The sequence below is a fragment of the Engystomops pustulosus genome, chromosome 4, assembly GCF_040894005.1.
Source record: "Engystomops pustulosus chromosome 4, aEngPut4.maternal, whole genome shotgun sequence".
Taxonomy (NCBI): domain Eukaryota; kingdom Metazoa; phylum Chordata; class Amphibia; order Anura; family Leptodactylidae; genus Engystomops; species Engystomops pustulosus.
In genome coordinates, this window is record NC_092414.1 from 26,188,334 (window position 1) to 26,260,422 (window position 72,089).

At 45.4% G+C, this 72,089-nt stretch overlaps 1 protein-coding gene across 2 annotated transcripts; it reads left to right on the forward strand.

Moving 5' to 3' along the window:
* Positions 1–22,373: 22,373 nt before the first annotated feature.
* LOC140126300 (dynactin subunit 4) lies at positions 22,374–37,629 on the forward strand. Of its 2 annotated transcripts, XM_072145570.1 has the most exons (14): positions 22,374–22,574; positions 25,079–25,149; positions 26,406–26,584; positions 28,229–28,272; positions 29,750–29,857; positions 30,424–30,444; positions 30,596–30,669; positions 31,633–31,745; positions 31,896–32,005; positions 32,097–32,170; positions 32,920–32,974; positions 33,778–33,885; positions 34,362–34,459; positions 35,442–37,629. In XM_072145570.1, exons 1-14 carry the CDS (start codon positions 22,440–22,442, stop codon positions 35,662–35,664), a joined length of 1,413 nt encoding a protein of 470 aa, XP_072001671.1. In that variant the 5' UTR covers positions 22,374–22,439; the 3' UTR covers positions 35,665–37,629. The 2 variants fall into 2 exon arrangements, with proteins under 2 accessions (XP_072001671.1, XP_072001672.1); XM_072145571.1 differs by lacking the exon at positions 30,424–30,444.
* The last annotated feature ends 34,460 nt before the right edge of the window (positions 37,630–72,089 follow it).

Below are 72,089 nucleotides of genomic sequence, written 5' to 3' on the forward strand. Positions count from 1 at the left end.
CTCTTCTGTTTCTTGGCTTTATAAGGACGTTTTTCCCTTATCCAAGATGTGAGGAGGCAGCTGCAGGGCTGGCGCCCCCTTTATCTTTCCTTACTAGAGAAAATAAATATCAGTCCTCCTCAGGTTCCTTTATCTTTTTGAGACCCGTTTTCTACAATTAATTCTCTCTCAATGTTTTTGGATTTTCTGTGGAGCACTAAAAAAATAGTATTCTAAAAATGGTGCTCACAGCCGGCACTGGACTGGAATTGTCTGATATTTCGTGGTCATCCTTGCCAGCTTTTAATCGGTGGACGGAAAAGATATGGTTGGCTCCAGTCCATCCGAGTGTATTGATACGGGGTCCGCCAGACTTCTATAAAAAATGCTGCATTTGTTTTAATTTGGCATCCCATAAATACACTCCTCTTCTACCTCAAAATCTGACTTTTTTTACTTCTGTAAGCCAATGACTATAAACTCTTGTGTCACCCCCCTCATCCTCATAGACTGTAAGCTCTTGTGTCACCCCCCTCATCCTCATAGACTGTAAGCTCTTGTGTCACCCCCTCATCCTCATAGACTGTAAGCTCTTGTGTCACCCCTCATCCTCATAGACTGTAAGCTCTTGTGTCATCTCCTCATCCTCATAGAGTGTAAGCTCTTGTGTCACCCCTCATCCTCATAGACTGTAAGCTCTTGTGTCACCCCCTCATCCTCATAGACTGTAAGCTCGTGTCACCCCCTCATCCTCATAGACTGTAAGCTCTTGTGTCACCCCCTCATCCTCATAGACTGTAGGCTCTTGTGTCACCCCCTCATCCTCATAGACTGTAAGCTCGTGTCACCCCCTCATCCTCATAGACTGTAAGCTCTTGTGTCACCCCCTCATCCTCATAGACTGTAAGCTCTTGTGTCACCCCCTCATCCTCATAGACTGTAAGCTCTTGTGTCACCCCCTCATCCTCATAGACTGTAAGCTCTTGTGTCACCCCCTCATCCTCATAGACTGTAAGCTCTTGTGTCACCCCCTCATCCTCATAGACTGTAAGCTCTTGTGTCACCCCCTCATCCTCATAGACTGTAAGCTCTTGTGTCACCCACCTCATTCTCATAGACTGTAAGCTCTTGTGTCACCCCCTCATCCTAATAGACTCTAAGCTCTTGTGTCCCCCCTCATCCTCATAGAGTGTAAGCTCTTGTGTCACCCCTCATCCTCATAGACTGTAAGCTCTTGTGTCACCCCCTCATCCTCATAGACTGTAAGCTCTTGTGTCACCCCTCATCCTCATAGACTGTAAGCTCTTGTGTCACCCACCTCATCCTCATAGACTGTAAGCTCTTGTGTCCCCTCCTCATCCTCATAGACTGTAAGCTCTTGTGTCACCCACCTCATCCTCATAGACTGTAAGCTCTTGTGTCCCCTCCTCATCCTCATAGACTGTAAGCTCTTGTGTCACCCACCTCATCCTCATAGAGTGTAAGCTCTTGTGTCACCCCTCCTCCTCATAGACTGTAAGCTCGTGTCACCCCTCATCCTCATAGACTGTAAGCTCGTGTCACCCCCTCCTCCTCATAGACTGTAAGCTCTTGTGTCACCCCTCATCCTCATAGACTGTAAGCTCTTGTGTCACCCCTCATCCTCATAGACTGTAAGCTCTTGTGTCACCCCCTCATCCTCATAGACTGTAAGCTCTTGTGTCACCCCCTTCATCCTCATAGACTGTAAGCTCTTGTGTCACCCCCTTCATCCTCATAGACTGTAAGCTCTTGTGTCACCCCGTCATCCTCATAGACTGTAAGCTCTTGTGTCACCCCCTCATCCTCATAGACTGTTAGCTCTTGTGTCACCCCTCATCCTCATAGACTGTAAGCTCTTGTGTCACCTCCTCATCCTCATAGACTGTAAGCTCTTGTGTCACCCCCTCATCCTCATAGACTGTAAGCTCTTGTGTCACCCCCTCATCCTCATAGACTGTAAGCTCTTGTGTCATCCCCTCATCCTCATAGACTGTAAGCTCTTGTGTCACGACCTCATCCTCATAGACTGTAAGCTCTTGTGTCACCCCTTCATCCTCATAGACTGGAAGCTCTTGTGTCACCCACCTCATTCTCATAGACTGTAAGCTCTTGTGTCACCCCCTCATCCTAATAGACTGTAAGCTCTTGTGTCCCCCCTCATCCTCATAGACTGTAAGCTCTTGTCTCAGCCCCTCATCCTCATAGAGTGTAAGCTCTTGTGTCACCCACTCATCCTCATAGACTGTAAGCTCTTGTGTCACCCCCTCATAGACTGTAAGCTCTTGTGTCACCCCCTCATAGACTGTAAGCTCTTGTGTCACCCCCTCATAGACTGTAAGCTCTTGTGTCACCCCCTTCATCCTGATAGACTGTAAGCTCTTGTGTCACCCACCTCATAGACTGTAAGCTCTTGTGTCCCCTCCTCATCCTCATAGACTGTAAGCTCTTGTGTCACCCCTCATCCTCATAGACTGTAAGCTCTTGTGTCACCCCTCATCCTCATAGACTGTAAGCTCTTGTGTCACCCCTTCATCCTCATGGACTGTAAGCTCTTGTGTCACCCCCTCATCCTCATAGACTGTAAGCTCTTGTGTCACCCCTCATCCTCATAGACTGTAAGCTCTTGTGTCACCCCCTCATCCTCATAGACTGTAAGCTCTTGTGTCACCCCCTCATCCTCATAGACGGTAAGCTCTTGTGTCACCCCTCATCCTCATAGACTGTAAGCTCTTGTGTCACCCCTCATCCTCATAGACTGTAAGCTCTTGTGTCACCCCTTCATCCTCATGGACTGTAAGCTCTTGTGTCACCCCTCATCCTCATAGACTGTAAGCTCTTGTGTCACCCCTCATCCTCATAGACTGTAAGCTCTTGTGTCACCCCTCATCCTCATAGACTGTAAGCTCTTGTGTCACCCCTTCATCCTCATGGACTGTAAGCTCTTGTGTCACCCCCTCATCCTCATAGACTGTAAGCTCTTGTGTCACCCCTCATCCTCATAGACTGTAAGCTCTTGTGTCACCCCCTCATCCTCATAGACTGTAAGCTCTTGTGTCACCCCCTCATCCTCATAGACTGTAAGCTCTTGTGTCACCCCTCATCCTCATAGACTGTAAGCTCTTGTGTCACCCCTCATCCTCATAGACTGTAAGCTCTTGTGTCACCCCTTCATCCTCATGGACTGTAAGCTCTTGTGTCACCCCTCATCCTCATAGACTGTAAGCTCTTGTGTCACCCCTTCATCCTCATGGACTGTAAGCTCTTGTGTCACCCCTCATCCTCATAGACTGTAAGCTCTTGTGTCACCCCTCATCCTCATAGACTGTAAGCTCTTGTGTCACCCCTTCATCCTCATGGACTGTAAGCTCTTGTGTCACCCCTCATCCTCATAGACTGTAAGCTCTTGTGTCACCCCTCATCCTCATAGACTGTAAGCTCTTGTGTCACCCCCTCATCCTCATAGACTGTAAGCTCTTGTGTCACCCCCTGTCAGCCCTTTACATTTGCTACCGTCTTGTTAATCATGTTTTGTTATATAAAATAAAGGTTGGAAAAAAAACCCCTTCATCTTTCCTGAGAAATTTTTTGGAAGAGTTTTTAAATTAATTTTCTTTATGTAATCCTCAGCTGGGTCACAATAATGTGGCGCACTCCTTTTACTACCAGAAACTGAATTCTACGCCAGTAAGAATCATGTATTGAGGTTTTGCAGCGTCATTAATAATGAATGTGTCGGCCACGGACATTTTATTCAGCGTTTTACAACCCTCGGACAGAACACAAATTCCTTCCATGTTATTTATTTTTGGCACAATCTGCTTAGCAATTTTTTTTACGTTTTTGTTTTTTTGAGCTTGTACTCCCCAGTATTTATCTAAATTTACATACTTCTGGGTGACTTTGCAGACAGAATGCTTCTAACATCAAAATCTATCATGATAAACTAGGGACACTTACTCACTTACTCATAGATCCAGGCGCTGTAACTGTGGTCATCTTCTTATATTTGTAATCCATGGCCTCCTGCCTTCTAAAATCAACTTTTAAAATAGGGCCCTGAACGGGAGGGGGGGGGGCAATGTAGCTTCACAGGCTGTTATACTGTGCAGGAGCTCATCTCATTGCCCCCTCTGTTTCCTCAGCACTTCCCCCTTCCTAGGGGTGAACATACATTTTCTGCTGCCTGAGGCGAACAATAAATGGAAACCTGTCTGCCCTTCCAAAAGTAATATGTCATTGTTATTTTTAGTAAGTGGATTCTCCAATGCAGTGTTTCACACAAATGCAAAAATCGGGTGTGTAGAGACACTATTTTTAATTGTCAGGTCCAGCTTTATAGCTGGTGAATGTGTCCTTGATGCTGGCCCCCACCTTCCTGCAGTTGGTGATGCCTGAGGCAAGAACCTCAACTCATGGCTGGTGCACCCTTACCCCTTCCCTCTGCCTGCTGTATCTCACAGCAACAGGGGATGCTTCAACACACAATGGGAGGGGGGAAGTGCTCCTGAATGTGTCCTTGATGCTGGCCCCTACCTTCATGCAGTTGGTGATGCCTGAGGCAAGAAGCTCATCGCAATTCATGGCTGGTGCACCCTTACCCCTTCCCTCTACCTGCTGTATCTCACAGCAACAGGGGACGCTTCAACACACAATGGGAGGGGGGAATTGCGCCTGAATGTGTCCTTGATGCTGGCCCCCACCTTCCTGCAGTTGGTGCTGCCTGAGGCAAGAAGCTCATCGCAATTCATGGCTGGTGCACCCTTACCCCTTCCCTCTACCTGCTGTATCTCACAGCAACAGGGGACGCTTCAACACACAATGGGAGGGGGGAAGTGCTCCTGCGCAGTCTAACTAACTGTGACTCTGCAACATGGAGGGGCTCTGTTAACCCTCCTTACCCCAGAGCCTCCTGGCTCAGTAGCATAATTTTAAAGGCTGGTGTTAGAAGGAAGGAGGCCATGGGTAACACATATAAGAAGATACCACAGTCACGATCGCTGGATCTATGAGTAATGTCCCTGGGTTATCATGATGGACTTTGATGGTAGATTAAATGCTAATTTTTGTATCACAATAACATATATAATTTTTTTAATTATCATATTATATATCTGTCAGGCACAGATGTCAGACTCACAAAGCAAGTAGTGTGTGACTCTAGATATCTCTTGGGTTGGGGGATGTCTTGAGGACAACAAGATATTCCAAATTTTTAGATACTGGGCTAGGACATGTAGCCCCAGGTAAAGAAAAAAACTTAGCTATGACTCCATAGTTTCCATAAGGTTTCTAAGAGCTATAAACGCTCTGTCCACATTACATTAGTATAATATATTTACTAGCGTGTAGGTTAAATGTATCCATGTATAAGGGTGTCGTTTAGGCATCAATCAGACACGTTTAATTGACATGTAATTAACACGTATCAACACGTCTAATGTTATAAATACTAAGTATATAATAGACTATACAATCTACGCCACTGAATTTACTAGACTCAAAGGGATTGATCATACGGGGTCTTTAAGTGACAGCACTAACAACAATGATCATTTATAACTTTGGCAGGAAATTCATTACATCTACATGAAGAACAGACGGATTCTCCCGAGAGCCATAAAGGGAATAGACTTTGCTACGTACAATTACTTTCTTAGATACAGTTTTGTGAATATTCGGGACTTACCTGATTATTCCTGCTCCATGGAAGTCAGGATGTTACAAAGTTGAAGACTTTAGAAGTGAGGAGCGGGGCACATTGTGGGCTCCCAGTGCTGGGGTGACATACGCTGTTTGTGCTTGGGTTATGTGCCTGCAGTGCTTCCCTCCCTCTGTATCATTCAAGGGATGTGTCTTGCCTTAAGGGGAGGACGGGTAACTCCTTCGCCCCCTCCCTCTACAGATAAAACCTCTTGAAGTCTCTCATCTTGGGAGGAACAAGCCACCTAGTGATAGAGACATAATCTGCACAGAAACATTGCAGAACGTACTATACAAAGGACTGCGCGAACCCGGAGATGACAAATCCAAACCACATTGTGGTCCCTATTGTGAACTGTTCCTCTCATCCGCTTCCCTTCAAGAGGAGGGGGGGCACCAAAACTAAGAGACCACGAATGTCTCAAATTACTAACAGATGGAAACATTTTAATTCGATGACTTTTGTACTTAGATATATTTCTAGGGAACTTGGGGCACAGACAGTGGTTCTCATTACAGCTCCCATGAGACGCATCGCTCTATACCTCTTAAATTTCGTAGCAGTGAAAGAAGGAAAAAAATGGGAGGCGCGTAGCACTCCGCCTCTTACTCAACTCACTTCCCCCTTAATGCCCCCCAACTCCCCCTCACATTGTTTCCTTCAGCTCCCTTTCACATTCTAGCCCCTCTGTGCCCCAGCTCTACTCATATTAAATCCCCCTCTTATTGTCACCCTCCAGCAGCTTCCCCCTTATAAGGCCCCCCAGCCACTCCCCCTCACATTGTAGCCATCCATATATGCTGACCCCCTAGTACCCCCTCATATTTAATTCTCCTACTATTGCTCCCCCAGCAGCTCCCCCTCCTATTTTGCCCCTTACATCTCAGCAGCTCCCCCTATTATTGTGCCCCTCCCAAGCAGCTCCCCATCTTATTGTGCCCTACCATCACCTCCTCCTCTTATTGTGACCCCCAATCAGCTCCACCTCCTTAAATGACTCCCCCCCCCCCCAGCAACCTCCCCCTTTTATTGTGCCCACCAGCAGATTCCCCTCATATTGGGGCACATTTACTTACCCATCCCGTCGCCATCCCCACGGTGCGTTGTCCGACGAGGATTCGGATCTTCCAAGATTCACATAGCTTGTGCACCCGATTTCCTGCATCCGTTGCTTCCCCCGCTGAGGTCCGCCGGAGTTCACCGTCTTCTTCCCAATGATTGCTGATCTTGCGACACAATTTAGTTTTTAAATTCTGCGGTTTGTCCGAATCAGTCGGGTTGTCCAACGTCCATGCCCCCCATCTGTGTCGCATGCAAGCCGGCGCCGATGCACCCAATCCGATTACGTGCGCCAAAAACCTGGGGCAATTCAGGGTAAAACGGTAAAAAGTTGGGAAACCCAACGAAAATGCGGTGTTCGGACCCTTAGTAAATGTGCCCCATTATGTCACCTCCAAGAATCTCCACTCATATCCCCCCAGGAGCTCCCCGATGTTGTGCCTCCCAGCATCTCCCCCTCATATTGTGACCCTCATCATTCCGTGCAGCTTCTCCTAATATTATGCCCCCACTCAGTATCTACTCATTATATCCCCCCAGCTGTCCCCTGTGATATTGTATATCCTTTTTTTCTTTTGCTGCTTAATGTAAAAAATAATAAACTTATATACTCACCTTTTCCTGTTTCCTCCTCACTTTCCGCTGCACGTAGAGGTGAAGCCGGCAGCCAGATGACATCATCAGATTGCGCCTGCTGGCTCTGATACACACAGCAGTAGCACAGAGATAAATTAGAGAGCTGACAAGTCTCTGCATTATCTCTGTTTTCAACTCGGCATCCAGAGGATGCTGACAAAGATGATGTCCCGGGACTTACCTCCCACCGACCAGGGCACCGTGACAGAGCCCGAAATCTGTGACTATCCTGCTGGATCCGGGAAGATTGGGAGCTTTGTCAGTCAATCCGCAGGGACCCCCGTGATATTGAGAATGTGAGTCCCCAATTTCCCTGGTAGTGTTTATGTATCCACTACTCGATTGAAGTCAATGAAGTATGTGTGATGCTCCATTTACATGGTGGGGTGGCATCATAGAGATCACAAATTTCTATACAAAACGTGTATATTACGTTTTAAAGCAGCCACAAGAATTAACTTTTCAAAAACTTTTACACAGTGTTAAAGCAAACCTGTCACCAGGAATATCATTTTTAGATGATGACAGGTTCCAATAGTTACACTGTGCAGGAGCACTGCCTCGCCACTGTGTGACGAATCTTCCTCTGCTGCCCTCAGATTACTGCAGGCAGAGGGTGGGGGAAGTGCTGATGGAGCAGTATATCAGCCAATGAAGCTACAGCACCAAGTCGCTCTGGTAAGGCCTTCCCCAAGCACTTCTGGCTCATTTAGATAATTATAAAAGTTGATCTTAGAAGGAAGGAGGCCATGGATAACAAATATAAGGATATTACCACAGTCACGATGCCTGGATCTATGAGTAAGTGTCCCTGGAGGATTCTGATGGTAGATTTCCTTTAAAATTGCATTTTTGTATGCGTGATGTATATTTGTAGTTGACCACAGGCGATCTGTGACTGGTTCATGTTGAAACATGTTTATGGAGGTGGTGACCCTACGCTGATACACGGGAGAGAGGTAAGAACAGTAACACCTATCATGCACTACAGACTCGCTTTCTTCCCATGTGACATGTAATAACCCATCCATATTATACCTATACTTGATCACTATTGAACCACTGACATTAAGAGAAGTGTTTTAATAAAAACTTAAAAAAATATGTATACCTCACCCCTTTAGAAAGGCCAGAAGAATAAAGTTATTGCTTATAGCCAATGAAGATCATTCAGATTTTATGTCCAATAATCCTACTGGGCTAATTATAAGAAGAATTATTAGTAATACTCAGGTCCATCCTATCCTTGGAGGCAAATAAATTATGCAACAGCATTGAAGGGAAAGTTTTAGTGCAAGTACTGGTTAAAAAGACGAATTTTGGTTGAAAATTATATAAAATATTCAAATATTCAATACTTCAAAAGACAGGGATACTTACTCATAGATCCAGGAACCGTGACTATGGTAATTTACTTATATTTGTTATCCATGCCCTCCTTCCTTCTAATATCAACTTTTAAAATTATGCTAAAGAGCCAGACAGGCTCTCAGGGCATTACCAGAGCACCTCCGTGTAGAAGCTTCACGGACTGTTACACTGTCTCTCCCTCCTCCCTAAGGGTGATGCCACACATGGCGTTTTGAACCAGGTTTTGGTCCGTTTTTAAGCAGTCTGTCCAAAAACGCATGCGTTAAAAAACGCTTGCATTTTTGAAAAACGTATGCGTTTTTTGAAAACACATCCGTTTTTGACAGGTTTTACCAATTATCTTAATTAAAACTAGTCAAAAACACATGTGTTTTTGGACGGACTGCTTAAAAACGGACCAAAAACGGGTCCAAACCCCCATGTGTGGCATCACCCTTAGGCTGGTGACACACGTGGCATTGTTGTCGAGTTTCTGTTGCAATTTCAAAGGCATTGAAAACGGATGTGTTTTTTGCGCATGTGTTTTTCAAATGTTTGCTTGTGTTCGCAATACTTGATGTGCGTTAATTCCCGGCAGCTGTGTCTCTTGGAATTTGTAAAAACGCACTGATCTTCTCCCTGCTGTTCATGCATGTAATCACATGTGTTTCAAAACGCATACCAAAAACGCAACTGCATTGAAAAGTGCACCGAAAACGCACCTCAAAAACGCAGACAAAAAAAATGCAGGGGAGAAAACGCCAAGTTAAGACACATTGACCTATAACCCTTTGAAAAAGCCAATATGCACATAATCTCACACAGTTGGAGGAGGGAAGTGCTCATGCACAGTGTATCAGCCTGTGAAGCTACAGCATCAAGTGGCTCTGGTAAGGCCTCCCTTTGAGCACTTCTGGCTCATTTGGATAATTATTAAAGTTGATTTTAGAAGGAAGGAGGCCATGGATAATAAATATAAGAAGATTACCACAGTCACGCTGCCTGGATCTATGAGTAATGTCCCTGGTTTTTCATGATGGATTCTGATAGTAGATTTCCTTTAAGTCATCACTTTTTATTATTCAGTTGTGGAACCAATAGCTGAATATACTCAAGAAGATCTAATGTGAGAGGTTTTATTATGACTAAAGATTAGTTTTTTTATGTGGATGATGTTTCATGGCACACTGTCAGAAATAAAAACAATCTCGGATGGGTCCATGATGTTACTCCTGGGTGTACTAGCTTCTGCTGTGGATCCTGCCCTTAAAGGGAACCTGTCAGCTGCATTGTGCCCACCAACCTGCCATCAGGACTCTATAGGGCTCCTAAAAAAAAATTTATGCCAAAGTTGTGGCCACCAATTTAGCCAAGTCTGGGTTGCGCGGGACGCACCCGAACCCCCAACCCAAACTTAAAGTTTGAGTCCTCTCATCTATAACTATGAGTACTAGCTATTTTACATAAGAAAGTATGTATCTACAACTAAATTGTGGGTTTTCTAGTTCTTGCGGGTTTTCTAGTTCTTGCGAATCTGCTCTTACAGTGTTCTTCGTTACCTGTTCTTAAAGGGGCAACAGCTTTTACTGCACTAAACTACAAGCCCCCTCATGAATTGTCCTTTCATTCTTTTATGTAAAATCTCACCCATTTCCCTCTAAAAAAAAAAAATCAGCTTCATGCAAATGAGTAGAAAAGATTCATTGTTTGCCTGAGATGAGTCACTTTTAGAGGCTGGAAAGAAGCATCATTTTAAACGCCTTTATCTTCTTTGCATGCTTTTGGTGTCATGTTAAAGATAAAAAAGACTCATCTTTCAGACAGCATCAGGATTCTCTTTCGGTGATATACAGAAGTAGAGAGACGGGACATTAAAGACATAGTTGGAAATGCGAACTCCAGATGAAGGTCCCGTTCCCAACTATGCCTTTAAAGGGGTTGTCCAAGATTAAGCAAAAATAGAGAAGTGGGGGGGGGGGGGGGTAAACTGCACAAAAAAATAAATGTATACTTACCTACTCAGGTGCTCCCGCTGTCCCACACTGCAGTCCCTCTCTGCCGTGTTCCTATTTGTTTACACAGTTTCTGGCCGCCTAACACGACCACCTATCGCCTGTACGAACACCTGATACAGAACAGGGACGGTTTTCCATGCCAGGTGGCACCCCCAGCATGGTATGCCGGAAGCGCCGGAGGAGGTAACTACATGTTTATTTTTTTGTGCAGCCCGTCCGGCCACCTCGCTATTTTTGCTTGATCTCAGAGAATCCCTGTAACTGCCTGTACCTTGGGTTCTGTATCTCACAGAGCCACAAGCCTGATGCCATCTGAATAATGAGATTCTTATCTGTAATATGACACAAAATGCTTGGCTCCAGGTACACTCCCATTCCCATTTAAGTGACTCATCTCTGGCAAAAGACAACTCTTCTCCTTTGCATATAACGTTGGAGGAAATGTTATACAGGCGGTCCCCTACTTAAGAACACCTGACTTACATACGACCCCTAGTTACAAACGGACCTCTGTATTTTGGTAATTTACTGTACTTTAGTCTTAGGCTACAATAAACAGCTTTAACAATTATCATAATTAAGATGTAATTAAGATTTATTGTTAACTCTGGTTCTTATGACAACCCAACATTTTTAAAATCCAATTGTCACAGAGACCAAAAAAACTTTTTACTGGGGTTACAATAATACATACAAAGTCACCTTAAGAACAAACCTACAGAACCTATCTTGTATGTAACCCGGGGACTGCCTGTATAGGTAGAGATTTCACATAAAAGAGGGAATTCTAAAAAGGAAATTTCATACCCAACCTGAGGGAGCTGTTAATTAACCTGGGTAAAATCTGATGACAGGTTCCCTTTAGCTAGCAGAAACAAAATCCATAGTGGTGTGCCCCTGCTGTGCCTCCTTCCTGTCAATCTAAGGTATTATTTAAACTTTATATGTCAGTATTATGAGTTTTGCTTATCATATGTGGGTACATTTATACCACAATCTGTACTTATATGCAGTATCTTAGAACTATAGCTTCTTTTAGGTGGAGATGAGGTTGTGTTTGGGACTTTACAATGTGGTTGCAGAACAGTGAGTGGGCAGATGTTTTCATTACTGTGATACAACACCTCACAACAACACTATTCCCAAGTGTGAGAAACCATTGTCAGCTACAAGAGCCGCTCAATAAATTAGAACATCAGCAAAAAGTTTTTTTTTGTTCAGTAATTCAATTCAAAATATTATATATAATGTAATATATATATATTATATAATATACAGTATATATTATATAGAGTCATTACAAGAAGGGTGAACGTTTCAAGTGTTAGTTTTGTTAATGTTGATGATAATGGTTTACAGTCAAGGAAAACCCAAAAGTCCTTATCACAGAAAATTAGTATAAATAAACCCGAAACACCTGCAAAAGCTTCCTAAGTCCTAACCTTTAAAAAATGTCCCTTGGGGGGTGTTCACACGTTCAGATTTTCAGTTGTAGATTTTGAAGCCAAAAGCTGGTGTGGATCATAATGGGTGAAAACATCATTGAGAGGCGCTGCTCCTCTTTTCTTCCATTCCTGGTTTGGACATTGAAAACTGTGAACGTTTGAACGCAGCCTCAGTCTGGTTCAGTAGGCGACACAATGGGGCACATTTACTTACCCGGTCCAGTCGCGATCCAGCGGCGGGTTCTCCGACGCTGATTCGGGTTCTGCCGGGATTTACTAAAGTCCGTGCACCGATATTCACCAGGTGTCGCTGCTGCGCTGAGGTCCGCCGGAGTTCACCTGCTTTTTTCTGGTGTATGTGAGTGCTTGATCTTGCGACACAAATGGCTTTTTAAATTCTGCAGTTTTTCCGAATCCTTCGGGTTGTCCGGTGGCCACGCCCCCGATTTCTGTCGCGTGAAAGTCGGCGCGATTGCGCCAAAAATCGATCGCGTGCGCCACAATCCCGTGAAATACAGCGGAAATATTCGGGAAAAACCCGACGGATTCGCGGCTGCGGACCCTTAGTAAATGTGCCCCAATGAGTCCTGTAGCGATCCCCAATCCAACGAAGATGAAGTCCGGCACGATTCACGTAGCTCGTGTGCTCGAGTTCCTGCATCCGTCACTTCCCCGATCAGGTGCGTCGGAGTTCACCTTCTTCTTCCTGGTGCATGTAAGTCCGTGTCTTGCGACACAATTTGAAATGTTAAATCCTGCGTAGTCCGAATCCGTTTTTCCGGCCCGCCCCCTGATTTGTGTGCAAGCCGCGTGCAAGCCGGCGCCGATGCGCCAAAATCCGTTCGCGTGCGACACAATCCCCGGTGCGGATCAGAAATCGCCGGAATATCCGACCAAAGTGCGGCAGCAGGACCCTTAGTAAATGAGCTCCAATAATTGGGAAGACTGCTGACTTGCCAGATGAGGCTGCGGCTCACTCAGTGCTGTATCACCGCATATTAACGGACAGTTGAGTAGAAAGAAAAAGTGAGGTAGAAAAAGCTGCACAAGCAACCTGGATAACCACAGCCTTCATAGAATTGTTAAGAAAAGGCCATTCATTTTCCAGCAGGACTTGGCACCTGTCCACACTGCCAAACTGGTTTATAACCACAGTGTCACTGCGCTTGGTTGGCCAGTAAACTCTCCTGTCCTTAACCCCAGACAGAATCTATGAGACCCAACTATGGGGCAGATTTACTTACCTGGTCCATTCGCGATCCAGCAGCGTGTTCTCTGTGGTGGATTCGGGTCACTAAGGCAGTTCCTCCGACGTCCACCAGGTGTCGCTGCTACGCTGAAGTCCGCCGAGGCCCTCCGGAGTTCACGATCCGTTGCTGGGTGCAGGTAAGCGCGTGTCCAGCGACACTTTTTTAAAAAAAAATGCAGCAGTTTTTCCAAATCCGTCGGGTTTTCCCAATTTCCGACGCATGCACGCCGGCGCCGATGCGCCACAATCTGATCGCGTGCGCCAAAAACCCGGGGCAATTCAGGGAAAATCAGCGGAAAACTGAAAAATTCGGGTAACGCGCCGTAAAAACGCGATTCGGCCCCTTAGTAAATGACCACCAATGTGTACAAGCTGGGGGTGGCTATCATAGAACCTGGTCTTCCATAACACCCCTGCCGCGCCATCAGCTGATCGCCTCCACAGCTTGCAGCATTGGTGCCATCATCCATACAAAAGGAGCCCATTCAAGTATTGTGTGCGTTTACTTTCTTCATTTTGCCATCTCCTGGCGCTAATAACTTTTTCATATTTTAGTGTACATCACTTTTTATTCCATTTTTATATGTTGCTAAATAGTGAAAATGTTGTATCTTTGACTTTTTTGTTATGGAGTTAAACGCCGGGAATAACCGTTATATTTTGATAGATTGGACATACCTATCATGTTTATTATTTTTACTGTTTATTTCTTTTTATATAAGTTCTATGGACAGTTTGTATGTTCTCTCCATGTTTGGGTGGGTTACCTCGGAAGCAAAGGAAAGTCCAGCTCAAACCACGGGTGGAACGCTGAATACTGGAGAGCACGGGTCCTCGCCCCAGACGAGTAGAAGCCACGAAACCAAAGGAATGATCCAGCTCAGATCCAGGTAGATTGCAGCATAAAACGAAATCTTTATTTAGACCATTTTAAAAGAGACATGGGAACAGCAAGGAAGAATCCAACGCGTTTCAGACGCTCACGGCGTCCTTAGTCATGGATAAAATAACAATTCACAATGATGGTATTTAACAAGAAGAAACATGTCATGTGACCAATAAGCCCTCCTCCGTGGAATAGAAAAAATGCAATTAGGAAGACCAGCAGCTGGTGTGAATATGTCAACATCATGAGGCTGTGCAGCCAATCAAGATCCTCAAGGGGAGTGGTTTAGTGGTTAGAACCAGCGGCGAACAACTTCACCATGGCAACCATCAAACACACTCCGCTGCGAGGTGAAAATCTGCGGAGATTCACTATCGCATAAAGGATGATCAACAAGGTAAAATTAATCATAAACATAGTATCAACATATATAAAGGAAATTGCTGGTAATGAATACCCCACTTGGGAGTTTAAGCATAAGAGCATTTGATAGAAGAAATATATGAAACACATATGAAATACAATGATGATATTTACCAGGAAAATCATATTTTGTGACCAATAAGCCCTCTATCGTGAAATAGGGGAAATGCAATAGAGAAAACCAGCAGCTGGTATGAGTATGTGCATATAACAAAGTAAAGTTAAATGTAAACATGAGTGTAAACATAATGTTGACATGTAAACATAAATGTAAACATAATGTTAACATGTATGGGAATCCACGGAGAGTCACTGTCGCATGAGGGATAATCGACAAAGTAAAGTTAAATGTAAACTTGAAATATAAACAAAATGTTGACATGTAAACATAAATGTAAACATAATGTTAACATGTATGGAGAAAATTGCTGGTGATGAATACCCCGCATGCGACATTAAGGAATTTGGGCATGGAAATATTAGATAAGAAGAACATATGAAGCATATGTAATAAAATCAATCATCATCTGGCTGAGGTAAGCAGGCGTAATAGGAAGGAAACAAAATACAGACTTATTTTAATGGAGAATAAGGAGAGGAAAAGGAGATTGTTAGTAGTGAAGCATAATTTCATTTCTAATGTTCATGCCAAAAGGTGACATAGAATTCAGTTGCATAATCCAAAAAGCTTCACGATCTAATAACAGTCTCCTAATGTCACCTCCTCTTTTAGGAACTATGACTTTTTCTATCGCAAAAGCTGTAAAGTTACAGGTGCGTTTCTGGTGAGCGGTTTTGAAATGGGTTGACGCTCCACTAATATTACGTGAGTCTGATCCTGAGATATCATTCAGGTGCTCCAAGATTCTGGTTTTGAATTTGCGTGTGGTACAACCAACATAAACGATATTGCATTCAGTACATTGAATAACATAAACAACGTTAAAGCTATTGCACGTTAGATGGTGTTTAATAAAGTACGTTTTATTCTGTGAGGTATTGTGGAATGACTTGATAGGTTTGATGTATGTGCAACATTTGCATCGTTTAGAACCACAGTGAAAAAGTATAACAAGTATATTTGGCGTGAACACAATCATTGGTTAGGATGTGACGTTGTTTCCCTTTACACGTCCATTCCTTATACGGCAGCCATCAAAGCATTGGAATTTCACCTTGACACATACAGTAACTATTCTCCTGATCTAAAACAATATATCATACAAGTCACCCATCATCTCATGACCCACAATTATTTTATGTTTTCCAACAAATTCTACTTACAAACACAAGGAGTCCCCATGGGGGCAAAATACTCACCTTCTTTAGCTAATTTAGTCATGTCATGGTGGGAGCTACAGTTTGTATATACTGAGGAAAACCCCTTTTTGGCCCATATTGAGTGGTATGGCAGGTACATCGATGACCTCCTCCTAATCTGGGGGGGCGATGTATCTGCCATACCCTCATTTTTAGACTATCTGAATTCCAATCATTTCAATTTGCGTTTCACTCATTACTCTCATTCGAGTGAAGTCACTTTCTTAGACCTGAAATTACAGGGGGTGGTCAATACTCCAATCATTACATCTACGTTTAGAAAACCTACAGCGGGTAATACCATTTTGCACCATTCTAGTCACCATCCAAAACACACCAAAAAAGCTATACCTGTAGGTGAAATGGTCAGGAGTAGGAGAAATTGTAGTTCCGACATTGATTTCAACTTAGAAACCACACAAATCTCCAACAGACTAACCAATAGAGGTTATCCTAGATGGACACTTGACAGAGCCAGACGCATTGCCAACAACAAAAACCGAAATTCTTTACTCAATCGTGAACAACACAATAACACTATTACTAAATTTATAAAAACACCGGTACTTTCCCTCCAGCACAGCTTACAATTTCAGGACATAAAAAATATAATCCTAAAACATCTTCCTCTTCTACTTGATGATAATAAAATCGAACACATTCTTAAAGATGGTTGTAAATTTGTTGCACGCAGAGGTTGTACATTAGGCAATATTCTCTCTCCCTCAATGATTAATGAACAACATCCTCAGAGAACCTGGTTACAGAACCTAGGTTTTTTTCACTGTGGTTCTAAACGATGCAAATGTTGCACATACATCAAACCTATCAAGTCATTCCACAATACCTCACAGAATAAAACGTACTTTATTAAACACCATCTAACGTGCAATAGCTTTAACGTTGTTTATGTTATTCAATGTACTGAATGCAATATCGTTTATGTTGGTTGTACCACACGCAAATTCAAAACCAGAATCTTGGAGCACCTGAATGATATCTCAGGATCAGACTCACGTAATATTAGTGGAGCGTCAACCCATTTCAAAACCGCTCACCAGAAACGCACCTGTAACTTTACAGCTTTTGCGATAGAAAAAGTCATAGTTCCTAAAAGAGGAGGTGACATTAGGAGACTGTTATTAGATCGTGAAGCTTTTTGGATTATGCAACTGAATTCTATGTCACCTTTTGGCATGAACATTAGAAATGAAATTATGCTTCACTACTAACAATCTCCTTTTCCTCTCCTTATTCTCCATTAAAATAAGTCTGTATTTTGTTTCCTTCCTATTACGCCTGCTTACCTCAGCCAGATGATGATTGATTTTATTACATATGCTTCATATGTTCTTCTTATCTAATATTTCCATGCCCAAATTCCTTAATGTCGCATGCGGGGTATTCATCACCAGCAATTTTCTCCATACATGTTAACATTATGTTTACATTTATGTTTACATGTCAACATTTTGTTTATATTTCAAGTTTACATTTAACTTTACTTTGTCGATTATCCCTCATGCGACAGTGACTCTCCGTGGATTCCCATACATGTTAACATTATGTTTACATTTATGTTTACATGTCAACATTATGTTTACACTCATGTTTACATTTAACTTTACTTTGTTATATGCACATACTCATACCAGCTGCTGGTTTTCTCTATTGCATTTTCCCTATTTCATGATAGAGGGCTTATTGGTCACAAAATATGATTTTCCTGGTAAATATCATCATTGTATTTCATATGTGTTTCATATATTTCTTCTATCAAATGCTCTTATGCTTAAACTCCCAAGTGGGGTATTCAGTACCAGCAATTTCCTTTATATATGTTGATACTATGTTTATGATTAATTTTACCTTGTTGATCATCCTTTATGCGATAGTGAATCTCCGCAGATTTTCACCTCGCAGCGGAGTGTGTTTGATGGTTGCCATGGTGAAGTTGTTCGCCGCTGGTTCTAACCACTAAACCACTCCCCTTGAGGATCTTGATTGGCTGCACAGCCTCATGATGTTGACATATTCACACCAGCTGCTGGTCTTCCTAATTGCATTTTTTCTATTCCACGGAGGAGGGCTTATTGGTCACATGACATGTTTCTTCTTGTTAAATACCATCATTGTGAATTGTTATTTTATCCATGACTAAGGACGCCGTGAGCGTCTGAAACGCGTTGGATTCTTCCTTGCTGTTCCCATGTCTCTTTTAAAATGGTCTAAATAAAGATTTCGTTTTATGCTGCAATCTACCTGGATCTGAGCTGGATCATTCCTTGGGTGGGTTACCTCTGGGTCCTCCGGTTTCCTCCCACACTCCAAAACATACTGGTAGGTTGATTAGATTGTGAGCCCCATTAGGGACAGAGACTGATTTGACAACCTCTGTGTAGCGCTGCATACAGTATGGCATTATATGGGGATTTTACTATTCATGTATTACAATGTTCCACTGGCACATTGTAACGAATGATTAGAATTTATACAGTCTTACAAAGACCCGAGGATGTCAAAGCAACCAGGGGCGTAACTAGGATAGGCTGGGCCCCATAGCAGATTGCTGCATGATACTGGACTGTGCCTGGGGAAGAGCAAGGTGCACACAATTGTTGAGGATCCGGCGATACAAGGAGCAACAATCCCGATCGTAGCATGGAGAAAGGGTGGCATAAAAGTAATAAACCACAGTCCCTTCTCCCCTGCATCGGGCCCCTGTAATGTCCTTGTACATAGCACCACAGTAGGACCTGGGAGCACAGGAATGATCAATTATGAATCCCCTGTGCACCACGAGCCCCTGGGCCTTCCAGGTCCCGCAGCAGCCGCTACGACTGTAGTTACGCCACTGAAAGCAACAGAACGATGCTCCTTGTTGAAGTCACGGAGAGGAGCGCTTAAACCAACGAGCCGCCAGCGATCACAGGGTTAACATCCGGGTGTTACCGGTGGGTGTTTTCTGTAATATGCAATATGTGAGCCCTCTCCATATACCCGCAGCCAACGTGTGACGTACATACACTCACCGGCCACTTTATTAGGTACACCATGCTAGTAACGGGTTGGACCCCCTTTTGCCTTCAGAACTGCCTCAATTCTTCGTGGCATAGATACAACAAGGTGCTGGAAGCTCCTCAGAGATTTTGGTCCATATTGACATGAAGGCATCACACAGTTGCCGCAGATTTGTCGGCTGCACATCCATGATGCGAATTTCCCGTTCCACCACATCCCAAAGATGCTCTATTGGATTGAGATCTGGTGACTGTGGAGGCCATTTGAGTACAGTGACCTCATTGTCATGTTCAAGAAACCAGTCTGAGATGATTCCAGCTTTATGACATGGCGCATTATCCTGCTGAAAGTAGCCATCAGATGTTACAGGGTACATTGTGCTCATAAAGGGATGGACATGGTCAGCAACAATACTCAGGTAGGCTGTGGCATTGCAACGATGTTCAATTGGTACCAAGGGGCCCAAAGAGTGCCAAGAAAATATTCCCCACACCATGACACCACCACCACCAGCCTGAACCGTTGATACAAGGCAGGATGGATCCATGCTTTCATGTTGTTGACGCCAAATTCTGACCCTACCATCCGAATGTCGCAGCAGAAATCGAGACTCATCAGACCAGGCAATGTTTTTCCAATCTTCTACTGTCCAATTTCGATGAGCTTGTGCAAATTGTAGCCTCAGTTTCCTTTTCTTAGCTGAAAGGAGTGGCACCCGGTGTGGTCTTCTGCTGCTGTAGCCCATCTGCCTCAAAGTTGGACGTACTGTGCATTCAGAGATGCTCTTCTGCCTACCTTGGTTGTAACGGGTGGCGATTTGAGTCACTGTTGCCTTTCTATCAGCTCGAACCAGTCTGCCCATTCTCCTCTGACTTTTGGCATCAACAAGGCATTTCCGCCAACAGAACTGCCGCTCACTGGATGTTTTTTCTTTTTCGGACCATTCTCTGTAAACCCTAGAGATGGTTGTGCGTGAAAATCCCAGTAGATCAGCAGTTTCTGAAATACTCAGACCAGCCCTTCTGGCACCAACAACCATGCCACATTCAAAGGCCTCAAATCACCTTTCTTCCCCATACTGATGCTCGGTTTGAACTGCAGGAGATTGTCTTGACCATGTCTACATGCCTAAATGCCGCCATGTGATTGGCTGATTAGAAATTAAGTGTTAACGAGCAGTTGGACAGGTGTACCTTATAAAGTGGCCGGTGAGTGTATATGTCACATGTCGGTAAGGGGTTAACAGAAATAACCAATTCAAAAAGTTCACTGTTAGTAATGACTCTATATAATAAAGGAGTTTCAATTTTAGAACTGAATACACTGAAAAGATTTACTGAAAAAAACAAACTTTTTGATTAAATTCAAATTTCATTCAAATTTATTGAGAAGCACTTGTCTTTGTCTATTGTGCAATGTCAAGCAAACTCAAAAATGTATCTAAGATGTAGAACATTTTTTACCCAAAACTGAAATACTCGTTGTGACTTCCCATTCCGCCACCAGTCATGTTTTTACAAGAACGTGTGACCTAATTGGTGGCTGCGGCCATTCTGCTGTCTGGTAAAACATAATCACAGGACATGGTGGTTTTTATTTTAGTTTACAAAACATTTTTTAACCCCATGACAACCTGCACATTTTGCACCTTCCCTTTTTTCTCAAATCTGACATTTGTCACTTTATGGGGGATTAATCATCCACCCGCCCCCTTAGTGTTGGCTCCAGGCTTCAGTGGGCACCTGGGCGACAGAACCTCAGTGGGCCCATTTGCAGTAAACTCACATGGCATTCCCTAGGTTATCATACCAAGCACCCCCCTTATGGTTATTTTATATACAGCCCCCTCATGGGTATTTTATCTAAAGCCCCCCTCACTCCCTATGGATTCATTAGATACAGCCGCCTTCAACCCCATGGTTTCCTTATGTACAGCCTTAGGCCGGCGCCACACGTGGCGCTTTGTCTGCGCTTGCAAACGCAAACGCAGACAAAGTCGCGCCCATCGGGGCGGGCCTCGGCCCGATAGCATCGGCGTTTCTATGGAAACGCCTGCGATCGGGAACGAGCCGCCGGTGTTTCGCGTTAAATTAACGCAAAACACCGGCGGCTCGTTCCCGATCGCAGCCGTTTCCATAGAAACGCCGATGCGATCGGGCCGAGGCCCGCCCCGGTGGGCGCGACTTTGTTTGCGTTCGCAAGCTCAGACAAAGCGCCACGTGTGGCGCCGGCCTTATGTGGGCCCCCCAAGCAGCTCAGGGCCCCTGGCACTTGCCTGGGTATGCCTAGTGCTGGCACCGCCCCTTCCCTGTACTCTTTTTGTGCCTGGTTGGTCTTTGTAGTTTGGTCTCTTTGTCAAATGGTGGTTTTATTTAGAGACTGGAGTGTTTTTGCTCAATTTTTTGCATTGTTTTAGGTGCAAAGAAGTAGTAAAACACATGCAACCACATGAATTATTAGTGATTCATAGACAGATGGGCGTGTTCTATATACATGGGCACAGTATGAAGTAACATAATTTTTAGAAAATTGTAGTCCCTTTCCAGAATCTCCACTGATGTCCCTCTAATATGCCACAATGTAAGGAACATCTGTGTTCTGCAATTTCCTTTAAAAAAACAAAAACTATTTTAAACAGATGTTTGGCCGGACACATTAATAGCAAAATATACCTTTTTTTTTAACTGATACCTTATTTGCCATATACTTTTTCTTTCTATTCCAACTATCGCTCAAATATTGTAGGGTCACAAGGTGCGTTCACACTTTTAGTTTTTCAGATGCAGTTTTTGAAGCCAAAAGCAGGTGTGGATCATAATGGGTGAGGACTTATCACTGAGAGAAGCTGCTCCTCCTGTATTTTCACTACACTCCTGGTTTGGACATCAAAACTGCATCTGAAAAACTGAACGTGTGAATGCACCCTAATCTACCAGCTGCCCGTGACGCGGGGCAGAGGTAAAAGAAAATGGGGACTGTCCCGGCCAATACGGGACAGTTGGGAGCTATGCCTAATGGGAAAAAAACGGATACCAATGGACACCACTGCAATTCCTTGGAACTTAATAGGGAAAAAAAATGTGTTATTCATCCCTTTTTAAACTGAAACTGCAAAGCGCCGATTGGAACTGGAATAAGTTTGAAACAATTTTAGCACCTAAATAAAATGTTTTTGACTTTATAGTTGTTAATAAAGTTTCCGCTCTCAAAATCGGAGGAAAAAATTTTTTTGATGATGTGACATCACGTGATCCGGATGAATTACGTAACCAGAGTGTAAGCCGCCCGGCCCCGCCCCTGGTCACGTGACCTCGCGGGAGTGCCGTCGATCAAGATGGCGTCTCTGCTGCAGCTGGAGAGAGTCTTGTACTTGGTTCACGGCGACAAGGAAATCCGCGCCCCGCTATCGCAGCTCTACTTCTGCCGCTACTGCAGCGAGCTGCGCTCCCTAGAATGCGTCTCTCACGAGGTAAAATCCGCCATCGGCATCGTTACCAAACTGTGCTGACTGATGCTGTCCAATAGAGTGACAGGAAACTCTCCAGGCTGCTGTGTGATTGGATACTTTCCGCTGCCCATCACATATGCCCGCCTTTAAAAGCGGGGCGGGTTTTCTAGCTTCGCGACGTGATTGGTGGTTTGTGGGAAAGTTCTAAATGCTAATTGGCTGGCTGCCTGTCACTTACTGTCACCGGGGGAGTGATGATACAGCACCGGTTCCCGGGTGAATTTTTAGGAAAGGCCGCGGTCTCAGGCCTAGGAGACTGGACTCCTGTCACAGACAACCATATTGTGTGATGTAACCGCAGCTGCTGCTCTCTGTTATCAACAAATCATTGAGCATCATCTCTGTTATGTGGGAATAGCGCAAAAAATGCCATAGTCATAGGGTTAAATGTACAGACCTGGTCATTATGAGAAGGCTAAATCACTGCAGATGTCTCCTGAATCTATATTTCTGACTCCAGAGCTGAAATCTCCCATCATGCATTGCTCTTAATGGAGCTCCATTGGCTTTGAATGGAATTGCCGGGTTCCTAGTTCATCAATGAAACATTTCATGGGCACCCTGTAGAGTTCCCCTTTAAGGAGCTTTTCCAAATGACCTGCATTACATTCCTGGACCATATAGGGGATCCATCTCTCATCACTGATGTTATTCCTGCCAGGACTCCAATTTATCAGGATGCCTGAGGTCCACAAGTGCCCAATGTGCCTGCTCTATAGACCTGGCGGTCACGTGATTGCCAGGTCTGCAGGGGTTAATCTGAGCTGGCGGATGAGCGCCCACTGAGGGTAGTTTCCCCCTGTAACTGGAGCTTGTAGGGTGCGGTCACACGTACATTGACAAACGCAACAGTGGCCCATTCACATGTGCATCTCCACTGATCGGTAACGCATGCGTTTCACTGGAAATACATATGCGATTGGGCAGAGGCCAGCCCCCAGCACGTGTGACCCCAGATAGATGCCCCAGTTACAGGTGACAACTTTGTAAGATAAAATAATAATAAAAAAAAGTGGAAATGTCCCTACAAAGTTTTTTTATGACATGGTGTGGATATATAAACAAAAGCACAAAATAGTTATACATATTTAGAAATAAACATGAATGTTTACCAATAAAGTTTTTTTAAATAACACTGTACACGAAAAGAAAATATCCTCTTAGTCGCCCCCTTTGCCCAAGACTATACATATTATCTATCAAAATTACCGCCACACCCTGGGGAATTCATTTATTGTGGTCATTTGGAGTTAAAAAAAAAAAAAAAAAAAAAAAAAAAAACAACAAGATATATTTACTATAGAAAAAAAAAATATCCAGTTTTCGTAACTTTAAACCCCCCCCCCCCCCCAAAAAAAATACAAAAAAACTAACAATGAAAAAAAGCCCTTCAAAGGGGTTTGCTCATGTTCTCAAATTTGTAACCTTTTTACTTTACAACTCTACTTAGTTTTATTGGTGTTTTAGCTCCTATCACTTATTTAGCTCCAGTGTGAGATTCCAGAGTGTGAACGGAAACTCTCTAAGCAGACACTTCCTGATCCCTCTAGTGCTCTGAGATGCTGTGTGCTGACAATGTGCTTAGATTATCAGGGTACAGGGTTATACACTTTCATTTATCTTCTGAAGATTCCATTAGCATCTGGCACGTAGAAAGACAGATGAGACAATTCAGAGATGAGATCCATGAGATGGATCACACTGACACACTCAGCTCTGCTAACTCACCTATAACACACACAGTCAGCCCTGCTATGTCTCCCTCCCAGATAAAGACCTTATCTGTATCTTGTGTAGTAAGTCTCTGCACATTGCTGCTTGCTGGCATGAAGTTTTTTTTTTGTTAATAGTGGAATTAGAGAATGAATTATTTTGTTATCCTAAGTATATTTAAATCCTAAAAAAAAATTGTTTTAAATTTTCCCTGTGTGTCATGAAAAAAAGGCGCAAAAATTTTCAAGGTGCTGCACAAAAAAAAAGACGTTTATGGCCTGATCATGAAGGGGATAAGTTGTCAGGGTATTAATCACAAGGATTGGGCTGCCCCGGCCAGAGACTCGGGCAGGATTATGACCGCCTTTATCTTTTACCAACCGGCTCTTACAGGGGGGCGTGGAATCTGCCATGTGCCTGAGCGCACAGAAGTGAATGGGGACGTGTGTAGAAACAATGGCTAACACACATCCAAAATTTACGGTAATGTGGCCTAAGGCTATGTTCACACAGCCGCATTGTATTACAACTACATGACTGTGTTCGCCTGTCTTTAGAGGAGTCATGACTCCTGGCACGTGCAGTTGAGGTCGGTGAGTGTAAACCTCCAGTCAAGCTGCCGAAAAAATACACAACTCTTCCCATAGGATGAAACTTTTTGGTCACTAGGTTTGGGGTTCATGTGTTTGAGCAGATTCCCTTTAAGCCTGTAATAAAGTTTTTTTTTCTATTGCTCCCCCCCCCCCCCCCAGGTGGACTCGCACTATTGCCCCAGCTGCCTAGAGAATATGCCATCGGCTGAGGCCAAGCTGAAGAAGAACAGGTTTGTCTTTCCCTCCTGATTGTTTCTTTTCTCTTACTCACTGGCCTCTTTGTATGACTATAAGGCGTAGCCTCGGCTTTATATGATTAGCTGTAAGGCGTGTGACTGAATTCTGGATATGTGATTCCTCTGTGTATTATACAATCCAAAGTTATAGTGAGGTTAAAGGAAATCTACCATCAGAATCCATAAACCAGGGACATTACTCATAGATCCAGACACCGGGACTATGGTAATCTTCTTATATTTGTTATCCATGGCCTCCTTCCTTCTAACATCAACTTTCACAATTATACTAATGAGCCAGAAGGGCTCTTAGGGACCTCACCAGCCCTTCCATGCTGTAGCTTCACAGATTGTTATACTGTCTCCTCTGCTCCCTCAGCACTTCCTCCTCCCTGTGCCTGAGGTAACCTCACTGCATGCAGAGGGGCTCTGGTAACACCCCCTTCAGGTCCATAAGAAAGGAGGCCTTAGTAGCAAATAGAAGTGTCCTTGGTTTATCATGCTTGAATTTGATGGTAGATGTCTTTTAAAGGACCTTAATACCAGGATATTATGTACCAAGCACACTGACATGCAGGTGCGTACCCGGATCTGCTCTTCTTTTAGCTTCTTTTGCTCTTGTTTTTAGAAAAAAAAGACTTTAACAATTCTGCAAATGTGCCTAAGAGGCTCTGGATTCAATTAGCACCTACGGAGCTTAGTCTCATTGTCATAATTTTTAAAGCTATTTTTTGAAAAAACCAGGATGGAAGAAACTAAAATAAGAGCTGATGCTGCCAGAGGGGGCACACACCAGTATGTCAGTGTGCTGGGTTTACAATCATTCATCCTGGTGGTAGATTTCCTTTAATATCTCTCTTATGTGTGAATGGGGTTCCAGGCCTGTAGCCCGAGACTTGTTTCCTTCTTATGTGCATTGTTTTCAGGGATCCTAATATGAGCAAGTATCCATAGTCCTGGTTCTAGTGGTGCTACTTGTAAGCTGTAAATGTTTTCCATCACTGCAGGTCCAACAAGAACCACCGCATCAGTCTTAAAGGACATCTACCACCAGGATGAGGGACTGTATGCAAATGAGTCTGAGTCTGCAAATGGATGTTAACCCCTTAAGCTCATTTGCATACAGTCTGTCATCCTGATGGTAGATGTTCTTTGAGATCTCTGATTGCTGTCAGTTATTGGGCTGTGGTGTCCTCTTGATAGCTCATTCTCTATACCTGTGTCCTTACCTTCTGTCTTCTCCTGAACAGATGTGCCAACTGCTTTGACTGCCCCTGCTGTATGCACACACTGTCCACCCGGGCAACCAGTATACCGGCTCCGCTTCCTGATGACCCGGCTAAAACCACCATGAAGAAAGCCTATTATCTGGCTTGTGGGTTTTGCCGCTGGACCTCCAGAGATGTGGGGATGGCTGACAAGTCAGTGGGTGGGTATATGTCACGTGCGCTCAGTGATGCCGCTTCATTGTCTTATCTGTTCTGTGGTGAGAGAGTCGTCACCCTAAGCTCCGCTCATACGTCTCCTCCACTTAGCATCCCTGCTCTTACCATAGCAGTGGGACCACCACCAGTTATACTAATGAGAAGCCATTAGTTAAGAATCTGCATAAAATGAGCTAGAGTTGAAGTTACATGTCATGAGAATTTATATGTGAACCACAAGGATGACTCCTAACAAATCTCTGCCCGTTATCAAGACACTGGAACCAATGTGCGAGATGTGGAGTAAAGAGAAGACTTTGGAGGAGTCTTATTAGCTGTCGCCCGATAATCCAGCAAAATAACATATGGAGGTCACAGAGGGGTGCACCTACCAATGGCCACCACAGAAGGAGCTGTTTTGTGTTAATCGCTTCTTGCTTTCACACAGGCCAAAGTGCAGTGAAGGAGAGGGTAGCCCCTTTAAGTAAGGGTTTATCATGCTATGGCTGCCTTTGTGGTTGGTTTAGCAAGTGGACAGGATGGGCCAAAAACCAATGTAATATCTTTTCGTAATGCGTTAAAGGGCATCTTCCACCAGAATGAAGGATTGTAAACCCAGCACACTGACATAGTGATTTGTGTCCCCTCTGGCAGGATCTGATCTTCTTCTAGCTTCTTAGCCTGGTTTTTGGAAGATTATCATTAAATAAGGGTCAACCATCCAGCAGTCCCTTGTTACCGGAGCTCAGATAGGCTGCATTCACATAACTGTATGAAAAGGACCGTGTGCTACTTGTACCGTACTGTTTTTTAAAGGTTACATTCATTCATTTCAATGGACTATACGTCCAACCATTAATGAATTAATTCCTCTATTTATATAGAGCACACAGATTACGCAGCGCTGCACAGAGCTTTACAAGTCGGTCCCTGTCCCCAATGGGGCTCACAATCTAATCAACCTACCAGTATGTTCTACAGTGTGTGAGGAAACCAGAAGACCCTGAGGAAACCCACGCAAACACAGAGAGAACATACAAACTCTTTGCAGATGTTGACCCTGGGACTTGAACCCAGGTCCCCAGCACTGCAAGGCTGTAATGCTGACCACTGAGCCACAGTGCTGCCCTGTAACCATTTATACTGCCGTAGTTAACACCGTACCGTATACTAGCCGTATAAAAATATAGAGCATGTCCTATTTTCTCCCGTATTTCAATTCCTTATGCTCTAGAAGTCTATGGAGACTAATAAAATACGTGCTGCATACGGATGAAAAACGTCACGTATATATGGTCTCATACGGCAAGGAAAGGAGAGCGAGAAATCAAACGTTCGTGTGAATGCAGCCTTACTGGATCCACCATGCAGGGAACCTCTGGCTGTATTCTGCTATTTTGGCAGCCAAATCATCTGGTAGCAGAGGTCTGAAGTGTTGGACCCCTCTCATGTGTTATAGATGACATCTGCTGAGACATATATTGGCTGAAAACTCCTTTTAGCCCTGTGTCTGTTAAGCTAGTAGCTTTCACTTGGCATTTTGCCTGCAGCCTCCTGTCGCGGTGCAGAATTGTCACATTTTTGTACAAATTGGTGACCTTTCCCCTTCCTCAGACCCTTCTGTAAAAGCTTTTGCTGATGTTTTGCAGCGAGCGGAGGATGGCAGGAGCCTGAGAATCCGCACAGCCAGAGGGTAAGTAAAAGCTTTGTGTATGTCACAGCGTCTGCGCTTTACCTGATTATTACTTAAGTACAGAGGACATGATGGACCACACTCAGTGCTAAATGAAGTGGACCCTCTAATGGACTGGGAGGGGATAAGACCAGACTAATGGAGACCAGAGCGAGCGGTTTATGGATATTAGTCAAGTGCAATAAAAACGGGATAAGAGACGCCTTCACTATTATACAGTGGCCATACACATACATCACTTTTATTAGTGTGACGCTACATCTCTGATGTGTACGGCTACAATCCAGACCCAGTACACATGAGACATCGAAACTGTTATCTCTGACTGATGCTCAGGCTAGGTTAATGGCTCAGTATAGTTAGATCTGTGAATCTGAAACTTTAGATTCACTTATCACTAATGCAGATTTAGAGGGTTGTGCTGTAATAGACATTTATGTCTGGACCCCCAGGAGAATGAAGTGGGATGTCTCCTGATCGTCGCCATAATGAATGGGATTTCTGGGGCTGCTCTCTGCTACATAATCCCATAGAAGTGTATGGAGGAGATATATCAGCATCTTGAGGACACCAAATAGTAGAATGAAGGGGAAGAAATTCTGAATATCATAGTAGCCTCCAGCCAAGGTCCCCTGAACAGAGGCTCCAGTGATAGTGCAGCTCTGTCCACACCTTCTCCCTCCTCTGGTAGTCACAGGGAGCTAAGGATGTGATGCTTTACAATGGCACTTGGTGTGGCACATCCTGGGCTTCCTGCGGCATAGGCCTTGTCTGGTGAACTTTGTGCTGGGCTGATGGCCAGAGTGCTTACGTCTCCAGACTCCTGGGGGTTAGCGCTGGGTGTTTGATCTCCTGCCATCCTCCCTTCACGGCTCTGTGGCGTACTATTACATAACAAGTCGTTAAGGGGTTAACTTACAGCTCCATCAGTTAGGGACCCCTGTTCTTGAAAATTGGTGGGAGTTTCATCGGTCGGACCCCCTACCGATGACAAGCCGATTTTCAAAGTTTTGTGCTCCTTACAGCTGATTTTTGCAGCCTGGGACTAAAGTAACACCTAGAGAGCTTCACCAGACGTCACAGTGGTCCATCCATAACTAGGGGCTTCGGTGTCCTTAAGTTAGGCACCATTTGTATCTGTCATGAAGGAAGAAATCCTGTCTTGATCATATTTCAGTTGGACCTATTTGTACCATTGTGTGTAGTGATTTTGTTTTCTGCTTTGAGATGTAAATGAGAATATTTCCGCACTTTGACAGGAAGCAGAGATATTGATATGATGATATTGATGTCATATGACCCCATACAGCTGCACTCTGTATATATCCCGGAGTCCATTTTCCTTTATATGACGGCAGTGCATAGTAATAGGAAACGTCTCTCCAGGAAGTTTCGGAGTTATTTTGAGTATATCTGTACCTTGTGTGTGCTCCAGTTGTTCCTTAATGCTGACATTTCTTGTGGTTTCTTTCTTAAGATCAACAAACTATTGGAGTATTATCAGCAGCTGGCACAGAAAGAGAAGATCGAGCGCGACCGGAAGAAGCTGGTGCGGCGCAGGAACTACATGCCTCTGGCGTTTTCCGTACGTATGAAGCGACTAGACTAATAGATAAGGGCTCTTGATACACAAATGATATTGCCGGGAGACCGTCTGATCGCTGGGGGTCCCATTCTACCCAATGCAACAAAGCGTCAGGTTGAGTTTGCATCCAATACCAAGGGAGTGTTGGCAATCCGGTATCTCCTGCTCTCTCATAGAATAGTGAATGGGAGTCCCGGTGACTCAGATACATTGGCCTGTGATTTCATGGTATTGTACGGAGTAACTGGATGTGCGCTTGACCCCATCGCTCCATCAACCGTAGAGATGGCAGCGTTGGGGACTGCAGCGTTTGTGCAGTCCCCTCCCAATCTTGTATAAGTTTGGGTTTTTTTTAATGTCTCAGATAACCCCTTTAAATGAGAGGTAGACGCCATTCACATGAGCAGTTGGACTCCCATTAATCAGATTGTTATCCCCTATCCGCAGGGGAGCAATATTCCCCACCCCCTGTATGTACAGAAGATGATTTGCTCTTTTATCTGATTGTTACTCTTTGTGCTTTCTTTGATTGCCTTCTGCTGGTAAATATTGGGAATATCCTACAGCAACACACTATTCACGTAGCGGTAAGTTCTCACATCCCATCATTCCCAGCAGTGTTAACTGAATGACCTATCATTACACCTAGTAATACACGGCACCTATCATTGCTTTCCTGCATCCGACTATTTCTGGTCCGGTTCTGCGTCTCTTACACAGGTTTTTGACTTTTCGCAGGACAAATATGGCCGCGGGACAAGACTGCAGCGTCAAAGACCCGGAGTTCCTATTACACCTCTAGCTGGACTGACGTAAGGAACTTGCCAATCTATAATGAATGTGACACGTGTGCACGTCCTATAGCTAAGGCTGCACTCAAACGTGGGGTTTACATTGTGTTTTACATAGAACAACTGAGGATGTAATCTGCCTAATTACATTGCTGTTAACATTTGCATTTACAAAATGCAATGTCAACGCAAAACTTAAGCCGTATGTTAACGTTTGCATTTTGTGAAGACCATGTTTAAATGTGTGTTAAAACAAACATTAGGGATAGAAAGGTTAAAGTGTAACTGAAAAGTTACTCAAAAAAATTAGTTTTGGTACAGCTGGAGAGAGACTTTGACACCAATTCCAACGATACAGCCTGGTAGTTCTATCATTCCTTCTTATAAAATAATATTCAGCTATTTCTCAAGTGGCCGGCACTTCCTGGTTGTGACATCAGCAAAGGGCAGTGAGACCAGAGCACTGGAGGGCCTTCATATGAATCCGGACAGCATGTTTGTAATTGGCCGAAGTGAAACATGTGATGAGTCACATGCTTGTGATATCACTCTAGGTCCTAGTTTTTTTTGCATACCTCTACTGCTGCCCATCCCAACAAGCCTCCTTTCATCTCTCGCTGTTCTATACTGTTTTCCATGGTTACCATAAAGCACGGCAAATGGAGATTAACACTGGGGGGCAAAGTAGAACCTCTGCTAGCAGCTAAACATATGCAGATATCTTATTGTAGTAAATTAGAGAATTACTTATTTTTGTACAGTGCAGAGTTGGACAAATGTTTTTATACTTTACACTTGTTCTTTAACTATGATGCCTATTTATCACTCTTTATGTTAAAGGAAAGCAAACATTTACTGAAATATTACTGTACGATCTTGACAAATGTCTGGCTGTGGAATTCCAATGCTGTGTCTGGTTCCTGGTGGTGACCCGTGTGACCCGGTTATTCTAGAGGCCTGACATGGATCATCTTCTGTTTTTAGACTAAAAGAAGGAGAGGATCAGAGGGAGATAAAGATTGAACCTGCGCAGGCATCAGAGGAAGTCGAGCCTTTACCTGAGGACTATTATACACGACCTATCAATCTGACAGAAGGTAAGTCTTCACTGGCTCTCCCCCCATAAGCCAGAATGGAGAGTTTCTGAATTCGGACAATAACCTTCCTTGTATCAGAAGCAGGGCCCCCAACTGATACTGTATGGATCCTGTAGTGACTCCCACATCTACCTCCTTTCCTTCTTCTAGTTACCACCCTGGACCAGCGGCTCCTGCAGGCCGACTTCCAGCCTATATGTGCCTCCCAGCTTCACCCTCGCCACAAGCATCTCCTTATCAAGCGCTCGCTCCGCTGCCGGGTAAGTGGGAAAACTATCCAAATATTTACATTATAGAACATTTACAACTGCGATTTTTATGATTCTTTAATGTATTATATTTTTTTTCCAGAAATGTGAACATAATCTGAGCAAACCAGAGTTCAACCCGACCTCTATCAAGTTCAAGATACAGCTGGTCGCTTTGTGAGTTTTGGGGTGTGGAATGCCCTATTAACCTCTTAATATACAGTCACATAGGAGGTGGTTGTAAGAAGCATATCATGTGCCATTGCCAGGGGCGTAACGGCAGCGGCAGCAGCCACAGTGGCTGTTATGGGGCCTGCAGTGTCAGGGGGCTCCATCACCTGACCTAAAAAGTGGGAGGATGTGCACCATTTTATATAGATAGTATACTGCACACTGTAGAGCATAATATGTATTTAACATATATGTGATGTATATATTTTGTGTGTATAATACTGTATGTGTGTATATATGCTGTACATGGCATTGTATGTGTGTGTATATACTCTGTGTGCGCATGACTGTATAAATGTGCAGAAATAAGGGTTTTTTTGGTTTTATTTTTTTATGTGGGAAGGGGACACCTATTCAGAATTTTACTGTGGTGCCCTCCCTCTCCTGGTTACACCACTGGCCATTCCAGTAGTTTTACCACAGCCATAGGCAGGAGGCAGGTAAACTGTAATATACTGAGGTATGGAAGAATATTATACAATAAGCAATCACTAGTGTGGCGTAAGTCACCAAATGCCCAAATATTACCAAAACTTAATTCCCCTCCTTGTAATCAGTGTATTTGGTATCTCTGGATCCAGAAATGTCTGACCCCTGCGCAATGAGTATTGTAGGATGGGAAATGCCCAGAATTGAAGAGGTAAAGCTGTGCCCTCCTCTTGTATAACTCTGTGCTCTTGTTTTGTCTGGTGCAGGAGCTACGTCCCAGAAGTTAGAATTATGTCTATTCCTAATCTGCGTCACATGAAGGTGAGAGTCCTCGATACATATTGTCATATCCTCTGTTACTATTTATTATTGTGCTGCATCCACTTGTATGGTGCTTATTAGTATTTGTTGAATAATTACTACAGCCATGTCGTAGTGTAAAAGGGGTTGGCCACTTTACCTCATGTATTTTGTAATATGTGTGTAAGTGTAGGGGTGGGGGATATTAGGTAATTTACCAATATACTATATACATCTCTAAGTATAAGGGTGTTTTGTTTTTTTTGTTTTTTTTAAATTTGGGATAGCGGGTGCATAGAGGGACAAGCTACAGGGCAGTGGTGGCGAACCTATGGCACGGGTGCCAGAGGTGGCACTCGGAGCCCTCTCTGTGGGCACCCAAGCCATCGACCCAGCACATCTAGTTATTTTAGTTGCTTGTGACTGCAGGAAGAAGGAAAGCATGTGGAAGGGGGCGGACTCATTGGTGGGCTGCTGGCTTGTTGTCTCTTTCTGTACAGGGGGACCCTGGAGAGAAGCTAAAATTATAGTCCAAATTTACCCTTCTTGGGTCAACTGTATTGTTATCCTCAAGAGGCCAATACAAGTGAAAGTTGGGGTAGTACATGTAGCAATAAATTACTACTTAAATTGCTTCGCTGGCACTTTGTGAAAAATAAGTGGGTTTTGGTTGTAGCGTGGGCACTAAGTCTCTAAAAGGTTTGCCATCACTGCTATAGGATGTTATGGGACACTAAACCACTGGTACATAAGGAAGGATCTGTGGGTGGCTTCGTGTCCCCAAATCTCCCTGACAGATCTTCTTTATCTTTCTCGTATTGCAGGAGAGCCAGGTGCTGCTGACACTGACTAACCCTGTGGAGAACCTCGCCCACGTGACCCTCATGCCCTGCGAAGATGGGGACCCCCATGACATAAACAGCACTGCCAAGGTAAAGCGCGGCACCTCCCATATACCACATACAGCAACCCTGGGCTAAGCACACAGACCACTTCACTTCTATGGCCTCGCACACGGCTGTGGCTGTTATCACCCTTGTGTATGAGCCGACTGCCTGCGCTGCAAAACTCGGAGCAGGTTCTATCCCTGCTGTTTTGTTTTGGCCCGTGAAATGCACCTAGTTGGACAAAAATGGGCCATTTCCATTTTCCAATGTGGAAACCAATTACTATGTTCTGCCACCACATTATGGCCATAGGTCTCCATACACACTGCAGATATCCTGGGGGACCCCTTTTAGCTTCATTTGAGTAGAGAACGGTTTAGGATCCGGTATAGCGGGGAAATGATGTGTGGATATTACTATTAGGCCTACGCTACTACACTGCTACATCCACGGGGCGGCGCCACTGACTGCAGGATCGGTGACTCACATGAGAATCCTCTAACACTTTCCTTGTATAACAGGTGATTGTACCAACTAAGGAGCTGGTCCTGGCTGGCAAAGATGCCACCGCAGAATATGATGAGCTGGCAGAACCACAGAATTTCCAGGATGACCCGGAGTGAGTCTTTATCAAAAAATAAATTGTAGCATTGGTTTTAACCCTTTTCCATCACCAGGCCATATTTAGCAGTTCTGTTCTGCTTGTCCTTAAACGACATCTACCACCAGGACTGAATGGAGCCTGGAGCCCCTTGGGCTCATTTGCATAAACACATATGGAGACTGCATCCCCTTAGGCTCGTTTGCATACAGTCCTTCGTGCTGGTGGTAGATGACCTTTAAACGGTGATAACTTTGGAAAAGTTTTTTTTTTTTTAATAATGACATGTGAGACTGTAACAGATGCAGGGGGTGCAAGTACTTCTGATACCGTCAGCTCTGTCTCCCTGCAGCTTCTCCATTCTGCTTTCAGTTAACAGGATGGGGGGGGGGGACTTCTGGTACTAAATAGGAGATACTCCCCCTTTAACAGGGTAGATATCCACTGTTGGTCAACAATTGGGGTTATAAAAATTAATTTGTGACTGAAATTCAACAGTGGTTATCTCTGGTTCTCTGGAAACATTCTTGCCTTTAACATGACACCAGAACTGTGTTTCAAGTTGCCATGGTTCACAAGATATAGCTGTTTGACTTCCGCCACTGTCAAGACATCTGCACCTGTGTTATCTGCAGTAAGAACATGTATAGCTTTATGGCAGTTGTGAAGGTTTTAAGGGGGTTTACATAAATTGCCTATGTGCCTTTACTGCCTTGTGAATGATCCCTGAATGTTCATCCAGTGATTCAGCAGTCCTGCCACTTACTTTAGTCCTGCCTTCAAACTCTCAGTGGATCTATGTTTACATGTCTGAGCTCTGCTGAGTAGGAGGAGCTGTAGCAGGAGAGTTAATACTCGTCCTGCTCCCTCTGCTTTCTTAAAGGCTGGTCTTATAAAGTGATGCATAATACTAGGACATGTCATCACCTCTTTAAGCAATTTCTAAACTGCACAGTCACCCCTCTGGTTAATCTCCTGCCTCCCGTTTCATCTCCTGCAGCGTGGTCGCCTTCAGAAAGGCTAATAAAGTCGGCGTCTTTATCAAGGTGACTCCTCTCCAAGAGAAAGGAAAGGTGATTGTGAGCTTCAAGCTGAGACACGACTTCAGGAACCAGCCCACCCCCATCCGACCGGCAGAAGACACCGAATCCAGCTCTGAGGCCGTGTGGCTGAGTCATCACGTGGAGCTGGACCTGGGGCCCGTGGTACCTGCCGCCCCTTAGTGTTATGGGTTCCTGCGCAGGAAAGGGTTACTGGGCCGCACGCTCATGAGAAATGGCTGCTTTATGCACTTGTTCTGGGAGGATTGTGCACAGGTCGTGCCCAGGAGGTAATAACTTGTTGTGTCATCTCTGTGATCCCTTTAACCAGGGGGAAAGACACTGAGTAAGAGGCACAGACGCATGAAACCATAGGGAGACCTTGTATCGTTACTGATGAGGAATTAGTATTTGTTATTTATCTACTGGGGATCCCCCAACATATAAGCGGGGGCAGGGGAACTAATGACAAGTCACTGCCCTCCTCTTCCTCAGTAATCTCGTGCTTGCACTTTCATCTGCAGCCTACAGGGGTCACTATACTTGTAGTTTACCATATTTACTAAAACCGGCTGCATTTCACCCAAATAGCCCTGGCATTAGTTATTTACATCTAGTGCATAATTTATGTGTAAATTTAAAAAATATATATATTATTTCTATTTCCAGAAGGTTGTTACTAAGAAGCGTATGGTCAGAGGCTGAAAGTGAAGTGAAAGGTTCCCTAAAAGCTATAAAATAATATCCCTCTGCCTAAGGTCCTTCCATTCTCTGCCCCTCCTGCTTGTGGAACCAGTAAATCATCTTGATGAAATACTTTCTTCTGAACCTTATATTGGTGATGATGTGTCTCCATGGTAACAGACTACACGAACCCTGTGTAGTCCCATCTCCTTTTTATCTGCCTCCCATCTCCTACATAACATCCATTCACTACTTTCTTATGACATAGTTACATACAGTTTAGAATTTGTAGAAATCGCCTGCATTTTCAGCAACCCTCCACAGAAGTAGAGCTCGCTCTGCCCGGGGTTGTGTAAGTAATTTTCAGTCCCAGGGCAATGGCTCAAATGTCCTTATTTGTACTACATAAAAGCTGAAATATTTTGTATACAGTGTTGGACAGATGGAAGTATGACACTACAAGATCTGACTACAGTGTTTTCTCTGTAGTCTGTTACCATGGAGACACTCGGGACTGAAAGCCTGGTAACCAGAAATGTATAGGGTGTTCTGGGTCTTAGGATTTCTCAATTGTTTCTGAGCGAAGTTCTGGGTAAATAGAGAATTTCTTCGGCTTTCTTACATCACACGTTTGAGGAAAGAGATCTTGAAGGGCATCAACCTCCAGGATGAAGGACTGAAGGCAAATGAGCCTGAAGGGCTCCATGCTCCATAGGTGTTAATGGAGCCGGGTGCCCTTTAGGCTCATTTGCATACAGTCCTTCATCCTGGTGGTAGATGCCCTTTAAGGAAGGCCTCTTCATGGATGAAGTAAACGTACACTCCAGTCCTGATCCTCCATGTCCCAGTTTAGGTTCTCAGACATATCAATGTTTTCTTGCGGGGTCACAGAGTAATTGCCTCCACTTCTAAGATATTTGCCCCTGCTGGTAGGTAATGGCTGCCAGGTTACAGTGTGGCAGCTCCTAGAGCACGACCTCCATGCGTGGCCTATATTTATTACACTATAGTATTACCGTACATTGTCTGCTTATTGTACACTATGTATAACACAGGCCTCACCTGCTGCGCCTCTTCTTCCTTTCTCCACGACTTCTGTGCTGCTCCATGAAGACAAGTTCTTGCTGTAGTCGGGTCTCTAAGGACTTTATAACTTTGTACATACAACAGGCCCAATGTACCGCTACTGGTAGGACACGACCACCATCACGTGGTGCAGTGTATGAGGTCGGTAGTGTCTATGGATGCGTTACTATTGCAATGTACAGACTTCTACAAGGTCAGTGACTCCCCCTCCCCCCAGGCTGGACAAATTGGGGTCTCAGCTCTTGCACATTCACTATATGGCGAATGATAAGTAACCGGTGACTACTGTGAGACTTGTCAGCGGATGGATGGTTCACCTTATTGCTTATATATAATGTTGTGACCGTGCAGTAATGTCAATAAAGTTGATAAAACTGGTGCGAGTTTGTATGTCTTTTTGGCAACTTTTGTAGTTCTTTAAAGCGGCTTGGCTACTTCTAGCAAACCTTTGTACTTACCCTGCTAAGACCATAATAAGATCACCCATGTTATATGTACCCTGGAAAAGTTTGCCTTTTGTGACCAGGAGCTGCCAATCACATGACCCCCAGCAGCAGGACTCGGCACTTCCTGTGGCGTCTAATGTCCTGCTGGCTTCTGGTGGATGAAGGCGGCCGTGCAGTCTTTAATGTATGCAATCCCCCTGTATGCAGTCATAACCACTCCTGTGGCCAGGACATCCAAATGTCCCTCCAACTTCTGATATGGGAGTGACGGAGGGGCCCCCTTAATCCGCATGAAGCCGGCAGCTCATGGTGACCCACATCAGACAGGGTACCATATATACTTGATTATAAGCGGAGGGCCCTAATTTTACCACAAAAAACTGGCAGAATCTATTGACATAAGTATAAGCCTAAGGTGGGAAATGCATTGGTCACAGCCTCCACCCAGTATATAGTTGGCCCCTGCCCCCAGTATATAGCTAGCCTGTCCCCCCCCCCCCCCCCTGTATAGAGGCAGCTTGCCCCTGCCTCAAGTATCTAGCCAGCCAGCCAGCCCAGCATATATAAATAATAAACTCTGTACTTACCTTTCCGATGTCCCCCGCAGGTCCACTGCTTGAGTCCGTCCTGCTGGCAGCCCAATGTCCGTGTGTACTGGCGGCGCTCAGATTATGATGTCAGCTGTTTACCAACATCACAGTCTGTGCTGCTAGCGCACCATGGACATGGTGCAGCTGGAGGGACGGAAGTAGTGGACCTGCGGGGGGCGTCAGACAGGGGAGTACAGAGTCTTCGTTTTTTTTATGTAGCCGAGTGATGCTTTTTGACACAAAAATTCAACTGAAAATCTGCGTATACCTGAGTCTATACAGTAAGTATAATGTGGTTTATTACTCTCTATGGCTACTTTCACACACATGTATGGGGGACGTATGTACGGCCGATATACTTCCCCCCATACATTTCTATGGGCTCACGGCCCTGTACAGGCGGCACCGTACCGCTCCGTTGCCCAGGAAAAGATATGACATGTCATCTTACCCCGTAATGCGGCGCCGTGCGCTGTATCTCCCTATGGAGATGGGCAGGGGTGAGCAGCGCTCATCCCCTGCTCCTCTCCGCAGCGCCGATGTATGCCCACCGTACTACGGTACGGCAGGCATACATCGTGTGAATGTAGCCTATGAAGTGACAGAAGATCACCAAATGCTGCACATGATTATCCCCATCAGTTCCATCAAGATTGAATGAACTGGAAGGACCTGTGCTTCACTTCACCTAAGATTCAGAACTGATTTCATGATTAGTGGGGGTCTAAATGGCAAGGCAGTGTAAAGGTATTTTGTAGTACAATCTCAAATCTCCCCCAATTCCAATTTTAGCATAATCATCTGCAACATCCCCCACCGGGTCTAGCGTTTTCTTGGGGCCTGGAGACAGCCGGGGCCCGCAGTACCTGAGTGGCTGGCGGTTGCGGCCTAGGCACGCTAGTGTCACGGTGCTTGGTATGGGGACAGGAGGGCTGTCCTACAGCCTGGCAGGTCTCCAGCAGGGTGGTGTTGGCAAGAAATGATGAGGGAGAGGCTGTGGTACTGGTTCCCCCTGGGGCAACCCCCTTAGAGTCTGTAGTATGCGTCCCTGGATGGTGGGTGAGGGAGTCCTTGATGGTGATACAGCTGTAGCAGGGACCAGACGGAGGCAATGTTGTGCATAAAATAACTTACAGTTCTTTATTCAACCAACAGTAACAACACGCCAAACGATTCTGTACAAATGCAGTACTGGAGTGATTTTGGAGAAGAACCTCAGAAGTTGGGTCACCAGCCTGGATGCAGGGGCAGGCTGGGATGTAGCTGTGTCCAATCCTAGTCAGGTGGTCTCCTCCTCCAATCACACTCCAGTTACAATAGTGGAACATCATTGGATGATAACATTGCTTTACCCTTGCCTATCCAGGCAGAATCTACCGCTGCACAATTACCTGAGTATATGTGTAGTGTCCGGCAGGGGAGCTGATCAGACTAACTACCAGGGGACACACATAAAAGGAGCTTATTCACAACAACTCCTCTTCCTTGCATTGGCAGGGATGTTGCATACCCCCAGGGCAATTGAAAGAGCCGCCCACGGCTCGTCTATTGGACCAAATGTGGAACACGAGAACCAACGCTGTCCAGCAGCAGATGGCCTCCGGTGTGTAACAGCCGGTAGGGGCAAGGATGGAATAGGTTGCACTTTCGAGGAAGTGCTGGCTATGTGCAGTGTAGGGGACAAACCGCCCATGGTCCTGGAGACAGGCACCTGGGTTAGTGTTGGACTGGGTACATAAATACAAACATATGTGACAGTTGGTAGCTAACGCCCTTAAACCAACTGTATGTGGGAAAGGTGTGGTGTCATGTCCTGTAATCCACTCCTTGCACCAAGGCTTGACTATTTGTTTGAAAACTCTTCTTCCTGGGCGACAAATAGTAATAATAGTAGTACATGTTATACATACAGTACATTTTACCTGCCGTCTGACAGTCTTACCCTTACTGTATGGCAGCTAGGTGCTTCTAGTTGAACACCCCCGGTCCCCTAAAGACCTGCGGTTTACAGACTACCATAACTTAAAAAGCTTTGGTTTGAGGATTAAGCCAGCGGTCAGGATTTACATATAAAAGACGGTCCAACACAGTCATACAATCACCTGGAAAGCCTGAAAATGTTAAATGCAAACTTACTGACAGTAAATGACAGTTGTGCAAACATTATATAACTCACATTGGCTTAAGCAGCCCAATGGGTAAGTGCTTGAACGTTGCAAACGTTACATGGGAATGGCTACTCAGGGTAGCTATAGCAAAGTGCCAATATGTCCATTTTCCTTTTGAGAAAAAGGCATAAATGCAAACAAAATGGGGGTCATTTACTAAGGGCCCGATTCGCGTTTTCCTGACGTGTTACCCGAATACTTCCGATTTGCGCCGATTTCCCCTGAATTGCCCTGGGATTTTGGCGCATGCGATTGGATTGTGGCACATCGGTGCTGGCGTGCACGCGACGGATTCGGGAAAAAAACGCCGCATTTTTTAAAAAAAATCTGTCGCGGAGCTTGCACTTACCTTCTCTCAGCCCGGCTCGGTGAACTCCAGTGCGTTCCGATGCTTTTCAGCGCAGCAGCGCCACCTGGTGGACGGCGGAGGAACTACCTTAATAAATCCCGACCGGACCCGAATCCAGCGCAGAGAACGCGCCGCTGGATCGCGAATGGACCGGGTAAGTAAATCTGCCCCATTGTCTCATTCCTGCAAATAAAGAGCATTCAGTGCAACACAAAAAGTCATTAGCAACTTTTCCTTGTAGTGGATGGCTAAAAGTCTCTCAATAAGCTTTTGAAGAAAAGTCCATCTTCTGGGCACAGCCCTTGATGTGGGGAAAAGTGCAGTAAGCAAAGGGTCTCCTTCTGGATGTATAGGGACAGAATCCTTTAGTAGTTATCTCTGCTTCAGCAGAGGTGGATGCTAATGTAGCACATAATACTGTTACGCAGTTGAAGGAGAGTCTCTTGACTGAGATAAATAAATAGGGGAAAGAGTCTCAGGAAAGTCTCTATCTGCTATTCCCAGTTGGGCTGAGCGCCCATATACCTTATAGAGCCAAAGTCATATGTACAATATATTTACTATACAGTTATCTGTGAGGGCTACAACCCATCAGGGGTTATTCAGTATCTGAATTGCAGTCAGTAGGAGTGAGTACCTCGGGATCGGCAAAGCAGACGGCCTTCGGCTTCCGACCTTTGTATTGGGACAGCTGGTACTCCTGCAGATACGCAGGAGGTTTCCCCTTTGTCTCTTGCTGAGATCTCCTAAGTTCCTGTTGAGAGAAAATTACCATTTCTTCGTCGTCGTCTCCGGAATCAGGCACACTCATTCTCCGGGGCCAAGGGGCTCAGCACAGGCATTGGGGCAGATTTACTTACCCTGCCCATTCGCGATCCAGTGGCGCGTTCTCTGCGGTGGATTCACTAAGACAGTTCCTCCAACGTCCACCAGGTGTCGCTGCTGCGCTGAAGTCCACCGAGGCCCGCCGGAGTTTACGATCTTATACTTGGTGAGGGTAAGTGCGTGTCCCGCGACACTTTTTTTTTTTTTTTTAAATGCGGCGGTTTCTCCGAATCTGTCGGGTTTTCGTTCGGCCACGCCCCCCGATTTCCGACACGTGCATGCCAGCTCCGATGTGCCACAATCCAATCGCGTGCGCCAAAAACCCGGGGCAATACAGGGAATATCGGCACAAATCAGAAATATTCGGGTAACACATCGGGAAAACGTGAATTGGGCTCTTAGTTCAAAGTCTCTCTTTTGTTTGTCTTGGGCTTCTTCCACCCGAAGAACCACAATTTCTCTGGCATCCGCCAGACGCCTCTGATGCTGCTGAACCCAATCAGTCTGAGGGAGTAGAGATTGGGAATCGGGATTTTCCATGTCCAAGGCCATATCTGCAGGGAGATGGCCATGTCTCCTGAACATCAAGTAGTAGGGAGTGTATCCTGTGGAGCAATGGGTGGTATTATTGTACAGGTATACTAGCTCCAGTAGTAACTTCGGACAGTCAGCCCTTTTTAAAGGGGTCAAGGTTCTCAGCATGTTGATGAGAGTCTGGTTCATTTTCTGACAGAGCCCATTGCCCTGAGGATGATAGACTGTGGTCCTCAGCTTCTTGCAACCATAGAGGGTACACAGCTCCTGGAACACTTGCGACTCAAATGCAGTTCCTGTCGGACAAGTCTCTGACTGGTACTGCGACCACAAACTTGGTGCAGTGGTCGATTATTGTAAGGGCATAAGTGTGACCGGATCCGTTGGGCTCCAACTTCACGTGGTCCAGAGCCAGAATCTCTAAAGGCCGTTGGCTCACAATGGAATGTAGAGGGACCCTTTGATTGTGTCGCACTCCTCGAGCGATGGCGCAGGCTGGGCATTCCCGGCACCAGGACTCGATGTCGGGCTTCATGTTCACCCAGGAGAAACGCTTCCAGAGGGTAGTCTCAGTCTTCTGAGTGCCGAAATGTCCAGACTGGTCGTGGTACATATCCAGCACTATCTTGGCATCCCTCCGGGGAATCACAATCTGATACAGCCGGTCATAGGTGATAGGATCCAGAGTTCTCCTTTTCAGCAGGCCCTGATGCATGCTCGGAGTCTTCCTCTGGCGCCACAATTGGGACAATTCCCCATTGGCCCTCCTCCGACGAATCCGTTCAGGCACTCGCCCACTAGAGAGAGAGTCCATAAGTTCTCCTTTGGTGCAGCTATCAGCCTGCAGACTCATCAAGAGGTCTTTTTCTGTCGGTGGCACAGACTCTTCTGGTGGGGTAGCTGGTACTGCTTCTGATGGTAAGGAGTAGACTCTCTGGGCCTCTTGGCACACAAACCGGGCATAAAACACTGGCATCACCACATCTTCCCACTGAGCAGCGAGACGGGACAGAGCATCAGCATTGTCATTGGTCTTGCCAGCTCGGTACTTGATAGTGAAGTTGAAGTTTGCTAACCTAGAAGCCCATCGCTGCTCCAGGGCTCCAAACCGGGCAGTGTTCAGATGTGCCAAGGGGTCGTTGTCTGTGAAGACAGTGAAGAAGGAAGCAGCTAGGTAGTCCTTGAACTTTTGTCACAGCCCAGACTAATGCTAGAAACTTCAACTTGAATGAGCTGTAATTCTGGTCTTTCTGTTCCGGTTCTCGGAGGGAACGTTTGGCATAGGCTATGACCCTTTCAGTTCCATTCTGAAGCTGGGATAGTACAGCTCCTAATCCCTGCTTGCTGTCCTGTAGAGTATGAAAGGCAGATTGTAATCTGGGTATCCTAACACCGGTGGCTCAGTGAGTCTTCAGCATTTGGAAGGCCGCTTCTCGTTCTGCTGTCCATTCAATGGCTGCTCAGGATCGCTGGCCCTCTTTTGGCAGTCCCCTTAAGAGTTCTTGCAAAGGGGATGCTAACTGGGGAAACTTCGGGATAAATCGCCTGTAGTAGCTGGCAAATCCCAAGAAGCTCTTGATGTCCCGGATAGTAGATGGGGTTGGCCAGTTATGGACAGTTTTATCTGGGTCTGGCTCGATTCCATCAGCACTCACCACATGTCCTAGGTACTTTACGCTAGGCTGCAATAGGTGGCACTTGGACAGCTTTACCTTCAACCCATGCTGGGTCAGGATTTTGAAGACTTCAACCAGTTGTTGAAGTTGCTCTTCATAGGTCTTAGAGTAGATGATGATGTCATCCAAGTACAGGAGGACAATCTCAAAGTTCCGATGACCCAAACATCTCTCCATTAACCGCTGAAACGTGCCTGGGGCGTTGCATAGGTCGAAAGGCATGTTGTTGAACTCGAACAAGCCCATTGGGGTGGTGAAAGCTGTCTTCTCCCTATCTTCAGGTGCCAGTAGCACTTGCCAGTAGCTGACCCTAGGGCTGCGAGGGATTCCTCGATTCGAGGCAGCCAATAGGCCGAAGGGTTCCATCCTTCTTTTTCACAAGGACCAACGGGGCAGCCCATGGGCTGTGACTCTCCTGGATAACTTTGGCTGTCTTCATCTCTTGCACCAGCTTCTTCACCTCTTGGTAGCGGGTTGGAGGTATGGGCCGGTATCTCTCTTTGATAGGGGCATGAGAGCCAGTAGGGATGGTATGCTGGATCAGGGTAGTCTGCCCACAATCCAGTGGGTGTTTGCTGAAGGCCTGGTGGTGCTTCACCTCCAGCTGTTGAGAGGCAGACAGAAAGGTTTCCACTAAGTCTTCAGGGTGGACGCTGAAGAGAGTGCCAACGGCTTGGTATCATCTCAGATCCACTGGGGAGTCTCCCACATTTAGTAGTCTGATGGGTACTTGTCCTCTGAATACGGTGACTAGGCTCCTGGCGGCCAGAATGGGCAGGTCTTTGTCAGCTGGTATGGGTTCTACCATCGCCTGGTAGTCTTGACCTTGGATGTCCATGCAGGCTCGGCACCATACTAACGTCTCAGTCCCAGGTTGAAGGCGGACAGGTTGTGGATCTTTGATCCGGGCTCTGGAGATTTCTCCATTAGGGCCAGCAAACTTCTCTTGCACCGCTAGGACTTGCATAGTCTCCTGAATTGCCTTCTGAGAATCACTGGGCACTGTTGGTAGAGAGTTGTGGAGAGCCTTCAGCACTTCAGGGTAGCAGTTGCGGAGGACATTGGTACCCAGTACCAGGGAGAAGTTAGGGCAATTGTGTCACCACTACACCCTATCTGGTTAACTCGGTGACTCCCATGATTAGTGCGGGTTCCCAGTAGCCGTGGATGGGTACGGTTTTCCCATTGGTAGCAATAATGTACAAGTAAGCCTTGGGAGGTTATGTTGAGGATGCTCCTCTTCGGCATCTCTCAAAGGTAGCACTTCGAAGGGTGGTCACTTGAGAGCCGGTACCGATTAAGACTGGTAGGTTTACTCAGTTGATAGTCACATGAACCATGGGGCGAGTCCCCATGAACCTGGGCATCCAGTTAGCATCTCGGGGACTTAAAGGTTCTTCTCTTGGGGTTCTTCCCTTAGCTCCAAGGGTTTGTTGTTTAACCGACGACATCCATACTCTTCATGCCCGTATTTATGGCAGTAGATGCAATGCCGGAAGGGCTACTTCTTACTCCAGGTGTTTAAAGACTTTGCCTCCCTTGGTCGCGGTTTGACTGGGGAGTCACGAGGAGTGACTGACCGTACAGAGTCCTCTGGAGATTTCCTCCTTATGGAGGAGACGGTTACTTCCAATTGGGACAACCGATCGAGTATTTTACTCATGGTGTCCGTCAGATTAGTGACCTGTTCTGCTAGGAGAGCAACTTCCGTAGATGCGGGAGGAGGTGATGCCGGTTGTGTTGGATGACAAGCTAGAGCAGTATCCTCCATTTCCACGAATTCAGAATCTTTCTGCGGTCCACTGGGCAGTCGGTCCCCTAATATGTCAATTTCCTTGAACTCAAGAAAGGAGGCCTGGGCATGTTGAGCTTGACAAAGCCTCTGGGTTTCCCGCCAGTGAAGGTTTTGGCGAGCTGGAAATACTTGCTGCTCCACAGCCTTGTAAGGTAAACGTTTCAGGCGCGGCAGAGATTAACCTCCTGGGTGCTGGAGTGCAGCTTAACAGCATGTGGCAGCAGTATATCACAGTCAATGTGGAAAAGCACAAAGTCACTTGGGCCTAAACCCGAATGGCAGCACAGTAGATTTTGTAAGAAAGGACAGTCTATAGTGCCAGCATAAGGCACAGAAGTAGAAATTCTGTTCATGACACCACTTGCAACATCCCCCACTGGGGCCTAGCCTTTTCTTGGGGCCTGGAGGCAGCCGGGGCCCAGAATACCGGAGTGGCTGGCGGTTGCGGCCTAGGCACGCTAGTGTCACGGTGCTTGGTATGGGGACCGGAGGGCTGTCCTACAGCCTGGCAGGTCTCCAGCAGGTGGTGATATGGAGGGAGAGGCTGGAGGGAGAGGCTGATTCTCCCTGGGACAGCCCTTAGAGTCTGTAGTGTGTGTCCCAGCCTTAGCAGGGACCAGACGGAGGCAATGTTGTGCATAAAATAACTTACAGTTCTTTATTCAACCAACGGTAACAACACGCCAAACGATTCTGTACAAGTGGAGTGCTGGAGTGATTTTGGAGAAGAACCTCAGGAGTTGTGTCACCAGCCTGGATGCAGGGGCAGGCTGGGATGTAGCTGTGTCCAATCCTGGAAGCTGCAGCTTTGTCCTGTTTGCGGTTCAGTGTCACTCTATGTGAAGTTGCTGAGCTGAGGCCTAGCAGGCCTGTGTGCAGAGTGCTCTCAAAGATGCTTCCCTGTCAGAAGCTTCTGGAACCCTCTCCGAGCTCTGAGTGACTTAACTCCTCCCCTGACTAAGGGTTTAGTTACTTCCTAGTCAGGTGGTCTCCTCCTCCAATCACACTCCAGTTACAATAGTGGAACATCATTGGATGATAACATAACATTGCTTTAACCCTTGCCTATCCAGGCAGAATCTACTGCTGCACAATTACCTGAGTATATGTGTAGTGTCCTGCAGGGGAGCTGATCAGACTCACTACCAGGGGAACACACATATAAGGGGCTTATTCACAACAACTCCTCTGCCTTGCATTGGCAGGGATGTTGCACATCTACCCGCCAAATTAAAACAATGGGAGACACACATTGGTCTCCCCCCCCCCACTGCAGCCCCTCCCATCCAGTATATAGGTAGCCAACACACTGCAGCCCCTCCCCCCCAGTATATAGGTAGCCCCAGAAAATCAGTTTTCACTTCCCTTTGCTCCAGCGTCATAGTGTGGCACAGGCAGAGCGTACAGAATTGGCTCTGCCCGAACTACTGATGAAGACAGAAGAGGAGTTGTGAGGAGCCATGGATGGTAAGTTTTGATTTTATTTTTTTTTTGTTACTTGTGGCAGAGTGTGGTTGCCGGCGCCCTGCGTTTCCTCCATCAGGTGGCGCTCGGGCTCTTGCACATCCCGCCCGGTGGAAGGAATGGGCCTGCTAAATGGTCAGAATTTCACAATGTAACTTTTGTTCGCTATCCCTAAGGCTACATGCACACGATGTATGCCTGCCGTACCATCATAGTATCATAGTATATTAGGCTGGAAGGAGATGCAAGTCCATCAAGTCTAAGAATTAAATAAATGTTTTATCCCTATAACCTGTGATATTTTTTCTCTCCAGAAAGGCATCCAGGCCTCTCTTGAACATGTACATAGAGTCCGCCATAACAACCTCCTGCGGCAGAGAGTTCCATAGTCTCACTGCTCGTACAGTAAAGAACCTTTGTCTATGTTAATGGTTAAATCGCCTCTTCTCTAGGCGTAGAGGATGCCCCCTTGTCCTGGTCACAGGCCGAGGTATAAAAAGATCTTTGGAGAGATCCTTGTACTGTCCGTTCAGGTATTTGTACATTGTAATGAGGTCTCCCCTCAGTCGTCTTTTTTCTAAACTGAATAATCCCAAATTTTTTAATCTGTCAGTGTATTCTAGTTCCCCCATTCCCCTAATAATCCTGGTTGCTCTCCTCTGCACCCGTTCCAGCTCTACTATATCCTTTTTATACACTGGTGCCCAAAACTGTACACAATATTCCATGTGTGGTCTGACCAGGGATTTGTATAAGGGCAAAACTATGTCTTTATCATGAGAATCTATTCCTCTCTTGATACATCCCATTATTTTATTTGCTTTAGCAGCAGCCGCCTGGCTCTGGTCACTAAAATTAAGTTTACCATCCACCAATACCCCCAAGTCCTTTTCAGCTTCAGTTTTACTAAGTATTTGACCGTTTAGAACATAATTATACTTTTTGTTTCCATGGCCCAAGTGCATAACTTTACATTTATCTACATTAAACCTCATCAACCATTTCTCTGCCCATCCCTCAAGCTTCCACAAATCCCTCTGTAATGCTAAACTATCGACCTCAGTATTTATTACTTTACACAGCTTAGTATCATCTGCAAATATTGAAACTCGGCTGTGTAAACCCACTACAAGGTCATTAATAAAATATTAAAAAGAAGTGGCCCCAATACTGACCCCTGTGGCACTCCACTGGTAACATCAACCCAATCTGAGAATGTGCCATTAATGCCCACCCTCTGTTTTCTATCACTAAGCCAATTACTTACCCAAATACACAGATTTTCTCCTATTCCCAGCAGTCTCATTTTATATACCAACCTTTTATGTGGCACGGTGTCAAATGCCTTTGAAAAGTCCAGATATACAACATCCACAGTGTCCCCCAGATCCAGTCTTGAACTTACCTCCTCGTAGAAACCAATCAGATTAGTCTGACAGGACCGATCTCTCATAAACCCATGCTGACGCTGGGTTATAAGGTTGTGCACAGTGAGAAACTCCAGGATAGCATCTCTAATGAACCCCTCAAATATTTTCCCCACCACAGCAGTTAGACTAACGGGTCTGTAGTTTCCAGGATCACTATTTGATCCTTTTTTGTATATTGGTACCACATTTGCTATGCGCCATTCCTGTGGAACATAACCAGTCCTCAGGGAATCTTCAAATATTAAAAATAATGGTTTGTCTATCACCGTACATAATTCATGCAGAACCCGGGGGTGTATGCCATCTGGCCCAGGTGATTTATCTATCTTAGTGGTTGCGAGGCGGCGCCGTACCTCTTCCTGGGTTAAACTGTTGACATTATAAAAAGAATTAACTTTATTCCTCATTGTGTCTTCCACCAGGGGATTTTCCTGGGTAAAGACAGTTGAGAAGGCGACATTCAGTAGATTGGCCCTTTCCTCATCTCCTTCCACCATGACCCCCATGTTATTTCTAAGGGGACCCACACTCTCTGTTTTTAGTTTCTTATCATTTATATACTTGAAAAATAATTTGGGATTATTTTTGCTCTCCCTGGCAATATTTCTCTCAGTCTCTATTTTTGCGGCCTTTATCTGCTTTTTACAGGATTTATTTTTCTCTCTATAATCCTGTAATGCCTCATCGCTACCTTCACGTTTTAGCACCTTAAACGCTTTATCTTTCTCGCTTATTGCTTTCCTTACAAGACTAGTTAGCCACATAGGGTTTTTCTTGTTCCTTTTATGCTTTTTCCCATAAGGTATGTGTTTCTCACAGGACTTTTTCAGAATATATGAGAAAAAGTCCCATTTTTGGGGGGGGCTTTTGTCTTTGAGAGCATTATCCCAGTCTATGCCTTTAAGGTCTTCCCTTAGTTGCTGAAAATTTGCCCTCCTGAAGTTTAAAGTGTTGGTTGCCCCTTCACTAACGCTCTTAGTAAAGCGTAATACAAAATCAATGATATTATGATCACTATTACCCAGGTTCCCCCCAACCTGTAGTTTTGAAACCCTATCAGGTCTGTTGGTAAGGATAAGGTCCAGCAGTGCCCCCCCTCTTGTTGGCTCCAGGACTAGTTGCGACAGGTAATTGTCTTTTGTTGTTGACAAGAACCTGCTGCCTTTGAAGGATCTGCAGGTTTCTGCCCCCCAGTCAATATCTGGGTAATTGAAGTCCCCCATGATAAGTACTTCACCGTGCTTTGAAGCCGCATCCATTTCACTTATCAGCATTTCCTCTGCTGCCTCCATTATATTTGGAGCCTTATAACAAACCCCTAGTAATATTTTATTATTCTTTTTCCCTCCCCTTATCTCCACCCATAGGGACTCCACATTTGCGTTACTGATGTCATCTCGCAAGACAGGCTTGAGGCAAGAATTCACATATAAACAAAAACCTCCCCCTTTTTTATTTATACGATCCTTTCTAAAAAGACTATAACCATCTATAGTAACAGCCCAGTCATAGCTACTGTCCAGCCATGTCTCGCTGATACCCACTATATCATATTTCCGCTCCAACATCAAGAGTTCCAGTTCCTCCATTTTGTTTGCGAGGCTTCTGGCATTTGTGTACATGCACTTTATATGGTTTTCCCTGTCCATATTCCCCAATCTCATTCCAGCCCCCCTTCCTCCCCCATGGACTATGACTCTTCCCAGCTCTCTATGTACACTGTCCATTTGCCCTGCACAAGTGTAGTTTCCCTCCCCCCAGGTAATGGTAATGGCGGGAATACATCGGCACCAGGGGAGAAGAGGAGGGGGAGAGGGATACTCACCCCCGCCCCTCTCCATAGTTATACAAAGTGCACGGCGCCGTATTCCGGGATAAGATAGGACATGTCCTATCTTTCTATGGGGTACGGAACGGCACGGTGCCGCAAGGCCATTTAAGTGTATGGGGGGGGGGGGGCCGTATACACGTCCCCCATACATTCGTGTAGATGGAGCCTAAGGTTTTGGGAAACTACTGCAATACTTAGAAGGAATATGCTGGATATGTTTAGGGAATAGCTGCTTCCTGATTAGTTTGGTCTCATGACTGAGACTCCACCATTCATGATAAGGGGATAAGGCTCAGTTCACACTACGGTTGTGATTTTCATCTCTAGTATACATCTAGAAAAGTAAAAAACTGAAATGGATCGGATCCGTTTTAAATCCCATTGAAATCAAAGTAAATTTATATGTCATCTCTTGTCATCAGTTGTACAGTGATCCGTTTTGGATCCGTTTTTTTCATGGAACAAAAGACGGAGCTTGCAGTACTTTTTTCTGTTTAATTATCCAAAACTGATGGTACCAAACTGACCGCAACCGATGACCTTAAATTTTTTTTACATAGAAGTCAATGGGGCGGATAGTAAGCGTCAATTTTTTTACATTATTTTTAGATGAAGACAATAGACAGACAGATATAGACTGAAATAGTGAATACATAGATAGAAAAAGAGATGATGGATAGATTATAGATACATCTGAGATATAGAAAGAAAGATTGGTAGGCAGGGGCTTAACAACAGCACCCTCTGCGACCGCAACCGGAACTTTTGGGAGGAGGGGCCCACGTCGCCCCGCTGCTACAGCCCGCACGCCCCATGCCACGGCCTGCCAATGTGCATATGCTGTGTGTATATGGAGTGTGTGTATGTGCTATATGAGTGTATGTGGTGTTTCTGTATATGCTGTATATACTGTACGTATGTGTGTATATGTGTATGTATATGCAGCGTGTCTGTATATACTGTATGAGTGTGTACGTGTATAGAAATGTGTGTATATGAAATTGTATAAATGTTCGTGATTTAATAAACGTGTACAAATATGTTGTATCTATTTTTTTAAGGGAAAGTGGGGCCCAATGCAGAAGTTTTTCATGGGGCCCAGCCTCTCCTAATTACACCACTGTACATAGGAAATTAGGAATAAGAGATAGATATGAAATAGATAGAAAAGCGTGATCAATAGCAAGAGACTGGGGAGAAACCGCAATACGAAGCAAATACGCTAACATGGCATAAGACGCCGCAAAGTTGTCCAGTTTTGGGACCATCAATCTGCACAGACTATAAAATTAACATTATGTGTATAGGCTTCATGCCTTGCACACATGATGTTAAAAACCTCCAGCCTCCTCCATCCACTTACAGCTGGCCCCTTTACCTCCAGAGTCGGCTTGATGGTCCAAAAACTGGAAAATCTGAAACAAAAACTAAAACAATGCCCTGTTCCCCTTGCATCAGAGTACTCTCTGTGACCAAGTAATGGAGACATAGGATGTGTCTCTATTGTTGGACTGCAGGGAACATGCAAGGGAAATGGCAGAGGCGCAAAAATAACGAAAAGTAAAGAATGAATGTGCCTACCTTAAAACCATTTGATGGTCCAGGAGACCCATCAATCTGACATGCAATGAACTTCAGATGTGTCCTTACAGTCTTCCCGCGATCCAAGAGATTCAGAACGTGCCAAGGTCCTTCATATCCATTAAAGGTAAGTCCTTTTGCGTCCTCAGTGCAGATCCTAATGTTTTTTCTTTTTGCCTAAAAAAAAAACCCCATTCTCTGTCGGCAGAGCGAGCAAGAGACTGGGGAACAACTGCAATACGAAGCAAATACCCTAACATGACATAAGATGCCCCAAAGTTGTCCAGTTTTGGGACCATCAATCTGCACAGACTATGAAATTAACAATATGTGTGTAGGCTTCATGCCTTGCACACATGATGTTAAAAACCTCCAGCCTCCTCCATCCCCTTACAGCTGGCCCCTTTACCTCCAGAGTCGGCATGATGGTCCAAAAACTGGAAAATCTGAAGAAAAAACTAAAACAATGCCCTGTTCCCCTTGCATCAGAGTACTCTCTGTGACCAAGTAATGGAGACATAGGATGTGTCTTCCATTGTTGGACTGCAGGGAACATGCAAGGGAAATGGCAGGGGCGCAAAAATAACGAAAAGTAAAGAATGAATGTTCCTACCTTAAAACCATTTGATGGTCCAGGAGACCCATCAATCTGACATGCAATGAACTTCAGATGTGTCCTTACATTCTTCCCCTGATCCAAGAGATTCGCAAAGTGCCAAGGTCCTTCCTATCCATTAAAGGTAAGTCCTTTTGCGTCCTCAGTGCAGATCCTAATGTTTTTTCTTTTTGCCTAAAAAAAACCCCCATTCTCTGTCGGCAGAGCGAGCAAGAGACTGGGGAACAACCGCAATACAAAGCAAATACCCTAACATGGCATAAGATGCCCCAAAGTTGTCCAGTTTTGGGACCATCAATTTGCACAGACTATAAAATTAACATTATGTGTGTAGGCTTCATGCCTTGAACACATGATGTTAAAAACCTCCAGCCTCCTCCATCCCCTTACAGCTGGCCCCTTTACCTCCAGAGTCGGCATGATGGTCCAAAAACTGGAAAATCTAAATTAAAAACTAAAACAATGCCCTGTTCCCCTTGCATCAGAGTACTCTCTGTGACCAAGTAATGGAGACATAGGATGTGTCTTCCATTTTTGGACTGCAGGGAACATGCAAGGGAAATGGCAGAGGCGCAAAAATAATGAAAAGTAAAGAATGAATGTGCCTACCTTAAAACCATTTGATGGTCCAGGAGACCCATCAATCTGACATGCAATGAACTTCAGATGTGTCCTTACAGTCTTGCCGTGATCCAAGAGATTCGCAAAGTGCCAAGGTCCTTCCTATCCATTAAAGGTAAGTCCTTTTGCGTCCTCAGTGCAGATCCTAATGTTTTTTCTTTGTGCCTAAAAAAACCCCCCATTCTCTGTCTGCAGAGTGAGCAAGAGACTGGGGAACAACCGCAATACGAAGCAAATACCCTAACATGGCATAAGACGCCCCAAAGTTGTCCAGTTTTGGGACCATCAATCTGCACAGACTATAAAAATAACATTATGTGTGTAGGCTTCATGCCTTGCACACATGATGTTAAAAACCTCCAGCCTCCTCCATCCCCTTACAGCTGGCCCCTTTACCTCCAGAGTCGGCTTGATGGTCCAAAAACTGGAAAATCTGAAACAAAAACTAAAACAATCCCCTGTTCCCCTTGCATCAGAGTACTCTCTGTGACCAAGTAATGGAGACATAGGATGTGTCTTCCATTTTTGGACTCCAGGGAACATGCAAGGGAAATGGCAGAGGTGCAAAAATAACGAAAAGTAAAGAATGAATGTTCCTACCTTAAAACCATTTGATGGTCCAGGAGACCCATCAATCTGACATGCAATGAACTTCAGATGTGTCCTTACAGTCTTCCCGCGATCCAAGAGATTCAGAAAGTCCCAAGGTCCTTCCTATCCATTAAAGGTAAGTCCTTTTGCGTGCTCAGTGCAGATCCTAATGTTTTTTCTTTTTGCCTAAAAAAAACCCCCCATTCTCTGTCGGCAGAGCGAGCAAAAGACTGGGGAACAACCGCAATCCAAAGCAAATACCCTAACATGGCATAAGACGCCCCAAAGTTGTCCAGTTTTGGGACCATCAATTTGCACAGACTATAAAATTAACATTATGTGTGTAGGCTTCATGCCTTGCACACATGATGTTAAAAACCTCCAGCCTTCTCCATCCCCTTACAGCTGGCCCCTTTACCTCCAGAGTCGGCATGATGGTCCAAAAACTGGAAAATTGGAAGACAAAACTAAAACAATCCCCTGTTCCCCTTGCATCAGAGTACTCTCTGTGACCAAGTAATGGAGACATAGGATGTGTCTTCCATTTTTGGACTGCAGGGAATATGCAAGGGAAATGGCAGAGGTGCAAAAATAATGAAAAGTAAAGAATAAATGTGCCTACCTTAAAACCATTTGATGGTCCAGGAGACCCATCAATCTAACATGCAATGAACTTCAGATGTGTCCTTACAGTCTTCCCGCGATCCAAGAGATTCGCAAAGTGCCAAGGTCCTTCCTATCCACTAAAGGTAAGTCCTTTTGCGTCCTCAGTGAAGATCCTAATGTTTTTTCTTGTTGCCTAAAAAAAAAACCCCATTCTCTGTCCGCAGAGCGAGCAAGAGACTGGGGAACAACCGCAATACAAAGCAAATACCCTAACATGGCATAAGACGCCCCAAAGTTGTCCAGTTTTGGGACCATCAATCTGCACAGACTATAAAATTAACATTATGTGTGTAGGCTTCATGCCCTGCAGACATGATGTTAAAAACCTCCAGCCTCCTCCATCCCCTTACAGCTGGCCCCTTTACCTCCAGAGTCGGCATGATGGTCCAAAAACTGGAAAATCGGAAGAAAAAACTAAAACAATGGCCTTTTCCCCTTGCATCAGAGTACTCTCTGTGACCAAGTAATGGAGACATAGGATGTGTCTTCCATTTTTGGACTGCAGGGAACATGCAAGGGAAATGGCAGAGGCGCAAAAATAAAGAAAAGTAAAGAATGAATGTGCCTACCTTAAAACCATTTGATGGTCAAGGAGACCCATCAATCTGACATGCAATGAACTTCAGATGTGTCCTTACAGTCTTCCCGCGATCCAAGAAATTCGCAAAGTGCCAAGGTCCTTCCTATCCATTAAAGGTAAGTCCTTTTGCGTCCTCAGTGCAGATCCTAATGTTTTTTCTTTTTGCCTAAAAAAAACCCCATTCTCTGTCTGCAGAGCGAGCAAGAGATATGGGAGCAACCGCAATACAAAGCAAATACCCTAACATGGCATAAGACGCCCCAAAGTTGTCCAGTTTTGGGACCATCAATCTGCACAGACTATGAAATTAACATTATGTGTGTAGGCTTCATGCCTTGCAGACATGATGTTAAAAACCTCCAGCCTCCTCCATCCCCTTACAGCTGGCCCCTTTACCTCCAGAGTCGGCTTGATTGGCCAAAAACTGGAAAATCTAAATTAAAAACTAAAACAATGGCCTGTTCCCCTTGCATCAGAGTACTCTCTGTGACCAAGTAATGGAGACATAGGATGTGTCTTCCATTTTTGGACTGCAGGGAACATGCAAGGGAAATGGCAGAGGTCCAAAAATAATGAAAAGTAAAGAATGAATGTGCCTAACTCAAAACCATTTGATGGTCCAGGAGACCCATCAATCTGACATGCAATGAACTTCAGATGTGTCCTTACAGTCTTCCCGCGATCCAAGAGATTCAGAAAGTGCCAAGGTCCTTCCTATCCATTAAAGGCAAGTCCTTTTGCGTCCTCAGTGCAGATCCTAATGTTTTTTCTTTTTGCCTAAAAAAACCCCAATCTCTGTCTGCAGAGCGAGCAAGAGATATGGGAACAACTGCAATACAAAGCAAATACCCTAACATGGCATAAGACGCCCCAAAGTTGTCCAGTTTTGGGACCATCAATCTGCACAGACTATAAAATTAACATTATGTGTGTAGGCTTCATGCCTTGCAGACATGATGTTAAAAACCTCCAGCCTCCTCCATCCCCTTACAGCTGGCCCCTTTACCTCCAGAGTCGGCTTGATGGTCCAAAAACTGGAAAATCTGAAACAAAAACTAAAACAATGCCCTGTTCCCCTTGCATCAGAGTACTCTCTGTGACCAAGTAATGGAGACATAGGATGTGTCTTCCATTTTTGGACTGCAGGGAACATGCAAGGGAAATCGCAGAGGCGCAAAAATAACGAAAAGTAAAAATGAATGTGCCTACTAGAGATGAGCGAACATACTCGTCCGAGCTTGATGCTCGATCGAGCATTAGTGTACTCGTAACTGCTCGTTGCTCGGACGAGTATTTCGCCCGCTCGAGAAAATGGCAGCTCCCGCCGTTTTGCTTTTTGGCGGCCAGAAACAGAGCCAATCACAAGCCAGGAGACTCTGCACTCCACCCAGCATGACGTGGTACCCTTACACGTAGATAGCAGTGGTTGGCTGGCCAGATCAGGTGACCCTGGGATAGACTAGCCGCTGCCCGCGCTGCTCGGATCATTCTCTGTCTGGATGCCGCTAGGGAGAGAGCTGCTGCTGGTCAGGGAAAGCGTTAGGCTGTTCTATTAGCTTACTGTTAGGCAGGAGTGATTCTAAAAGAACCCAACAGCCCTTCTTAGGGCTACAATAACGTTATACATTTTTTTTTTTTTAATTTGCAGCTAGTACCATATTGTGAGGAATTAGCAGGGGGACTTGCTACCGTTGTGTTTAGCTCTTAGTGACACACATATCCACCTCAAACACCAAAGTGGGAAAATTTATTAGGGGTTTGATTTCAATTAGGCACAGTCTGCCAGTTTCTTTTTATTTTAGGTTTATTTTTTTAATAACTCAGTGTCATCTCATCTTGCATAGTAGTGTGCTTTAATGCTTGGCTAGAAAATAGCCATAGGAGAATCCAAACGTCTTACTTACGCCTACAGTAGCGTTATATATATTTGATTTCTGGTTGATCTGCTGGTGGCTGTAGTTGCTGCAGTGCATCTACTAGCAAATTGTGAGCAATTTGTAGTGAGACTTGCGACCACTGTGTTTTGCGCTTAGTGACGCACATATCCATCGCAAAGACCGAAGTGGGAAAATTTATTAGGGCCCGGGGTTGTATTTCAATTAGGCACAGTCTGCCATTTCCTTTTTTATTTTACCTTTATTTTTTTCATTACTCAGCGTCATCTCATCTGGCATAGCAGTGTGCTTTCATACTTGGCTAGAAAATAGCCATAGCAATAGGATAGCATCGTTTGGTTTTAAAAACTAAAAAAAAAAAAAAAAAAAAAAAAAAAGTTTAAAAAAAAAAAAAGTTATAACTCTCATTTTCAAAATGTTTAACCCGAGGGCTAGGGGTAGAGGACGAGGGCGGGGACGTGGGCGTCCAACTACTGCAGGGGTCAGAGGCCGTGGTCCTGGGCGGGGTGAGACACCACCTGCTTATGAGGGAGCAGGGGAACGCCGCAGAGCTACACTCCCTAGGTTCATGTCTGAAGTTACTGGGACTCGTGGTAGAGCACTGTTGAGGCCAGAACAGGTGATGTCGTGGATTGCCGACAATGCTTCGAGCAATTTGTCCACCAGTCAGTCTTCCACGCAGTCCACCCATGTCACCGAAATCGGCACTCCTCCAGCTCCTGCACCTCAGCCTCCTCCCCCCCAGTCTGCCCCCTCCCAGCAAAATTTGCCATTTGAACCGGCATACTCTGAGGAACTGTTTTCTGGACCCTTCCCACAGTCACAAACCACTTGTCCGGTTGCTGCTGAGCAATTTTCCGATGCCCAGGTTTTCCACCAGTCGCAGTCTGTGGGTGATGATGACCTTCTTGAGGTAGTGGAAGAAGTGTGTAAAGAGGTGTCCGACGATGAGGAGACACGGTTGTCAGACAGTGGTGAAGTTGTTGTCAGGGCAGGAAGTCCGAGGGGGGAGCAGACTGAGGGATCGGAGGATGATGAGGTGACAGACCCAAGCTGGGTTGAGAGGCCGGGTGAACACAGTGCTTCTGAGACGGAGGAGAGTCCTCGACCAGAACAGGTTGGAAGAGGCAGTGGTGGGGCCAGACGGAGAGGCAGGGCCAGAGCAGGTGCATCAGCGCCAAATGTGTCACGTAGTGAAGCTCCCGTGCGAGGGCTCCCGCGGCGAGGGCTAGATTTTCAGAAGTCTGGAGGTTCTTTAAGGAAACACCGGATGAACGACGGACTGTGGTGTGCAACCTTTGCCAAACCAGGATCAGCAGGGGTTCCACCACTACTAGCTTAACTACCACCAGTATGCGCAGGCATATGAATGCTAAACACCCCACTCAGTGGCACCAAGCCCGTTCACCTCCGGCCGTGCACACCACTGCTCCTTCCCCTGTTTCAGCTGATAGTCAGCCCCCTGCCCAGGACCCTGGCACAAAAACCCCATCGTCGCCTCCACGATCCTCCACAGCATCCACCAGCTCTCAGCTCTCCATACCCCAGACGCTGGAGCGGAAACGGAAATATAGTGCAACCCACCCGCACGCCCAAGCCCTTAATGTCCACATCTCCAGATTGCTTAGCCTGGAGATGCTGCCCTATAGGCTAGTAGAGACCGAGGCCTTTCGCAACCTCATGGCGGCGGCCGCCCCTCGGTATTCGGTCCCCAGCCGCCACTACTTTTCCCGATGTGCCGTCCCAGCCCTGCACCAGCACGTGTCAGACAACATCATCTGTGCCCTGACCAACGCCGTTTCTGACAAGGTCCAGCTGACCACGGACACGTGGACGAGTGCTGCCGGGCAGGGCCACTATATATCGCTGACGGCACATTGGGTTAACTTGGTGGAGGCTGGGACCGAGTCTGACCCTGCGGCTGGTCATATACTGCCGACGCCGAGGATTGCGGGGCCTACCTCGGTCCAGGTCTTTCAGGCCTACTATGCCTCCTCCTCCTCCCACCCCTCCTCCACCTCCTCCTCCGAACTACCATCCGTGGGCATGGCGCCATCAGTCGCTAGCTCTAGGCACAGCAGCAGTGCCGTCGCTAAGCGACAGCAGGCGGTGCTCAAACTGCTGAGCCTAGGCGATAAAAGGCACACCGCCCAAGAGCTATTACAGGGCATCACGGCGCAGACTGATCTGTGGCTGGCACCGCTGAACCTGAAGCCAGGTATGGTTGTGTGTGACAACGGCCGTAACCTGGTGGCGGCTCTGCAACTCGGCAGACTGACACATGTGCCATGCCTGGCCCATGTGTTAAATCTGATAGTTCAGCGTTTCCTCAAGACATACCCCAATCTGTCTGATTTGCTCACGAAGGTGCGCCGCATCTGTGCGCATTTCAGGAAGTCCAGCACAGATGCTGCCACTCTCAAGGCAGCGCAGCGCCGCCTCCAACTGCCCGCTCACCGACTGTTGTGCGACGTGCCCACGAGGTGGAATTCAACATTAACCATGTTATCCAGAGTTTAACAGCAGCGCAGAGCGATTGTAGACTGCCAGATGTCAACTTCCACCAGAACTGGTAGTCAGGTCAGTCAGCTTCCTCAAGTCTACAATGAGGAGTGGACGTGGATGTCTGATATCTGTCAGGTGCTGAGTAACTTCGAGGAGTCAACACAGATGGTCAGTGGCGATGCCGCCATCATCAGCCTCACCATCCCGCTGCTTGGCCTGTTGAAAAACTCTCTGATCAGCATGAAGTCGGAAGCTTTGCGCTCGTCACAAGAGACGGGGGAAGAAGATTCCCTTGTTGATAGCCAAAGCACCCTTAGGTCTGTTTCTCAGCGCATATCGGAGGAGGTGGAGGTGGAGGAGGATGAGGAGGAAGAGGAGGAGAATGTTGGCGAGACACAAGAGGGGACCATTGTTGAGTCCTTCACTGTTCAGCGTGTATGGGCAGAAGAAGAGGAGTTGGAGGAGTTGGAGGAGGAGGAAATTGACAGTCAGGCCAGTGAGGGGAGTGAATTCTTACGCGTTGGTACTCTGGCGCATATGGCAGATTTCATGCTAGGCTGCCTATCCCGTGACCCTCGCGTTCAAAGAATTTATTCCAGCACCGATTACTGGGTATTCACTCTCCTGGACCCACGGTACAAGCAAAATCTTTCCACTCTCATCCCTGGAGAGGAAAGGAGTGTGAGAATGCATGAATACCAGCAGGCCCTGGTGCACAAGCTGAAACACTATTTCCCTTCTGACAGCGCTAGCGGCAGAGTGCGTAGTTCTGCGGGACAAGTAGCGAGGGAGAGTAGGCGAGCAGGCAGCTTGTCCAGCACTGGCAAGGGTACGCTTTACAAGGCTTTTGCCAGCTTTATGTCACCCCAGCAAGACACTGTCACCTGTCCCCAGTCTCGGCAGAGTAGGGCTGATCTTTACAGAAAGATGGTGAGGGAGTACGTAGCTGACCATACCATCGTCCTAAATGATCACACAGCTCCCTACAACTACTGGGTTTCAAAGCTGGACATGTGGCACGAACTGGCGCTGTACGCCTTGGAGGTTCTTGCCTGCCCTGCCGCTAGCGTCTTGTCCGAGCGGGTTTTCAGTGCAGCTGGTGGCATCATCACCGATAAGCGTACACGCCTGTCGACTGACAGCGCTGACAGGCTGACGCTTAATAAGATGAATAAAGCCTGGATTTCTCATAATTTCCAATCTCCACCAGGTGAAGGAAGCTCAACCTGAATAATTTATGCACTCCTCCTCCTCCTCATTTTCCTCCTTCTCCTCCTCTTTGTACACTAAAGCAGAGGAAACTGGCTATTTTTTGACAGGGCCCACTGGCTCTAGCTATAGTACTTTATGCATTTAATTTTTCTGGAGGGCCACCTACCCGGTCCTCTGTTTTAAACAATTTTTGGGAGTGCCACATACAGGCACTCAATCTATTCAATTTTTCTGGAGGGCCACCTACCTGCTCCTCTGGTTTGAAAACTTTTTTTGGACTGCCACATACAGGCACTCAATCTATTTCATTTTTCTGGAGGGCCACCTACCTGCTCCTCTGGTTTGAAAACTTTTTTGGACTGCCACATACAGGCACTCAATCTATTTCATTTTTCTGGAGGGCCACCTACCTGCTCCTCTGGTTTGAAAACTTTTTTGGACTGCCACATACAGGGACTCAATCTATTTCATTTTTCTGGAGGGCCACCTACCTGCTCCTCTGGTTTGAAAACTTTTTTGGACTGCCACATACAGGCACTCAATCTATTTCATTTTTCTGGAGGGCCACCTACCTGCTCCTCTGGTTTGAAAACTTTTTTGGACTGCCACATACAGGCACTCTATCTATTTCATTTTCTGGAGGGCCACCTACCTGCTCCTCTGGTTTGAAAACTTTTTTGGACTGCCACATACAGGCACTAAATCTATATCATTTTTCTGGAGGGCCACCTACCTGCTCCTCTGGTTTGAAAACTTTTTTGGACTGCCACATACAGGCACTCAATCTATTTCATTTTTCTGGAGGGCCACCTACCTGCTCCTCTGGTTTGAAAACTTTTTTGGACTGCCACATACAGGCACTCAATCTATTTAATTTTTCTGGAGGGCCACCTACCTGCTCCTCTGGTTTGAAAACTTTTTTGGACTGCCACATAAAGGCACTCAATCTATTTCATTTTTCTGGAGGGCCACCTACCTGCTCCTCTGGTTTGAAAACTTTTTTGGACTGCCACATACAGGCACTATCCAAATTAAATTGTCTCCATAGCAGCCTCCACACGTTGTCTCCATTGCTACCTCCAAAAGTCGTCCATATAGCTGCCTCCATACATCGTCCCCTTATCAAACGAGGTGTGTCAGGCAGAAATTTGGGTTGTTTTCATGGATTCCACATCAAAGTTGTTAACTTTGTCGCCACCCTGCTGTGTTATCCACAAAATATACTGGCAAGCTTTTATCATTTACCAATATTATTTCAGCGCTTCTTGCGCATCTGTTTACATTCCCCTCACCCGCCATATCCTAAACTTATAAGAACGCTACTACACTTGATCTTATACAAAAGGTTCTTAGAAGTGCTGTTTGGGGAGTAGCCTAGAGACAGGGGCTTGGATTGGCGAAAGCTCGCCTGGCAGCGGAGCGCCAGCTCCATGCGCATCATGCGCTTCTTGCGCATCTGTTTACATTCCCCTCAACCGCCATATCCCAAACTTATAAGAACGCTACTACACTTAACTTGGTGCAGGCTGGGACCGAGTCTGACCCTGGGGCTGGTCATATACTGCCGACGCAGAGGATTGCGGGGCCTACCTCGGTCCAGGTCTCAAAGGCCTAGTATACCTCCTCCTCCTCCCACCCCTCCTCCACCTCCTCCTCCTATGAATTACCATCCGTGGCCATGGCGCCATCAGTCGGTAGCTCTAGGCACAGCAGCAGTGCCGTCGCTAAGCGACAGCAGGCGGTGCTCAAACTGCTGAGCCTAGGCGATAAAAGGCACACCGTCCAAGAGCTATTACAGGGCATTCCACATCAAACTTGTTAACTTTGTCGCCACCCTGCTGTGTAATCCACAAAATACACTGGCAAACTTTCATCATTTACCGATATTATTTCAGCTCTTCTTGCACATCTGTTTACATTCCCCTCACCCGCCATATCCTAAACTTATAAGAACGCTACTACACTTGATCTTATACAAAAGGTTCTTAGAAGTGCTGTTTGGGGAGTAGCCTAGAGACAGGGGCTTGGATTGGCGAAAGCTCGCCTGGCAGCGGAGCGCCAGCTCCATCCCAAGATCCAACTAACATAGTTTTAACTGCAGCACCTTTAATCTACTACTAGTTCACTGCCTCCATAATAATAATAATCTTTATTTATATAGCGCCATCATATTCCGTAGCGCTTTACAAATCATAGGAAACAAATACAAATGTAATGTAACAGAGCACAACATTTGTATGGAACAACAGGAGTGAGGTCCCTGCTCGCCAGAGCTTACGGTTTATGAAGATGATGGGGTAACACAAGGTAAAAGAATATTTAATGGTCAAGCCATTCTTCTTAGGGAATAGAACAAAATATAATAAATGGAATTGCTGTCGCTTGAACCACTCAGCCGTCATCTTATATACCAGGTCCAGGGTGAATGGGACTGCAGAGAAGTCTGGTGCCTGTTGGTTGCTGGATAACAGATGGGAGGACGACACAGGACGGGTTAGTAGAAGAGTTAAAACTTCATGCAGTTAATGAGTGTTATAGGCTTGCCTAAAGAAATGGGTTTTAAGAGCACGTTTGAAACTTTGGAGGTTAGGTATTAGTCTGATAGTCCGGGGCAGAGCATTCCATAGAATTGGTGCAGCTCTAGAGAAGTCTTGAATATGCGAGTGGGAGGTCCGCACTAGGGTAGAGGTTAATCTAAGATCACTGGCGGATCTAAGAGCACGGGTTGGGCGATAGACTGAGATAAGAGAGGAGAGGTAGGGGGGTGCAGCATTATACAGAGCTTTATGGATGAGGGTTATTATTTTAAACTGTATTCGAAAGGAGACTGGCAGCCAGTGCAGCGACTGGCATGAACTGTAGGCATACATGGTCCCCTTATCAAACGAGCTGTGTCAGGCAGAATTTTGGGTTGTTTTCATGGCTTCCACAACAAACTTGTTAACTTTGTCGCCACCCTGCTGTGTAATCCACAAAATATACTGGCAAACTTTTATCATTTACCAATATTATTTCAGCGCTTCTTGCGCATCTGTTTACATTCCCCTCACCCGCCATATCCTAAACTTATAAGAACGCTACTACACTTGATCTTATACAAAAGGTTCTTAGAAGTGCTGTTTGGGGAGTAGCCTAGAGACAGGGGCTTGGATTGGCGAAAGCTCGCCTGGCAGCGGAGCGGCAGCTCCATGCCAAGATCCAACTAACATAGTTTTAACTGCAGCACCTTTAATCTACTACTAGTTCACTACCTCCATACATGGTCCCCTTATCAAACGAGCTGTGTCAGGCAGAATTTTGGGTTGTTTTCATGGCTTCCATGTTAACTTTGTCGCCACCCTGCTGTGTAATCCACAAAATATACTGGCAAACTTTTATCATGTACCGATATTATTTGAGCGCTTCTTGCTCACCTCCTTTGGTTCCTCTCTGCCACCCATTGGTTTGAAGCCTGAGTCCATTTAGGGTATGTCGCCATGCCACTCTCTAGCCTGCCGCTGCTGCCGCTGCCTCTGCATGCCGTCCCCTATAGTGTCAGGGTCAATTATTAGATGTTTTAGATGCTATCTTGCTTCATTCTGTCACTCTGTCATGGCCATGCTGTTGCCCATAATTTTGGCATAATGGTGCATTTAAGCAGCCTCAGAGGCATCCATGCATGCTGCCCCTGCTGTTTCCTGTCCATTTCCGTGGTGTTTCCATCCTTTTCTGAGGTTCCCAGGTGTTTGGCCAAGCTTCCCTGTGCAGAGCCTTGGTCCCCTTGAAAAATGCTCGAGTCTCCCATTGACTTCAATGGGGCTCGTTATTCGAGACGAGCACTCGAGCATCGGGTAAAGTTCGTCTCGAATAACGAGTACCCGAGCATTTTAGTGCTCGCTCATCTCTAGTGCCTACCTTAAAACCATTTGATGGTCAAGGAGACCCATCAATCTGACATGCAATGAACTTCAGATGTGTCCTTACAGTCTTCCCGTGATCCAAGAGATTCGCAAAGTGCCAAAGTCCTTCCTATCCATGAAAGGTAAGTCCTTTTGCGTCCTCAGTGCAGATCCTAATGTTTTTTCTTGTTGCCTAAAAAAAAACCCCCATTCTCTGTCGGCAGAGCGAGCAAGTGACTGGGGAACAACCGCAATACAAAGCAAATACCCTAACATGGCATAAGAAGCCCCAAAGTTGTCCAGTTTTGGTACCATCAATCTGCACAGACTATAAAATTAACATTATGTGTGTAGGCTTCATGCCTTGCACACATGATGTTAAAAACCTCCAGCCTCCTCCATCCCCTTACAGCTGGCCCCTTTACCTCCAGAGTCGGCATGATGGTCCAAAAACTGGAAAATCTGAAACAAAAACTAAAACAATGCCCTGTTCCCCTTGCATCAGAGTACTCTCTGTGACCAAGTAATCGAGACATTGGATGTGTCTTCCATTTTTGGACTGCAGCGAACATGCAAGGGAAATGGCAGAGGCGCAAAAATAACGAAAAGTAAAGAATGAATGTGCCTACCTTAAAACCATTTGATGGTCCAGGAGACCCATCAATCTGACATGCAATGAACTTCAGATGTGTCCTTACAGTCTTCCCGCGATCCAAGAGATTCGCAAAGTGCCAAGGTCCTTCCTATCCATTAAAGGTAAGTCCTTTAGCGTCCTCAGTGAAGATCCTAATGTTTTTTCTTTTTGCCTAAAAAAAAACCCCATTCTCTGTCCGCAGAGCGAGCAAGAGACTGGGGATAAACCGCAATACAAATCAAATACCCTAACATGACATAAGACGCCCCAAAGTTGTCCAGTTTTGGGACCATCAATCTGCACAGACTATAAAATTAACATTATGTGTGTAGGCTTCATGCCTTGCACACATGATGTTAAAAACCTCCAGCCTCCTCCGTCCCCTTACAGCTGGCCCCTTTACCTCCAGAGTCGGCATGATGGTCCAAAAACTGGAAAATCGGAAGACAAAACTGAAACAATGCCCTGTTCCCCTTGCATCAGAGTACTCTCTGTGACCAAGTAATGGAGACATAGGATGTGTCTTCCATTGTTGGACTGCAGGGAACATGCAAGGGAAATGGCAGAGGCGCAAAAATAACGAAAAGTAAAGAATGAATGTGCCTACCTTAAAACCATTTGATAATCCAGGAGACCCATCAATCTGACATGCAATGAACTTCAGATGTGTCCTTACAGTCTTCCCGCGATCCAAGAGATTCGCAAAGTGCCAAGGTCCTTCCTATCCATTAATGGTAAGTCCTTTTGCGTGCTCAGTGCAGATCCTAATGTTTTTTCTTTTTGCCTAAAAAAAACCCCATTCTCTGTCGGCAGAGCGAGCAAGAGACTGGGGAACAACCGGAATACGAAACAAATACCCTAACATGGCATAAGACGCCCCAAAGTTCTCCAGTTTTGGGACCATCAATCTGCACAGACTATAAAATTAACATTATGTGTGTAGGCTTAATGCCGTGCACACATGATGTTAAAAATCTCTAGCCTCCTCCATCCCTTACAGCTGGCCCCTTTACCTCCAGAGTCGGCATGATGGTCCAAAAACTGGAAAATCTGAAGCAAAAACTAAAACAATGCCCTGTTCCCCTTGCATCAGAGTACTCTCTGTGACCAAGTAATGGAGACATAGGATGTGTCTTCCATTTTTGGACTGCAGCGAACATGCAAGGGAAATGGCAGAGGCGCAAAAATAACGAAAAGTAAAGAATGAATGTGCCTACCTTAAAACCATTTGATGATCCAGGAGACCCATCAATCTGACATACAATGAACTTCAGATATGTCCTTACAGTCTTCCCGCGATCCAAGAGATTCGCAAAGTGCCAAGGTCCTTCCTATCCATTAAAGGTAAGTCCTTTTGCGTCCTCAGTGCAGATCCTAATGTTTTTTCTTATTGCCTAAAAAAACCCCCCATTCTCTGTCCGCAGAGCGAGCAAGAGACTGGGGAACAACCGCAATACGAAGCAAATACCCTAACATGGCATAAGACGCCCCAAAGTTGTCCAGTTTTGGGACCATCAATCTGCACAGACTATAAAATTAACATTATGTGTGTAGGCTTCATGCCTTGCACACATGATGTTAAAAACCTCCAGCCTCCTCCATCCCCTTACAGCTGGCCCCTTTACCTCCAGAGTCGGCTTGATGGTCCAAAAACTGGAAATCGGAAGAAAAAACTAAAACAATGCCCTGTTCCCCTTGCATCAGAGTACTCTCTGTGACCAAGTAATGGAGACATAGGATGTGTCTTCCATTTTTGGAATCCAGGGAACATGCAAGGGAAATGGCAGAGGCGCAAAAATAACGAAAAGTAAAGAATGAATGTGCCTACCTTAAAACCATTTGATGGTCCAGGAGACCCATCAATCGGACATGCAATGAACTTCAGATGTTCTTACAGTCTTCCCGCGATCCAAGAGATTCGCAAAGTGCCAAGGTCCTTCCTATCCATTAATGGTAAGTCCTTTTGCGTCCTCAGTGCAGATCCTAATGTTTTTTCTTTTTGCCTAAAAAAAAAAACCCCATTCTCTGTCGGCAGTGCGAGCAAGAGACTGGGGAACAACCGCAATACAAAGCAAATACCCTAACATGGCATAAAACGCCACAAAGTTGTCCAGTTTTGGGACCATCAATCTGCACAGACTATAAAATTAACATTATGTGTGTAGGCTTCATGCCTTGCACACATGATGTTAAAAACCTCCAGCCTCCTCCATCCCCTTACAGCTGGCCCCTTTACCTCCAGAGTCGGCATGATGGTCCAAAAACTGGAAAATCTGAAACAAAAACTAAAACAATGCCCTGTTCCCCTTGCATCAGAGTACTCTCTGTGACCAAGTAATCGAGACATTGGATGTGTCTTCCATTTTTGGACTTTAGCGAACATGCAAGGGAAATGGCAGAGGCGCAAAAATAACGAAAAGTAAAGAATGAATGTGCCTACCTTAAAACCATTTGATGGTCCAGGAGACCCATCAATCTGACATGCAATGAACTTCAGATGTGTCCTTACAGTCTTCCCGCGATCCAAGAGATTCGCAAAGTGCCAAGGTCCTTCCTATCCATTAAAGGTAAGTCCTTTAGCGTCCTCAGTGAAGATCCTAATGTATTTTCTTTTTGCCTAAAAAAAAACCCCATTCTCTGCCGCAGAGCGAGCAAGAGACTGGGGATAAACCGCAATACAAATCAAATACCCTAACATGACATAAGACGCCCCAAAGTTGTCCAGTTTTGGGACCATCAATCTGCACAGACTATAAAATTAACATTATGTGTGTAGGCTTCATGCCTTGCACACATGATGTTAAAAACCTCCAGCCTCCTCCATCCCCTTACAGCTGGCCCCTTTACCTCCAGAGTCGGCATGATGGTCCAAAAACTGGAAAATCGGAAGACAAAACTGAAACAATGCCCTGTTCCCCTTGCATCAGAGTACTCTCTGTGACCAAGTAATGGAGACATAGGATGTGTCTTCCATTGTTGGACTGCAGGGAACATGCAAGGGAAATGGCAGAGGCGCAAAAATAACGAAAAGTAAAGAATGAATGTGCGTACCTTAAAACCATTTGATAATCCAGGAGACCCATCAATCTGACATGCAATGAACTTCAGATGTGTCCTTACAGTCTTCCCGCGATCCAAGAGATTCGCAAAGTGCCAACGTCCTTCCTATCCATTAATGGTAAGTCCTTTTGCGTCCTCAGTGCAGATCCTAATGTTTTTTCTTTTTGCCTAAAAAAAACCCCATTCTCTGTCGGCAGAGCGAGCAAGAGACTGGGGAACAACCGGAATACGAAACAAATACCCTAACATGGCATAAGACGCCCCAAAGTTCTCCAGTTTTGGGACCATCAATCTGCACAGACTATAAAATTAACATTATGTGTGTAGGCTTAATGCCGTGCACACATGATGTTAAAAATCTCTAGCCTCCTCCATCCCTTACAGCTGGCCCCTTTACCTCCAGAGTCGGCATGATGGTCCAAAAACTGGAAAATCTGAAGCAAAAACTAAAACAATGCCCTGTTCCCCTTGCATCAGAGTACTCTCTGTGACCAAGTAATGGAGACATAGGATGTGTCTTCCATTTTTGGACTGCAGCGAACATGCAAGGGAAATGGCAGAGGCGCAAAAATAACGAAAAGTAAAGAATGAATGTGCCTACCTTAAAACCATTTGATGGTCCAGGAGACCCATCAATCTGACTTGCAATGAACTTCAGATGTTCTTACAGTCTTCCCGCGATCCAAGAGATTCGCAAAGTGCTAAGGTCCTTCCTATCCATTAATGGTAAGTCCTTTTGCGTCCTCAGTGCAGATCCTAATGTTTTTTCTTTTTGCCTAAAAAAAAACCCCATTCTCTGTCGGCAGTGCGAGCAAGAGACTGGGGAACAACCGCAATACAAAGCAAATACCCTAACATGGCATAAAACGCCACAAAGTTGTCCAGTTTTGGGACCATCAATCTGCACAGACTATAAAATTAACATTATGTGTGTAGGCTTCATGCCTTGCACACATGATGTTAAAAACCTCCAGCCTCCTCCATCCCCTTACAGCTGGCCCCTTTACCTCCAGAGTCGGCACGATGGTCCAAAAACTGGAAAATCTGAAACAAAAACTAAAACAATGCCCTGTTCCCCTTGCATCAGAGTACTCTCTGTGACCAAGTAATCGAGACATTGGATGTGTCTTCCATTTTTGGACTGCAGCGAACATGCAAGGGAAATGGCAGAGGCGCAAAAATAACGAAAAGTAAAGAATGAATGTGCCTACCTTAAAACCATTTGATGGTCCTGGAGACCCATCAATCTGACATGCAATGAACTTCAGATGTGTCCTTACAGTCTTCCCGCGATCCAAGAGATTCGCAAAGTGCCAAGGTCCTTCCTATCCATTAAAGGTAAGTCCTTTAGCGTCCTCAGTGAAGATCCTAATGTATTTTCTTTTTGCCTAAAAAAAAACCCCATTCTCTGCCGCAGAGCGAGCAAGAGACTGGGGATAAACCACAATACAAATCAAATACCCTAACATGACATAAGACGCCCCAAAGTTGTCCAGTTTTGGGACCATCAATCTGCACAGACTATAAAATTAACATTATGTGTGTAGGCTTCATGCCTTGCACACATGATGTTAAAAACCTCCAGCCTCCTCCATCCCCTTACAGCTGGCCCCTTTACCTCCAGAGTCGGCATGATGGTCCAAAAACTGGAAAATCGGAAGACAAAACTGAAACAATGCCCTGTTCCCCTTGCATCAGAGTACTCTCTGTGACCAAGTAATGGAGACATAGGATGTGTCTTCCATTGTTGGACTGCAGGGAACATGCAAGGGAAATGGCAGAGGCGCAAAAATAACGAAAAGTAAAGAATGAATGTGCGTACCTTAAAACCATTTGATAATCCAGGAGACCCATCAATCTGACATACAATGAACTTCAGATGTGTCCTTACAGTCTTCCCGCGATCCAAGAGATTCGCAAAGTGCCAACGTCCTTCCTATCCATTAATGGTAAGTCCTTTTGCGTCCTCAGTGCAGATCCTAATGTTTTTTCTTTTTGCCTAAAAAAAACCTTATTCTCTGTCGGCAGAGCGAGCAAGAGACTGGGGAACAACTGCAATACAAAGCAAATACCCTAACATGACATAAGACGCCCCAAAGTTGTCCAGTTTTGGGACCATCAATCTGCACAGACTATAAAATTAACATTATGTGTGTAGGCTTCATGCCTTGCACACATGATGTTAAAAACCTCCAGCCTCCTCCATCCCCTTACAGCTGGCCCCTTTACCTCCAGAGTCGGCTTGATGGTCCAAAAACTGGAAAATCTGAAACAAAAACTAAAACAATGCCCTGTTCCCCTTGCATCAGAGTACTCTCTGTGACCAAGTAATGGAGACATAGGATTTGTCTTCCATTGTTGGACTGCAGGGAACATGCAAGGGAAATGGCAGGGGCGCAAAAAAATACGAAAAGTAAAGAATGAATGTGCCTACATTAAAACCATTTGATGGTCCAGGAGACCCATCAATCTGACAATTAATGAACTTCAGATGTGTCCTTACAGTCTTCCCACGATCCAAGAGATTCGCAAAGTGCCAAGGTCCTTCCTATCCATTAAAGGTAAGTCCTTTTGCGTCCTCAGTGCAGATCCTAATGTTTTTTCTTTTTGCCTTAAAAAAACCCCATTCTCTGTCTGCAGAGCGAGCAAGAGATATGGGAACAACCGCAATGCAAAGCAAATACCCTAACATGGCATAAGAAGCCCCAAAGTTGTCCAGTTTTGGGACCATCAATCTGCACAGACTATAAAATTAACATTATGTGTGTAGGCTTCATGCCTTGCACACATGATGTTAAAAACATCCAGCCTCCTCCATCCCCTTACAGCTGGCCCCTTTACCTCCAGAGTCGGCATGATGGTCCAAAAACTGGAAAATCTAAATTAAAAACTAAAACAATGCCCTGTTCCCCTTGCATCAGAGTACTCTCTGTGACCAAGTAATGGAGACGTAGGATGTGTCTTCCATTTTTGGACTGCAGGGAACGTGCAAGGGAAATGGCAGAGGCGCAAAAATAACGAAAAGTAAAGAATTAATGTGCCTACCTTAAAACCATTTGATGGTCCTGGAGACCCATCAATCTGACATGCAATGAACTTCAGATGTGTCCTTACAGTCTTCCCGCGATCCAAGAGATTCGCAAAGTGCCAAGGTCCTTCCTATCCATTAAAGGTAAGTCCTTTTGCGTCCTCAGTGCAGATCCTAATGTTTTTTCTTTTTGCCTAAAAAAAAACCCCATTCTCTGTCGGCAGAGCGAGCAAGAGACTGGGGAACAACTGCAATACAAAGCAAATACCCTAACATGACATAAGACGCCCCAAAGTTGTCCAGTTTTGGGACCATCAATCTGCACAGACTATAAAATTAACATTATGTGTGTAGGCTTCATGCATTGCACACATGATGTTAAAAACCTCCAGCCTCCTCCACCCCCTTACAGCTGGCCCCTTTACCTCCAGAGTCGGCTTGATAGTCCAAAAACTGGAAAATCTGAAACAAAAACTAAAACAATGCCCTGTTCCCCTTGCATCAGAGTACTCTCTGTGACCAAGTAATGGAGATGTAGGATGTGTCTTCCATTGTTGGACTGTAGGGAACATGCAAGGGAAATGGCAGAGGCGCAAAATTAACGAAAAGTAAAGAATGAATGTGCCTACCTTAAAACCAATTGATGGTCCAGGAGACCCATCAATCTGACATGCAATGAACTTCAGATGTGTCCTTACAGTCTTCCCGCGATCCAAGAGATTCGCAAAGTGCCAAGGTCCTTCATATCCATTAAAGGTAAGTCCTTTTGCGTCCTCAGTGCAGATCCTAATGTTTTTTCTTTTTGCCAAAAAAAAAAAACCCCATTCTCTGTCGGCAGAGCGAGCCAGAGACTGGAGAACAAC

Bases quoted from the DNA above. Each gene is read 5' to 3' on its own strand.
- LOC140126300 (XM_072145570.1), top strand. From the start codon at position 22,440: ATGGCGTCTCTGCTGCAGCTGGAGAGAGTCTTGTACTTGGTTCACGGC. The intron at 29,858-30,423 runs GTACGTATGAAG...AATATCCTACAG, and splicing joins ACATGCCTCTGGCGTTTTCC to CAACACACTATTCACGTAGC. The intron at 31,746-31,895 runs GTAAGTCTTCAC...TCCTTCTTCTAG, and splicing joins ACCTATCAATCTGACAGAAG to TTACCACCCTGGACCAGCGG.